This window comes from Ruditapes philippinarum, unplaced genomic scaffold (assembly GCF_026571515.1).
Source record: "Ruditapes philippinarum isolate M1 unplaced genomic scaffold, ASM2657151v2 ctg116_1_1_1_1, whole genome shotgun sequence".
NCBI lineage: Eukaryota > Metazoa > Mollusca > Bivalvia > Venerida > Veneridae > Ruditapes > Ruditapes philippinarum.
This window is the reverse complement of record NW_026862606.1, coordinates 70,992-137,221: the sequence shown is the minus strand read 5'-3', so window position 1 is coordinate 137,221 and position 66,230 is coordinate 70,992. Positions and strand designations below refer to the sequence as shown.

General features: G+C 32.1%; 2 protein-coding genes across 5 annotated transcripts; both read left to right on the top strand.

The window, feature by feature from the left end:
• The first annotated feature begins 6,144 nt into the window (after positions 1-6,144).
• LOC132719560 (WD repeat-containing protein 18-like) lies at positions 6,145-17,629 on the top strand. The gene is made up of 10 exons (XM_060703340.1): positions 6,145-6,262; positions 10,756-10,947; positions 11,216-11,326; positions 12,603-12,736; positions 13,796-13,943; positions 14,390-14,533; positions 15,092-15,159; positions 15,501-15,625; positions 16,182-16,396; positions 17,510-17,629. Exons 1-10 carry the CDS (start codon positions 6,245-6,247, stop codon positions 17,615-17,617), a joined length of 1,263 nt encoding a protein of 420 aa, XP_060559323.1. The 5' UTR covers positions 6,145-6,244; the 3' UTR covers positions 17,618-17,629.
• A 9,387-nt stretch (positions 17,630-27,016) lies between these two features.
• Positions 27,017-56,454, top strand: LOC132719559 (solute carrier family 2, facilitated glucose transporter member 10-like). Of its 4 annotated transcripts, none has more exons than XM_060703337.1 (14): positions 27,017-27,237; positions 33,987-34,193; positions 34,511-34,627; positions 35,490-35,596; positions 36,055-36,138; positions 36,608-36,711; positions 40,789-40,984; positions 41,537-41,623; positions 42,717-42,827; positions 43,224-43,743; positions 43,988-44,110; positions 45,612-45,744; positions 48,884-49,016; positions 50,199-56,454. In XM_060703337.1, the coding sequence occupies exons 1-13, from the start codon at positions 27,213-27,215 to the stop codon at positions 48,999-49,001; spliced, it is 1,932 nt and encodes a 643-aa protein (XP_060559320.1). In that variant the 5' UTR covers positions 27,017-27,212; the 3' UTR covers positions 49,002-49,016; positions 50,199-56,454. The 4 variants fall into 4 exon arrangements, with proteins under 4 accessions (XP_060559320.1, XP_060559321.1, XP_060559319.1 ...); XM_060703338.1 differs by lacking the exon at positions 50,199-56,454 and adding an exon at positions 46,907-46,975; XM_060703336.1 differs by having other exon boundaries at positions 48,884-56,454.
• The last annotated feature ends 9,776 nt before the right edge of the window (positions 56,455-66,230 follow it).

Genomic DNA, 66,230 nt, shown 5'->3' with positions numbered 1-66,230 from the left:
ATATGGAAAATTGATGGATACGTCTGACCATTCAAAAATAGGGCCTGTCTAAAACGCGGACGCCTTAAGCGGACAATATAAACATATAGGGAAAACGCTGACAATATAGGCAAAGAGGAAAAAAGCGGACGATATATAGATATACAGTGTAGACTAATTGGTGATTATTTTGGGCATTGATGAAGTTTATAAAAATGATGTGTAATTGGATTTTTACTTCAATATTTAAAAAAATATATTAAATTAGCTAATTGGGAAAAATATAAAAGTAATTTATGATTGAATGTCAATGAATTTTATTACGTTATATGACACATTTTTGGACTTTCTAAATATTGAAAACTAATATATGACACAAATGGATCAAATCACGGACTTTAATTGACATATAAATCCGTGATCAAATGAATGTCTTAAAAAATACAATGATGTTACTAAATTGGCAACAGCTGTATGTAATGAAGGATATGTATTTCATTTTGGCAATGTTTTTGTCTGTCTTTATGTGCAGTAGGCGGACAAATTTTTTGTTCGCAAAATAAAGAAAAACCTTGATTTTTCAAAATGAAAATTTTGTAAGAGTAATTTTTAATTATATAGTTATTGATATAAATTAATAAAGAAAGTCTGTTTCTTTTTATTCATACAATATAGGCGAACGCGTGCTGCAAATTAACGGTATTTTTTTAAGTGTGAACAACATGCTACTGATTAATCGTGTCGGCACTTGGTTAGAGATAACATGATAGGCATTTTGCGGACAATATATATATATAGGGAAAACGCTGACGATATAGATATAGAGGAAAAAATATTTTTCAAAAATTACGAATGATACTAAATCGACCACATTTTAAGAAAAAAAAAATAAGGATAAAAACTTTCATTCACATTTGTACAATACTTTTTGGACAAAAACACTGTTATTTATAAATTCAAGTTTTTAAGGTAGTTTTAAAGTTTAAAGGTCGTTGATAAAAAGAAATAAAGGCATGCACGTATACTGTTGTCACGGACACGTGTTGCAAATTAACGACAAATAAGTGTCAACCACATGCTACCTGATTGAACCTGTCCGCTCTTTGCCCTATTTTGCGGACAGTATAAATATATAGAGAAAAAGCGGACGATAAAGATATAGAGGAAAAAAGCGGGCGCTACAGATATAGTGTAGAATGATGTGTGAGATAAAATTATTATCTCACATAAAATTATAATAAAATAGATAATGATAGTGTATAGTAATATTGTGCAGTAATAAAAACGAAGATAAAGAATGAACTTCATTGCAATTTTATATTTTTTTATTTATAACATTTTTCTATTCTCCCGTGTAATACATTTATTTCGTCAGCGTTTTCCTTCTATATCTATATCGCCCGCTTTTTCAGCTTTTTCACTATATGTCTCTATTGTCCGCATTTTCTGCACCCACTTTATTAATTATACAAGGGTGAGGTGTATGATTACTTGAAATATACAAGTGTCGGTGCGTGATTAAGTCAAATACACAGGTGGCACGTGGATACTTGAATTTGTTGATTGGCAGAAAGTATTTTAGTTACTTAATAAGTAAAATATAAATAAAACTAAAAAATATGATGAATAAAAGAAAATTAATTGATGTAACTTAATTAAATACATGGTAGAAGCCAGATTTTTTTTTATTCATAACAGTTTTCTATTCTCCCGTGTTATACATTTATTTCGTCAGCGTGTTCCTTCTTTATCTATATCGCCCGCTTTTCACTATATGTCTATATTGTCCGCATTTTCTGTAGCCACTTTATTAGTTATACAAGGGTGAGGTGTATGATTACTTGAAATATACAAGTGTCGGTACATACACAGGTGACCCGTGGATACTTCAATTAGCTAATATGTATTCATAGTAGAAAGATTTTTTTACTTACTTAATGGATAAAATATTAATAAAACTACAAAAATGGGGAATATCATTGATATGAACTTACCGAAAAATATGGAGCAACTTCAAAAATGTTCTCTTCGAAACAAAACTGGCGGGTTTTATATCCAGGATAGGAAAACACAGTACGAATGTTGACACAAATAATCACTCATATATTTTACTTGACTGTGTCCTACAACGAATGCCATTTTAACAATACCTTAGTGAAAGCACTTTATATAATATTTGATACACAATTACACTTTAAAAGTTAAAGAACACAATAATTTAATAATCCAATTCAAATTAACACTTTGTAAGCAATGAAATGAATTCAAGGCATGTAACTTTTTTTTCGGAAATGAGGGATGTGCATGTGTATTTTTTTCTTTGACGATCAAAATATTTACATTCTAGAAGGTAGTGAAATTCATCTCCAACTGAGGAATTACATAATGTAGAATTTCTCATATTAAGTTCTATCCCATGCCAAGATCCCGTTTCTACTGGTAATCTATGGTTTCTTGTTCTAAATTTAATCAGATATCTAAGTAAATTAAGATGTGTTTTTGTGATATACTTTTCAAATTCGAATTTATGTTTAAATAACTTGTAATTTTTACACTTTCCAGAAGTTACCAGCTGTTAAGAAACAGGTCTATTAGCTTTTGTTTAACTGTTGCGGTCAACCACTTTTGATTTGGAAAAAGATGTGTGTCCCAAATATTGTTCATGCCGCATTTGACGAGTATATCTCTAATACACGTTATCCACATAAAATTATTGCTTTGCTGTGTATTAAAAAAATACTACTATAAAGAGCAAAATAATACATTGTCTGCGTTAGTTTAAACGTCTTTGGAACAACTATATCTGCCCAAAAAGAAACTAATCTTGATTCTATATCTACTGAGAGCGGTGTTACACCTGTTTCACCATACACTATTGTATTTGAGGTAGAAGATTTTAATCCTAAAATATATTTTAAAAACTTAAGTTGAACTCTTTCTATCATGGCAACCCCCTCATGTGAAACAGTGGAGATCTGTGTCTCAACGCTGGCATAGAGTAAAGTCAATGGATAGTGAGAGAATTAATTTCAAGATTTTTAGATTTTGTGACAGTAAGGGTAATAATAGTTGCAAAAAATGGCAATTTCTGTATAAGAAACATCTATTGTCAAACAATTTATTGAATTTGTCGAATGATTGTATTAACATGTCTTCCAAATATTTTTGTGATAAGATAAGTAAGTGCACCATGGATACTTTCATTCATGATTGGAGAACCAGTATTCAAAATGTCACGGGTCCCTCTGGTAGAGGTAGAAATAAACTTAGGACTTATACGCAGTTTAAATCTGTTTATGAAACTGAAAAGTATGTTGAATGTTCAACTTTGTCTAGTAAATACAAGTGTGCGTTAGCTAAGTTTAGATGTGGAGTTGCCACCTCCGTTTAGAAACGGGGAGATATGAAAATATCCCAGAAGAACAGCGTCTATGTCCGATTTGTGAACTTGCAGTGGAAAATGCAGTTCATGTTTTATTTCATTGCCCATTGTATCAGAGTCTCAGAAATGATATTGTTAATAAAGCTATTGAGATTGATGCCTCATTTAACAATTTATGTGATCAGGATAAATTAAACTTTGTACTCTCAAATGAACATATGTTACAAGTGAGTTCCAAAACGTGCTTTTTGATTTTAAAAGCCAGAAACAATCATTTATATAAATAGTTTAACAGACTACATTTCAGGATTAGTCATATATTATTTTTATTATAAGTATTAGTAGCGTAAATAGTGTAAAGCAAAGTTATATTATCTCATTCTATGTAGGAGATGGGGTATACTTACAGATACTGACAGTTTAGTATGTTTGTTTCACTGAAAATTCTATTTTTATTTGTTAAATATAAGTGTTAGTCTTTAGAACATTTCTTAATTCATAAACAAGAATGTGATGTTATGTCTGTATCTCACCTCATGCCTGGAGTGAACAGTTAATATCATTTTACACACATGGAAATTTTAATACATGTATAGAATATGATATATTTTAATTTCATAAATAAGTTTTATCCCTATGTTTTGATAATCACTACTGAACAGTTCATCCATTGTCTAAACATGAGTGACAAATGATTTTGTAAAACCATTTTTTATATTGCTTGATAGTGCTTTTATTACAAAATTTAGTATTTTACAGTATAGTTTCTTATGGAAGTTTTTAAGACAAGGTCAGTAGAGGTTATCAAACTTTAAGAATGTAAAAAGTCTACAATAATTTTGTAATTAAATGTCTCAAATAACTTTTTAATAATGACAATGTTCAATTATGTCATCCTATTGCAATTGATTTATATGATGTAAATGTTGAGAATGTGGTAAATATACAATACATATTATACATTTCTATAATATGGATTGTGGAGTTATCCCTCTTAGTATTAGCTATAACAAGTCTCTTGTAATTCTTTCGAGAATGGCTATATACAATTTTAATGTTTTAAATGTTTTATATGTATATATGTGTATAGATGAGACTATAATAATGAATAAATAATATATGTCAATGTTTCCATAACCCCAAATTTCACATCCATAGAGCAAAATTGGTTTAACAGTTTTATTGAACAAATCTATTTGGATGTCAATTGGTAAGTATAGTGATTTAGCCTTTTTTAAATTAAATTATACATTGCTATTGTTCCTTGTTTGGCTATATGCTTTTTGCATTTAAAAAAGATCCACTCCTACTAAAGATAATTCCAAGATATTTATATTCATTAACAATTTCGATATCTTCATTATTATAAGTAAAATTGTGTTGAACTTGTGTACCTCTTGCGAAAGCCATAACTTTTGTTTTTGAAGTGTTAAGAACCAATTTCCATTTATCACAATACGCTGCATAGACATTTAAAGCGTCTTGTAGATCTTTAGCAGATTCTGACAAAATAACAGTATTATCTGCATACAATAAAATAAAAAGTTTTAAAAAGTACATAAAATTTCCATCAAAATCATTATTATAACAATTGACGCTTTCGACTAGACCACTGTTGGAAAAATAAGCATGTAAATCATTTAGAAATAATGAAAATAAAAGCGGCGATAAATTTTCACCTTGTCTTACACCGGCAGTGCATGAAAAATATATTGATTTGTTCCCATATTTGCCCTTACACAAGATTTTGCATTTTCATATATATTTTTAACAACATTCAAAAAATTACCATTTAAATTAACAGCATATAGTTTACACCAAAGTCCTGAACGCCACACACTATCAGACGCACGTTTAAGGTCAACAAAGGCACAAAACAGTTTCTTTTTACTTTTTTTTAATAGATCAAGCAAAGTATTTAGTACAAACATATTATCAAGTGTAGAAAATGATGAAAATCCTTTTCGGAATACAGCTTAATTGGTATTCGTTAATCAAATTATAATTTTCAGTATATTTTTGCAGACGCATATTTAAAATTGCAGTGAAAAGTTTCCCCATACAACTTAACAATGTTATGGGTCTATAATTTGACGGGTCACTAACATCCCCTTTATTTTTATATATTGGGTTAATAATTCCAACTGTCCAATCATTTGGTACAATACCAGAATTGAAAATAACATTAAATAATTTAACATATACAGTTTTCATACTTGAAAAAGATTTTTTATGTATTCATTTGACTGTATTTATACATTACCATTAAAAGTTTTACCATTAACTAAGTTGAAATTACAAAGTTGTGAGAAAAAAAAATACAGAAGACCAAAAACATGACGACTGAAATTAATATCATGATTGGTCCCAATGTTGTTTTGTTGTTTATTGTTCTTTGAAATTAATGTCCTAATTGTTCAATATCTAAAGAGCCGACAATTTTAATAATGTGACAGTCATTCGCAGTTAATTGTTATGTTTCCAGTTAATTTGCAACACGTGTTTTTTCACCGGTAAACGTTAATTTTCAGTGATTTTCAAAAACATACTCATTCGTCCACTATTTCATATTTATATATGTACACAAACAAAAGAAGATTCAGCCAATATGTCAATTAAATGTGCAATTAAGAAACAAAAGTAAATTACAAATCAAAGTAAATATTATTTGTATATTTGGAAAGATTTTCAATCTACACTATACAGTATATCTATATCGTCCGCTTTTTTTCCTCTGTCTTTATTGTCAGCGTTTTCCCTATATGTTTATAGTGTCCGCGCATTGCATATGCAAAGTGTTCAAATATATTCAAACTTATATTTATGTTTATACTGTCTACTTTGACTGCTTAAGGCGTCCGCGTTTAGACTGTGCCGTTCAAAATGTCTGCCCCCATTGAGGTAATGTGTACATAAATACATAAATATTTCTTCTAAGACAAGATCATAAACATCGATAAGCCAATTATATGAATAATTAAAACCATGTTTATTCTAACGTAATTCTTCTTTTATTTTGATTTGGAGAATTGGAGCAATATCTGAGTTTTCATTAGTTTTCGCGATACGCTGTGTAGCTAAGACTTTTGCCTGTTTGGTTTCTCTAAATCAGAGGCTCATGCAACAAAGTTCCCTTCTTTATTTTCGCTGTCAGTGTTTGATACTACAACGTGTATGCCTCTCCTGTATCTGTAAGAATTCTAGGCAGTATAGACAAGGGGAGCGGTGGCCTAATGGTTAAGGTGTCTGCCTCTGAGGCTCTCAACCCAGAGATCATGGGTTCGAGCCCTACTCGGGTCACGACCATGTTTCTCCATAAGACACCAGTACTGGTTGGTTCCAGGATGCGGACTCGAAAGTGATTGATATAAGTTGCAAGAACTTGTTTCGCAATATTTAAATAAATATGTTTAAACCAGGTACAGACACAGTCCCACTCACAAAGTTCTCATTTTTATTTGAGGCAGCAGTCTGAACAGATGCACTAAACAGGCCTCGACATTAGCGGTGGTCCGTTGGTCCGAGACCACTTGATTTTAGCAAGGACCACCTAATTTTAAAACCCACTGGTCCATTGGACCACTTGAATTTTCTGGTTGATGCAAGGCTCATTTGGGAGAATGGCGATTTGGTCAAAAACATGTTATATAATTTTGTTTAAAATCTATGTCCGATGTACATGTATATGGTTCATTAATCTCTGATTATCATTAGTTAAAGAAGTTCTTAAGTCATCAATAACTTTCATTTTAAGTATGCAAGTTAAAAGAGTTAAGAATTTGTGATATAAATTTAGGTACAAAATCCATTCAAATGGTGCTAGTAATTATGCATCGTCTGATAACCACAGCGGAGCCATTAACATTTATGTTATGTTACATGTTAATCAACCGTGAGTATCCGATGATGGTAGTTATATGATATTGGATAAACTTAAATTTCAGATACTTGAATAACGACAGCAAACGAAAGGAACTGGAAAAAATACATCTAGTAATTCTATGCTATTTATCTTTATTTTAACTGTTTAACGATAAGAGATCTGTTTCATCTAGAGTTAAAATTATTTTAAAAGGTTAAAAATACCCAATGTCAAAAATGAATATCAACCAACAAGAAACAGGGAGATAAAATTCTGTATTGTAAATCTGTGAGAAAAATAAGATAAGTTATAGTAAATAATAACGTTGTCATTATTTTAATGATTTAGATATTTCCTTGTTTTCAAAGACAAGAATAAGTTAAATTTATTAGTTCCATTAAAAATATTAATCTATAAAAGATGCTATGTTATTATCATGATTATAAGACGTACCATGTATCAGCAATGAATATTTGAATAACAGTAAGAAAATAACAGACACAAATGGCTTCACTATTCCCTAGCTTGAGTTGAGGGAGAAATCACTTTAATATAAAAGTTAACATAAATAAGAGCTCTATTGTGTATTTTTGACTGAGATAAAAACAAATGCGATAAAATACCTACTGACTTGCTCTCCTTTTTCTGATTAGATGAAAAATATACAGTCGAACTTCGTTCGCTCGAACTCGGAGGGCCTGTGCAAATTTGTTCGAGAGATCGGTAGTTCGAGCCAACCGAGGTCAAACTATTATTAGTTGATCATATGTCTAAAGATTTATAGCATACATTGGTCGGATGATAAATACGTAAATATAATTGTTTTTTAGTACATTTGTTCGTCGAATATGTCATATTCAGAATTATTATCCCAGTGTTTTCAATTAAGTATTAACGATAGGTTGTGTTAATCTATATGCATGCATCTTGTAATTGGTTGAGTTCGATTGGGCAATCACACCAAATTTGTTGAATAATGTTCAAAATATATTTATATGTTTATAATGGGATTTTTTAATTTTAAAAATTAAATTAATGAAATATTTAAGAAAAAGTTCGACAGCAGCATTTATTTGTAGTCATTTACTTAAATAAACACACGTACAAGTAAAGATGTGATTTTCACTATATATCTGCCGAAGGGACCAGAGATCAGGTTCGAGAGTTCGAGCGATCGGTGTTCGAGTGATCCGAGGTAGAACAATATATATTATATAGGAATTTTGCCGGGACTGGGCGATGAGTTCTAGCGAAGGGAGGTATTCGAGCGATCCGAGTTCGAGCGAACGAAGTTTAACTGTATATCTAAAAATATCTGTTTTCTTTAAAGGTTACTAATACATCTTTGTCATAAAGTTTAAACATTTTTTCTACATTTGCAGTAAAATGATATAATAGTGATAACTGACCACCTGACTTCTGGAAGGACCACCTAACTTTCAAATCTAGTGGTCCGGCGTACCACCTGCTAAAAAAGTTAGTGTCGAGGCCTGCCAAAGAAAACAACCATTTTTGCCAACGGTCAAGTGTGATATTGTAATATACAGGCTGAATATACAAGCGATTTTAACAGAATTTAACTGGTGATACGGATCACCAATCTGTTTAAAGATGTAAACCCTGCACTCTTGTAAGACAGGACCCACCCACATTGGTACCTGTAAACTCAATACGGCTCCTGCGAATAAGAAGCCCCAATAAATTTTGTCGTTATACATAACAGCTTTCTCAAATTTACCAGGGCTGCATTATTTTTCATGGTTCACATCCCCCCATCAAAAAAATGCATTACATGAATTTTGCCGTGATTAAATGGATGCAAACAATTACTGTCTTTGATGGCATCTTCAAACATTTAAGCACTAATACAGTGAAGAAGCCTTTATTTGCTAAGATTTTAGATTTTTTATTCAATATTTTTATTTTGTAACTTTCAATTGGGAATTTTTTCCTGTAAATTGGGAAAATAATATACTATTTTCAATTGGGAATATGTCCCAATAACGGTTATAAAATAAGCCAAAAAAATCCCTGTATATCAACCTATATAAATAAATCCTAAACATGCTTGAACCAAAAGGGAAAAGCCTTTGCCACCAGTACTGTAGACAACAAGGTCAGCATGCATCACTGTGCAATATAACCAGGCTGTACTGTATGCTCTTGGCACCTCAACTTATGTATTTTGATATTGAAGTCCTTTAAGCTCTGAATTGACTGTCCCAAATCTGTGACAGGGAAAATCTATTTAACAAATTCAACTTGTGAAAATATTGTTCTGATTTGAAACTCTCACTTTCTCTAATTTTTTTCCATTTGAGATTTATTGAGAGATAGATTGTATAGATAAAACACAATTAATGATATAATTGTTCTTCCAAAGTTAGAAAATCTCATTATTAGTCCCCTACCGGTTTACCGGAGGGGACTTTAGGTTTACCCTCCGTCCGTCTGTCCGTCCGTCTGTCAGTCCGTCTGTCAGTCCGTCAGTCCGTCCGTCCACAAAACTGGATCCCGCGATAACTTGAAAAGTACTGAAAATATTTTTATGAAACTTGGTATATGGATACATGGCAGTATGGAGATTATGCACGTCTTTTTCTTTTCTTCCTATGTTGAAAATTCTGGTTGCTATGGCAACAAATAGGCTGAAAATATGGCAAATTTTACACATAAACTGGATCCCACGATAACTTGAAAAGTACTGAAAATATTTTTATGAAACTTGGTATATGAATAAATGGCAGTATGGAGATTATGCACGTGTTTTTCTTTTCTTCCTATGTTGAAAATTTTGGTTGCTATGGCAACAAATAGGCTGAAAATATGGCAAATTTTACACATAAACTGGATCCAGTGATAACGCAAAAAGTACTGGAAATATTTTTATGAAACTTGACATATGGGTAGATGGCAGTCTTGAGATTATGCATGTCTTTTTCTTTTCTTCCTATGTTGAAAATTCTGGTTGCTATGGCAACACATAGACTGAAAATATGGCAAATTTTACACATAAACTGAATCCAGTTATAACTCAAAAAGTACTGGAAATATTTTTATGAAACTTGACATATGGGTAGATAGCAGTCTTGAGATTATGCATGTCTTATCCGTTCTTCCTATTTTGATAAAATATCAGTTGCCTTGGCAACAAATAGGCTTAAAACATGGCAAATAAAACAATATTTGTGATTAGTCAAAAAGAGCTGAAATTTTTTATGAAATTGCATCTTTAATTCAAGAGTTATCTCCTCTTTAAGAATTTTGCTTTTAAAATGTTATATTTTGGTAACAGGGATGTTTCAAATATTAACTTTAGAGTGTCCTTCAGTCCGTCTGTCTGTTCATAAAAACTGTTTCCTGTGATCACTTTTAAAGAACTTTTCCAACAAATTTACTTAAAATAGAGAAAAATTGAAACATTAGTGAATGGCCAATGGCCCTTCAGAATGTTGATGGGGTTCTAACCGGTAGGGGACTTATGGATTGCTTGCAATACTATGATAATTGCTTGTTCTTTTTATTTTGCCAGGTACTGTTTACAAGTGATTTGTCAGGTCAGTTATGGAATACTTGTGTTTGGGATATACACACTGGTACTAGTCTGACATTTTACAAAGGTGAAAGTACCAATCATCGGGGATTGTGTATCCTTGGTAACCAGTATTTACTGGGAACATCATGTTCTAAACCTCTCATTCATGTCTGGGCCTTACAAAGAAGGGTAAGATGAAATCAGATAGTCATGGTTAACATTTTTTTATTTTTCAATTTATTATTGCAGGTTTTGAGGCTTAATGAGCAAAATTAATATAAATCAATGGCATCATTATCTTTGAAATGGGCTTTGTTACATGATAGAATATTAAGACCTTTAATTATGTAGGTTAATTAAACCACATACATGTATATTTTTTCAAAGATAAAATATAATTTTGGAATTTTCAATGGTGTCCTTAATTTGTTGATGTTCATGTATTTCAATGTTACAGGAGCAGCATCAGTTGAAGATTATCTGTCCTGGCAGAGTTACTGCCCTTGCTGTATCACCTGATGGGACATACTGTATTGCTGCAGTGGGAGAAAAAATTCATTTATGGCAGGTGAAAATAGGCATATAGTAAATCATAAATTTATTAATCATATTAAATGAATTGATAAAGTCTTAGCTCAGTATCTTTAAGTCAATTAGAATATGTACTTTACTTGATTATTATCCCCCGCCAAAAAGGCGGCAGGGGATATAGAAATAGTCTCTGTCGGTCTGTCCGTCCTTCCGACCTTCCGTCCGTCCTTCCGTCCGACATTTTTGTCCGGAGCATATCTCAAAAAGTATTTGAGGTAACAACTTGAAACTTCATAGGTGGATAGACCTCATTGAGGAGGAGTGCAGTGCACAAGAATGATAACTCTACCCTGCATAATTTTGAGTTATTGCCCTTTGTTATTTTTCAAAATTAATTTTTGTCCAGAGCATAACTCAAAAAGCCTTTGAGATATCAACATGAAACTTCATAGGTGCATAAATGTCACTAAGGAGGTGTGCAGTGTACAAGAAAGATAACTCTACCTTTCATAATTTTTGAGTTATTGCCCTTTGTTATTTTTCATACTAAATTTTTTTCCTGAGTGGAGCATAACTCAAAAGTGTTTGAGATATCAACATGAAATGTCATAGGTGAGGAGGAATGCTGTGCGCAAGAATGATAACACTTCCCTATATAATTTTTGAGTTATTGAAAATTATGCAGGGTAGAGTTATCATTCTTGTGCACTGCACTCCTACATGAAATGTCATAGATGGCAAGATCTTATTGAGGAGGAATGCTGTGCATAAGAATGATAACTCTTCCCTATATAATTTTTGAGTTATTGCCCTTTGTTCTTTTTCATACAATTTTGTCCAGAGCTTATCTCAAAAAGTATTTGAGGTATCAACTTGAAACTTCATAGGTGGATAGATTTTACTGAGGAGGGGTGCAGCACACAAGAATGATAAACTACCTTGCATTATTTTTCAGTTATTGCCATTTGTTATTTTCATCCATCAGTATTCACATAGGTTTCAAATCTGTAATCACTTCAGCCATCAGTTTTCATTGCCAAAAGACCTCTTAAAATGGAATTATTCTGCTCTACTACATATACATTCTTCCAATGAGCAAACACATTCGGCGGGGGGTGGCCATGTTGACATGGCTCTTGTTTGAATATTACTTCTTTTGTTTAATGTAGGTAAATACTTCCAACTTATTTATGATATTTGTAAATTGTTATGAAAATCCACAAAATATGTTTGAGGTTAAAGTAATGGTATGATGAGTTTGCGAAGTTTTTTTTTCAGATGAGAAAAATGAAAACAAGTTTTTATATTTCCAGGTGTGTACAGGAAATTTGATGTCAGTTTTGAGTCGTCATTACCAGACAGTGAATGTTTTAAGATTTACAGATAACTGCAGTCATTTTATATCAGGGGGAGAAGATAATCTAGTGATTGTATGGTCACTTGTTAGGTAACATAATTTTAAGATAAGTTTTACTCTAAATTCAGTCTTAAAAGGTGTTTTTAGAGGAAATTTTGTTTCTACTTTGTGAGTTATACTTTTGCCTGAAAACACTTGTGATTAATTGAAAAAAGTCAGGAAAAAAATTCATAAAAATATGCCTTCTAATTAATTGTTATAAAGTGAAAGAGAACTATTGATATACATACATCTAATATTTTGTAACCTTACCATATACAGAGATTCTTTACTATATTTTGAATGAAGTATCAATTTCTTCTACAAAAGTTATATTAATCATGATCCTAAGGTCAAAATACAGACTAACATATTATCATTTTGTGGCAAACTACAATGCCCAGAGCTTATATATTAATAATTTGGCATGCAGCTTTGACTAGTTGACCTCTATGAATCATGCACCTAGAATCAAAATGCCCCCACCCTTGAGGTCAATAAATATCTTAAGGATAATAAAGATAAAAACATTTTTTTATTTCACAAACATATTTTCATTTTGGGGTATATTGTGTTGCCTTTGTTGTGCTCTTGTGAACCATTAACCTGCTAGAAGGACGAGTGGTTAGCTTTTTTTTTTTTGAACTACAACAACAACAAATTTTGATTGAAAAAGAGTTCTAAAAGCACTTTTTCAGAAATGTTTCAATTTAATCCTATGCATATATGAAATGTTCTAGTTAAGAAAAATTAAACATATATTTGTAAGAAAATCTGGTTTAAAACAAGTTTTAATGATTTTTACTGTTTTATGATGATGACTAACCACTGGTTAAGGGCATTATCCGGTGGTCATAGGACTGGTTAAAGTTAACCGCTGGATACGCATTTTATCCGTGGGATAAGTTTTGAGCAACAGAATTTATCCAACAGACAAAATTTAACAAGCGGATAATGAATTTAACCACTGGCTAACACTAACCAATGTTTTAAACAACAGGATCCAGTATGCCTGGCCAGCCTGCATATTCATACAGTCTGACCAGAATCTGTAGTGTGAGTAGCTCAATTTTTGTATTTTTATATTGATGTTCCATAAACTTGTTACAGTGTTTTATCATCTATCAACAATCCGACAAGGAAACCAGAGCCTGTGAGGATATGGTCAAGTCATTCATTACCTGTAACAGATGTACATGTAGGTAAAGGTGGAAGCAGATCTCGTGTTGTCTCATCATCTCTTGACCAAACCTGCAAGGTAAAAGGCCCTTTTCATTTTCACAGGAGGGCTTAAGTATGCCCTGTCATTTTCACGGGAGAGTATTTGTCTGCCCTGTCATTTTTGTAAAGAGGGCTTTTTGTCTGTATTCCTAGATATTTGCCTGCCTTTACAAAAGAAATAATCCTAACAAGTTAGCAGGCATCAATTTCACCAGCTATCGCTCTTAAGCAATTTGAAAAAAACAGGTGCATGTATGTTTAATCTGTATTAGTCTGTTCATACATTAAGTGCTACAAATACCGGTGGTTAGTACCAATGTTTCTTAGCTATACTAATTCAATAATAAAACTATGTTTGAATTTTGCAAAAGGTCACTTTAATATGTGCATTTTCTGTGAAATTTATGATTTGATGGAATAACCATTTATTTATTCCTCAATTGTCAGATTATTTAACACTGCTTATTATACAAATGTTTTCAGATCTGGGATATGGTATCTGGAGAACTGTTGCAAACAGTTGTGTTTCCAACCAGTTTAATGTCTGTCACAATGGATACAGCAGAATATAGATTGTTTGCTGGGGGCAGTAATGGAGATGTTTATTGTATAAATATGTATGGTCAGGTGAGATATAAAGTGTCATTTTTGTCAACAGAAAAAAATAAATATCGTATGTGTAGACTGGTTTAAGAGAAGGTTTTTTTTTGACAATACTGGAATGGAAAGATTTGTTTGCTATTTGATGTAGGTCTGAATGTGCAAATTTTCAAATCACTCCCTCAATCTGTTTTTTCCAGAAATTATTTTTATTGTGTTAAACGACCCAAAAATGTAGTGTTGCAATGCTTTTCATTCATAATAAGAACTGTGGATTTTCAATTCAATTCTAAGTATATTTCTTTATTACCCTTTTGAAATTTTTTCATTTGAAGTGCTTTGCTTGATCTATGTAAAAATTTCAAATTTTATGTTAAAGGTCTTTTGACCTCAGTGTAGCTCCTTATATACAATGTAATTTTATGGACGACTAATAATTATAGCAACTGACCTTCACACATTTTAAAACAGAGCCATTTCATACAACCTTATTCCTCTATGTTTATTTAGCTGTGTTGTATTTTGAAAAATCTAATATGTAATGTAATAACTGTATTACTGTAAATGTGATGTTTGAAATTTCAGCCAATAAGAACAGAGAGACATATAGAATCACATGACCAGGAGGGTGTTTCTTGTCTGAAAGGGCACAGGTATAGACATGACATTATTTTCTCAGTTTATAGGAACAATTTTGTATGACACTGTATTTTATGATAACTTGTCTTGAGCTAAACTTCTCTCTTACTCTCCAAACAAATTGTATAGAGAAATAAAAAATGGCAAAACAAATTTGTTACCATTTTCTGAAGAACTTTACTGTCTAAAATATTGTACAGTGAACTTTACCGTTTAAAATATTGTTCCGTGAAATCTATCATAAAACAATTTTATTTCATATTTCTAAAGATTAAGATTGTAGCAATTTTGTTAAATTTGAATTGTATTAATTATGTACCTGGCAAAAAATTGTTTACAATAAATTTCTTTTCAGCAAACAAGTAACAAATGTTAGTGTTAATATAGATGGTACCAAGGTGGTTTCTGGGTCACATGATCACACTGTTAAAATATGGGATGTCTTCAGTGGGCAATGTGTGAGGACACTTCAACATAAAGGTATAGGGGAAACTATGAAGTGATAGCATGTTTATTTTTTTATAAAAAAAACAATGAAATTTGCTATACTCAGGGCTGAGGTGTTCACTTGTAACTAAAATAATGCACAAATTGGAACCTGAGATCTGCCTTCATCAGTAAAGCATGAGTGTAGCCATTGACCTTGACAGTGTTGGTGATACTATGTGCAGATTTCATTATAATCCTTTTTTAAGATAACTAAACATGAAAGTTCAATGTTACATTGAAGAAATTTTGAATAGGGATGTCTGAGATTAATTGATTTATGCTTGCTAGTCATTTAAAAATACTTTTGTTTGACATAATTACTAAAAAAAAACAAAAAACAAAACAAAAAAACACACACACACTCTATAAAGGAACATGATGTTTTGCTTCAAAATTATGTGTGCACAGATAAACATTATAAACATATAGGTTTTGTATTTTAATTATTCAGATAGATGTATCTAAATATTTGAAGTTTGTATTACAATGTATTATAATGCATATACAGAACAATGTTTTGATATTTCATAATGGTTCATTATTGCAGGTCCAGTTACTAACACATTAATTGTTCCTACCCCTCCATCTGTGATAAATGCTGAAATTAAGCCAACACTCCATCTTCAGATGTTCAAACGTCATTTGTATACAGGGGCAGATAACTCTGAAGATAGTGGTGCGTTAAATATACGTATTAGTGGACACGAGAGAGGAGATATCAAAGATGTTGATATGTCAGAGTTACTAAAAGAACAGTTTAGTGTAAGTGTTCATATAGTTACACATGAATTTAACATGTATCATGTATTTAAAGATATTTTAAGGTATTCAGTTTTTAAAAAGTTATGGTTTTGCACTGATTTTTATGACCCCAGGACAATAAATAATGAAAGCATATTGTTTTTAGACCCTTTACTTCTTTGCCTGTTTGTCACAAAACTTTAACATTGATCATAACATGGAAGTCTTCCCACATACAACCCAAAACTTCATCACAGGGTCAAAGGTCAAGGTCACCAGCATTTATAACACTTGTTTCGTATTTTGCTTATACATGTATTCTGTTTACTGAATAAAAAAAATATGAAAATGAAAATTAAAAGTCAGTCTAAGATTAGTGCTTACAAATGAACTTCAAGTACTAGTGTTTTGGAAACATACTGCCTGCTTTAGTTGTTGTTTTACTAAGCTGATATAAATTGAATTCGACCAAGGGTATGATAATAGTCATTGCCTGTCATTAATGCTGAAAAAGGATTATTCAACTTTTGCTCATACAACCTTCATTTATTTCTAACCTTTGAATTGAATAACAATAGATTTAAACACAAACATGGACATGTGCTCTTTTGTTAATGTTAACAAATATGTTGGGGTGAAAGCTTATTGTATCCACTAATCTGATAATTAAGATTAGACAGGTCAGGGATCTATGAATCAAAAGATGTCTTTCTTGTTTGGTAGAAACTCACCTTATGAAGGCCTCTGACTAAGGTTGCAGTTTATGGTCATTTGGTTCAAAATTGAGGTCATTGGTATTATGAATAGATTTTTACAATGTACATGTAGCTGAATCAGCTTCTATTTATTGACTGAGTAAGTAGATAAAACCTTTGGCAAAATGGCTATACTGACAAAAATCAGTGCCAGAGCATATATGTTTATCAAACATAGGTTCTTGTTTCATATTTTTATGGAATAAATAAGTAACAGTTTATACCTGTATGAAATAAAAAGCATTTACATGTATTTTGCAATCAAATTTAAATTAAATGATTAGATATTTTATCCATTTTTTCCCAATCCAGATTGTCTCCATGCCATATTATTTTCTCATGACCGTTTCATTATGAAGTATGTGATTGATTTTTTCAGGATAGCAAAATTTCAAACTTGAAGGAAGAGCTGCAGCAAGTTAAAGCCATCAATCAAGAGATGTTTAATTTTACTGTTGAAAAAATCTTACATAATAAAAATCCTTGATGATGAAAAAAAGTGTTTGTCATGAAATTATGTAGTTTTGTTGATTACTGTACTTCTTAGTTTAAAGAACATTATAACTCAAGTTTAGAGTGATCAAAACTCACACAGTTATAATGTGAATTCTCATTTATTTTGATAGTGAAAAGTCCCTTTTTAAAGTCTCATACTTAAGAAAGTTTTATAACATCAAGAAATTCTTCCTCTATAGCAGAGGGACTTAACCTCTCACCAGGGACTTAGGATTTTTTACATAATGGAAGCTGTCCAGCTAGGTTACAGAAAGTTGGTTCTACTCAGGGGCCACTCATGCCTAAAATAGTGAATAGAGAGGCACCAGAAGTTGTCTGTCTAACTTGAATTAATTGAAGACTAAAAGACTTTCACAATGAATACACTGTGGTTAGAATAATTAAACCAACAGATGCATAACAGTTGAACTCGTTAAGCTAAAAGAGTAAAAACAGCATGTTTTATTGTAAAATTATACAAAGTGGTCTTTCATGTTTGATGAAGTCAGTTGTTGCTATGGAACATCATTCATCAAAGATGTGTGACATCAATTTCTATATTTAGGCCTACCATGCTTATTAAACACATCTAAACAATATCAGATGTTTTATATCATTTTAATATTATAACGTTTTTCTTTTATGTGCCAAATGTGGCGTTCATTAACATTGACATCTGTTTGGTACGTTTATGTCATATCCTTTATGTATCAACTGACAAGCTAATAAAGAAAAACATGAATTGGTATTTATACATGTAGTTGTGTTGTGTCTGATCTATGTCCCATAACTTTAAATACCATATTTATTAAGATTGTAGCCACTTAACAAAATTATCTAAGAAACTGAGCTTTTTTTTCTATATCATAATAACATCATGATGTTTGTCAAAAGGCTTATTTGTTTACATGTACCCAGTAGCAGACTTGAACACTGTTCAAAAAAAAATGACATATTTAGTTGTGTTCAACTTTAACAATTCCCGGCAGTAATTTTAGTAGTTTCCTACCTAAACGGTGTACAGGTAAAAAATGTAATCCAATACTAAAAGGTGAAAACTTTAAAGTTTAATTTAACACTCTCTAGTCTAAGTATGCTATGCACATTAAAAAGCTTTTTGACAGTTTATTTAACTTATGCATTTTATTTTCTTCCAGGCATTTGCATCATTGTTTAGCCAATTAATGAAGCAGGAGAACAGTCTTCCAAAAGTTGAACAGTTGAACTTTACTTGAGATCTATCAAATTTTTTAACAGTGTTTAACTTTAAGATTGTCAGAGACGTAAATAATATTATTATTTAAACTCTGGCTAGGTAAAGAGATTTCAGCTAACATGATTATAGTATCTCTAGATCTGTCAAACAACATCAAAGTAAAACCAACTTCAGTCATATTTGAATGCAAGTAGATCTAGGTCCCATACGAAAGCATTACCCATATTTTTCATATAAAACTTGATTTTTTACTTGCATTGGTTATGAAATATCGCCAAATTCAATTTGAAACTAGACCAAATTTAAGTTTTTGTAACGGTTTTACAGTAAGAAAAAAACCTGTAAAATGGGTCAAACAGTTTACACCGAATTAATTAGGCTAGCCAGCAGTACACCTGTACTGAAGTTTTCATTTTAAATCACTTTTTAATTTGGCCAATTCATGCATGCCATGTCATATTTTCGCTCCACAGGGCACAAGGCAAAATCATAAAATATGACAGAGGCGAGCTCTTTGTATTTTTCACTCTGCTGGGCATAAGGGGAAGAAAAGAATAATACGACAAAAGTACAACTAGGCTAGCTACTGCCATAAATTAATAGATAGTATATATATTTAAAAATAGTGTGTTAAAATGTGACTTCCTAGTCCTTGTCAGTGTATTACTCACAGTGTAAGAAGTACAAGAACATCTATTAAATGGTAGTCTGTTATTTTAATGTCTTGTTATCTTGTTGCTGTTACTTTTATCAATGACATTATTAAAAGAGTCCAGCAAGTTTTTGATCATCATGATCAATGCTCCCATAACTTGACTTCAATTTTAGCTTTAAGTGTAACTGATAGTTAGCCTATAGAGCCAAAAGTTTACATATAAAAGAGTTTTGAAAAATTGTTCTTAAACAATTGTTTACTGGCCACGGGTAGATTTTTTTAGTCAAAATATTAGTTGTTTTCAAGTAAACTACAAGTAATATGCACATGGCACCTTCATGGCATTTAATCTCAAATAACTAGAAGTATTTACAAATCTTAGAAACCTTTGGAGAAATGAACTTATTAATTCAAGAATCAAATTTTAGGAAATGATCTGTTCTGACTAAGAATCCATTTTTTTGAAAATGTGCAGATTGTAATTCAGAGTCTCCACTTCAATTTTAATTAATTTCATTTTAAAAGAAAATAACCTTGCATTTGTGAAAATTGCTATGCCACTGCATTAATACAACATTATAAAGTACATGTAGTGTATAGGAATAGAAGATTTTTTTTGTTTCTGTAAACTTGAACTTTGCCATAATGTAGTTGAATCTAATACTGAATTTGGTGGTCATGGTCTTACATATAATTCACATGGCCTAAATTTCATGACTGCACTATAAAGGGCAAGACAGTAAGGCACTTTGTCAAAATCTATGTCAGCTGATATCAAAGTTCAATTTACATCTTTATCTGAACACATGGTTCAAATATAGCTTAAAGGGCAAGAAGGTTACTTAGGTTACATGTCAAAATTTAGGTCAGCTGATATTAAAATTCAATTTTACATCTCAAACTGCTCACACAGTCCAATTTTACCCAAAGATTTAAGTCAAACAATCTTGATACAGGTTCACCAGACAATGTTTTATATAGAATATCTATACTGTAGCTTTCTCCTATTCAGAAAACATTTGTGTTGCCAATATTTTTCCCCAGGGCTATAATTTGAACAGTCCAATTATATAAGAGTTTTTTTTAAGTTTTTACTATATACACTGTACCCTCGATAAATCTCTCTCCGTCATAACGCTAATCTCATTATAGGGCTCCTAGACCTTGGCCCCCCCCCCCCCCCCCCCCAAAAAAAAAAACTCATGTAGATCTAGATTCATAGCCCACCATATCCGCTATAAAGCTTGTTCAATTTTACAGTCAAGTACTATAAACAATATAATTAGGACATTTATGAGCGCTAAAGGTGTAAAGAACATCCACAGGTTAGCGTTTATCCGCTCTTTTGTTGTTTTACCTGTGGATCAGTCAGGCATCAAATTGTTTCCAAAATCTCAAATTCATATAGATGATATTAGATACCAAATATCAAAGCTAAGTATTTCCTATATGTGTATAGAAAAAAAAACCAATAACCCCCGGGGCAGGGCCAATTTGGACCCCAGGGTTACTACTTTGAACAGTCTTGGTTGAGATCTACCAGACAATGTCTTAAGCAAAATATCTATGCTTTAGGCCTTGTGGGTCACATGCACGAATGTCAGACATAATCCCCTTCGGACAAAATCCCCTTCACCTACCCGGACAAAATCCCCTTCATGGGTGGACATAATCCCCTTCATTTTTTTGCAAGGCTGGACAAAATCCCCTACACTACCCGGACAAAATCCCCTTGTTTCATAGGTTTCTAATGTATTATTATGCTCCATTAAAATTGATGAATAATGTTTTATTATACTCCCTAAAAATTGATAAATAATGAATTATTGTTTTTTTTATTTATAATTATGTATCAATAGTTAACCTTTATTTAGTTTAGAAGTCTTCATTAAAATTATGGTAAATTATCAACTGCATAACACATATTTGATAAGGCAATTCTTTAATTGTTTTAAATTGATTAGTATAAAAAACATTTTTATTAGCCAATAATTGTTTCATTGATTGTATAAGTTGATAATTCTAATTGATATATACTATCAATTGTTACAATTTCTATTGATGAAAGAGTGATAATTTAATCAAACCAAGATCACTGCACTACTTGATTGATTGTTATGAATGCTTTAACAGAGCAATTTTAATGTGATTTAAATGTTGCTAATTGAATGTGCTTTTTATTTATACATTAAGATATTTACTACACAGCATAATGCAGTATGTCCCTCTCCTACCCAATTTAAAAACCGAAAATTCCTCCGAGGGGGATTTTGTCCTAGGTAACAATTTTATGAAGGGGATTTTGTCCACTTCAAAATTTCACACATGAAGGGGATTATGTCCACCCATGAAGGGGATTATGTCCGGATATACAAAAATACATGAAGGGGATTTTGTCCGAAGGGGATTATGTCCGTACACCCACATGCACACGTGCACACTGCCACAGTGACACACCCTGGTGAATTGCTTTAATTGCCACCGCATCGCAGGTGCTGCAGTGGCAATTGAAAAGAAACCAAAAACAACATTCAAATTTTAATTATTTCGACCGTAACTCTTGAAGGAAATACTGTACTTCTAATAAGGGCTGTAATTGATGGGAAATTTTGTATTATTATATGTGAGAAAAATGTGCAGCCTGACCAGGACTCGAACCTGTTACACTTGGTGTACCATAACACAACTCTACTGACTGAGCTTACACACTTTCTTCCCTAATTAGTGAATGTTATATACTGTGACATACTCCCAGACTATATTGAAATTCATCTTTGATTTTCTAATAGGTAAAGAGAACAATGTGAAATGAGACACAAGGCTTAATATAATACCATCAAAGCCCAGTGCTGGGTGCCAAATATCACAAGGTGGGGAAAATATGCAGCCTGACAAGAACTCAAATTCTGGACCCTTGGAATACCGTGCTGCGGATCTACCCACAAGCACTGAGCTATCCATCTTCTTGCACACTATCTCCCCTAATAAGTGAACAGTTCAGTACCGTGACAAATAGATCAAAAACCAAATATCAATGATATGTTGATACATATATAATTTATATCCTTTAAAAAAGCTTGTACAGTGGAAACTATTTGAATATGAGTAATATATTTCTATCTTGGGTTTATGTAAATACAAACACAGCATACCAAAAGAAAGTATATTTTTATGGTTTTATGTATCTTACAGATCTCTAAAAAATTCATCCAGTAATCAAACTAGAGAAAAGTGGCTTCATCTCTTTACACAAGAGATATTTTCACTGAACTTTTAAATTGTATAATATTCTTAATTTTGAAACTATTTTGTATCGATTGTTGAATATCAAAATAATATATCGATATCACAATATTCAGTGACATAACTTCCAGTTAAACTTTTCTGAATCATTATACTTTTAAAGGTACTTTTGTTACCATACTTTGAACTGGCAATAGAAATACCCGAGTTAGGTCAATAGAGATACAAGGATCACCTCATTCAGTACTGTTGTACTTCAAGCAAAAAATATCCAAATATTTTGTCATCAATAATGAGGTCCAAAGAAAGGCTCACCAGTTTGTTTACGTTCTAGTAATAAAGGTATTGTTTTACAAAGGGAAAGAGAGTTAAATATTTAACTAGAGCAGAGCTACAATTAACCTTTGCCCTTAAATAAGTGTGTTTCTGCAGCTTTTTGCCCTCCCCCTTTTAAGGCCTCAAACAGTGAAAAAATGCCCTATTGAGGCCCCAAACACTGTTTTTCGTTTATTTAAATGATACATCAGGGGGTTGCCAGAAGGGGGATGTGCCCCGTTCTGTTTGGAGGGTTGAAAGGGTGGCAGGAGTCCCCCTCATGGCCAAGAAAATTTTGGACATGTAACAGGCTAAAAATGGCCTCAGGTTAATCTTAGGGTAACTAGTAACCAAGGCTGATAAGCCTTTTACTCTATCTCAATTCATTAAGAAGTTTCAGCACTTTGAAATCAGTTTCGATGGAGAAAAACAATGCAAAATAGTGATTTTTGGCAATTATGAGACGTCCCCCCATTGCCAATTGGTAACAGGAAATTTGAGATTGAGCATGCTGTTACAGAGGCTATGGTCTTGTCAACATGTGTGCCAAGTTTCATCAGTATTGAAGCATTTCTCATAGTTTCATAGCAGTTTGAACTTGTAACAGGAGGCTTTTCAATAAAACGGCCATTTTTCACAATATGCTCATGGGGAAATTGGTTAATGTACCTTATTTAATACTTATTATCATAAACATTAATTATATGAATACAAGTACAAGTATGTATTTTGATTTTATAACAAGAATATGATTGTTTATTATTAGTCCCCTACTGGTTTAACAGGAGGGGACTTTAGGTTTACCCTCCGTCTGTCTGTCCGTCTGTCTGTCAGTCAGTCTGTCTGTCCACAAAACTGGATCCCGCAATAACGTAAAAAGTACTGAAAATATTTTTATGAAACTTGATATATTGATAGATGGCAGTATGGAGATTATGCACGTCTTTTTCTTTTCTTCTTATGTTGAAAATTCTGGTTGCTATTGCAACAAATAGCCTGAATTTCAAGATTTCCAATTTAAATTTTTCAGCTTTTTCACTATATGTTCTTTATTTCTTAAGGTATTTACTTCAAACTTTAAATATAAGTTTCTGGTCATCAACCGCATCATATGTGACAAGGTTTATAACTCTAGCACAAAAATTATCAGTATTACCTCCCTTAAACTTAGATTTTTTAGGGGAAAAAAATGTTGTCTTTTATAAATAACTTCTTTATTTCCTAATGTATCTACTTCAAACTTCATATATATGTTTCTTTAATATTATCACTCAACATTTTTGAGAAGGTTAAATACTCTAGCAAGACTATTTCCAGAATTATGTCCCCCTTGTACTGGTATTTTCACTCCAACTTCTTCATTCCTTATAGGATTTACTTTAAAATCCCACATCGTAATAATATGACAAGGTTGTATAAACATAATTTCCTTACAAGGAATGGAAACTTAACACATTACTGTGATATAGACAAACTTAGAACTCAAAAGATTTAAGTTCATTCATGTCATTCATTCACTGGTAAAATTGAATGGCAAATGAACCATCAGAATGTTGCTGGGGTTCTAACCAGTAGGGGACTTATGGATTGCTTGCAATGCTATGATAATTGCTTGTTTCAATTGATTCACATTAATTATTTTTTGTACTTATTAAAGTGTTCTAACACTCTGTTGTTCCACATATTAACCATTTTTGTGACAAGTCTTTGTCATCAGTTTAGTGTGAGCCAGGCTAGCCTGCACATCTGTACATTCTAACCAGCCTCTATACTGTTGGTTGTTCTATATATGTATTGCAATATCCAAATCCATTAAAGCTACATACTTCCAGATGAGCCAAACATTTTCAAGAAAATTAAATTTGAGAGAAATGAACTTTTAAGAAAGTAAAGAGATTAAAGATCCATCTAAAAATTTACATATAACATTTACATTTATATGCAAATAATGACTGATTATGTAGTATATATCACCATATTTCTACTGCATGACTAACACTGTGTAGTAAGGGCTATTTTTGCATTTTGACCCCTATCTGGTAATTTACATGGATTTTTAGAGCCATTTGCAATGTGTAAAAAACTTTCTTGTCCGCACTCCACAATATTTTACTTTTAAGTAAGTTTTTAAAAAATCATGAAATTAAGCATTAATCTGGTGGCAAGCTGCTTTAAATTTCAAATGTACTATTCTCTTTAATCAATAGCTGTCAATAGTTAATTCAAATGAAGGAAGGTCTACAAATTCAGTGAGTTAAAGATAATTAAGGTTTGTCACACACGCCTGCCGATTTTGCGACTCTGTAAAAATGGAACTGTACAGCCGTGCATATACTAATATTCTGAAGTGACATCATTAGCTTTGTACAAACATAGTGTAAAGACGAGTTAAATGTTAGTGTTATTCTATAGGCAGGTTATTGAAAAATGACTTTTTTTCACTTTCAACTGTCTTTATTTTGGGTGATTGTGATCAGTAAAATATTAAATAAGTGTAAGTTCATTAACTGAATTTATTGATTTTGTTGAATAAAATTAAATTATGCTTTTCAGAGGCAATTCAGTATTGAACTTACACTCATTCAATAACCTCTACGTGTATTTATAAAACTTAAATGCAATGAAATTAAATTTTATGCTACCTATTAGTACATGACATATGTGAATGAATATTCTTGATTTCAAATAAACAATTTTCTTATGCAAAAAGGCAGATAGTTGTGATAGCTCGAATATGGTATATAACAACCCGTTTATGATAAAAGCTACACAGCTGTAGATTTTATCTTTCTATCTTTTAAAGTTAAATGAATATTTAGAAATTGACAATGTAAAATCCTTAAATAGAACTTGATAAAAGTTTCTATGAAAATAGTTTTGTAACTAAAATAATTTGTTTACAAATAGCAGAGACATAATAGGTTATCTACAATTCTCTGACAAAAAGTCATTACACAGAGCATGTCATAGTAGAGAACCTGATCATTTTTACTTTTTTTTAAGGCCACCCTTGATTATTGTTTGTTACTACTGACAGGCTTTTGGAGTTGGGATGGTTGATAGATTTTTTTACTGTTAGACACATCTTCATACATGTAATTTGATTCTATTTCAGTCATTGTGATTAATGAAGAAAAGTCCAAAAGAAATACTCATTTCAATTAAGTATTTTATTTAAGCCAAGCATATGTTTAGCTCTCCTGAGCACATAGTGCTCACCGGTTAACTTTGTGATGATATGATGACTGTCTTCATTACCACATGCTAGATTTTTTTAAAAACTTCTCAGAAATAAACCATACTTAGCTGGCCCTTTAGAAAATTTATATAAACAGAGCTGAGTTTTACGTAGGAGTTCAAGCACCGAGTATTAGAAACTTAAATAGAAAATTTAAAAATGAAATATTATCATTGGAAACTACATTACACAAGGCATAAATGTTTGGCCCTTTACAAAAGAAATTAAAATCATGCCCCTGAGGTAACACTTTGCCTCAGTCAAAGGGTTACATATTGAAACTTACATAGACTTTAACAGAAAAATAAACAACTTTAAATCTTTTTTGTGAGAAACAAGATGACCTAAAGATTAGATATAATATATTTAGCATACAGCATTGTCTTACTTGAATCTTGGCCGTAAGGTAAAAAATCACCCACTCTTAAGGGACACAATAACCTGCATTGAAAATTATTTACCTTTACTAGCAATAGATTACAGGTGAATGATTATGGCCCTCTTATTTCAAGTAATAGTATCAATTTTATGAATGATATGAATGCTACCATATGTTGAGTGATAAAAAAAAACGATTGCTTTGAAATTAATTTTTTATCGCTATAAAGTGACAAGGCCATGCATTTCATATTGTATTTAGGTATTTGTTTGTGACCTTCCATCAAATACGGTTATAGAATTCTAATGAAATAATGATAATTAAAGTTTCCATTCCAGAACACCTGCTTAATACTAATTACTGTTATTTGTTTTCAGATATGGTTCAATTGTGATTGGATGACAATGAAGTAGCTCATTTGCTATGATGAAGTGTAAATAAAGCTGTAAGCAAACAGTCTACATGTAGTGTGCAGTTTTTAGAATATAATGAAGTAGTTATCTATACATCAAGTGACAGATGTTAAAGCTGTTTGGAAAACATGGAGGAACAGTATAAGGAAGGAGGTTTGTTTACTTCTTTTTGTTGTACATTATTTATCACTGTGCTAATACAGATTATTGATTGAATGAAGTATAGGTCTAGGTGAGATTTTGACTAGGATGGACAATATAGCAGTACATTGTATTGGGAATAAAAGCTCAGGCCAATCATACACTCAAAGATGTTTAGATTTATTTAAAAACGTGACATATTATATTTGTTAGCAGTATGAATAGTGTGTTCTTACATATCAGACTGGTGTTTCTATTAGTTTTATCCATGTTGGAAATACTCAGAGAAAATCTTCTGGCATGGGGGTTGCCAGATGAGTCGCGTGCTATAAAATGGGGGTCATTCTAGCGCATTTTATTAATGAACAACATTAAAATTAAAACATTTTGGTGTATTTAAGAATGAAACTGCATGCTTAAGTGACGTTATTTTGCAATTATAAATGAAGTTGTAAATTCATACACAGTTGTTAGAAAATAGTTACAGGTAAATTGACATAAAATTTCCATGGATAATTGTTTCATTGAGGTATAAAATTAAAAATATGATGGAATATGGCAGAATATGCAAGAAAAAATAACTAACATACATTTAGTATTATGATTCAGTTAACAATTTACCGCATTATTCATCAATACTAGTCATTTTTTAGGCATACTCTTTAAAATTACATTTTCTGAAACAGTAGCTAATGTGTGATCTCCACCACTGGTTATAACAGCAGTCTATCTCTTTGTTATAAACTCACCAGTTACATAGCAAGCCTGTTAATTCAGGCTCTAAACTGGTGGCTTACAAGTTATAAATTTGCATTCTGCTTTCCCTAAAATTTATAATGGACAGTTCCAAAAATTGAACCCAGACAAGTCTATCTATCAGGTAACTGTTTAGCGGAAACTTGATAGAGCCTTGCTAATTCTGTAGACAGTTACTCTCAAGCTAGATATTCGGGTTTGTACCGGCAGCCACTGTAAAATCCTTACAATAGGGTATCTGCATAGAATACATTATAGTGATGACTAGTATGACATAAACACAATTTAAGAGATAGAAAGTGTATGGTGGGATTCCGTCTGAACAGGATGATAAGACATTAAACCAATCGGATCAAAGCATTATCATTACTGTATAGAGATAGAAGTAAATTATCTTATACCACCTGGAAATGTATTTTCCTACATGTAGGGTGGCTTTAATTGTCTAATATTGATAATGAATTGTGTATGATAATAAGATATTTGTATGATATTAATAAGATATATGACCTTTTATTGAGTGTATAAATACAGCTGTTGTAGATATATACCCTGTCTTTATATCCTTACAAAACAGGATCTATTGGTGAAAACTTATAGAACAGTATAAAATGAGGGTAAATACCCCCAGGAAGAGAATTTTTACAGCTTTTAAATGATAACGTTAAATCTCTCACGATAAAAACCTTTAGTGATTTGTTAAGTTTAATTTTTAAACAAACAGATAGAAATTGATAAAACATTACACAGGGAAGTGAACTTTTTTAAACTTGCTATATTTGAAGAAGAAAACAGAAAATAAACATGTGGATTCCATTAATAAATAATATATTTGAAAAACATGAAGATCATATAAGTTCAAGTGAGGAAGAATTTTATATGAACACTGAAACAATTAGAATGCAAGAAAAGCGTAAGTGTCTTGTTTTTAAATTGTAGCTTTCTGTCGTCTCTGTACATGAATATTTCTGTGCAGTTGTACATCAATTTAATTACTTCAGTACATTAAAATATTAAAATAATTGGTTTCATGAATTTAATAATTTGTCAGTTAAGATAATGACATGATTTATGGTTGTCTATGAAAAGCCATAAACAGGGTCTTATCTAAAGATAGAATGATTATTACATGAAACCTAAACTATTTCTGTTTTTTTAATGCAACTTAAACTTTTTCTGTTTTAAATTTTGATTTCATCTAAATAGTGTGCTGTGCTTCAGAATCATAACTCTCTTTTGCAAAATTTTGGAGTTATTGCCATTTCTGTTTTTATACCCCCGCACAACAAAGTTGTAAAGGGGTATACTGGAATCAGCTTGTCCGTCCGGCCGTCCGTCGGTTTTTTCTTGTCCGCCCAATAACTTATGATTCCTTTGACCCTTAGTCTTCATATTTGGCATGGAGGTTAGTCATGATTAGTAGATGACCCCTATTGATTTTGAGGTCACCAGGTCAAAGGTCAAGGTCACAGGGGCCTTGACTTCAAAAAGCTTGTCCGCCCAATAACTTAATATTCCTTTGACCTACAGTCGTCATATTTGGCATGGAGGTTAGTCATGATTAGTAGATGACCCCTATTGATTTTGAGGTCACCAGGTTAAAGGTCAAGGTCACAGGGGCCTTGACTTCAAAAAGCTTGTCCGCCCAATAACTTAAGAATCCTTTGACCTACAGTCTTCATATTTGGCATGGAGGTTAGTCATGATTAGTAGATGACCCCTATTGATTTTGAGGTCACCAGGTCAAAGGTCAAGGTCACAGGGGCCTTGACTTCAAAAAGCTTGTCCGCCCAAAACTTAAGATTCCTTTGACCTACAGTCTTCATATTTGGCATGGAGGTTAGTCATGATTAGTAGATGACCCCTATTGATTTTGAGGTCACCAGGTCAAAGGTCAAGGTCACAGGGGCCTTGACTTCAAAAAGCTTGTCGGCCCAATAACTTAAGATTCCTTTGACCCACAGTCTTCATATTTGGCATGGAGGTTAGTCATGATTGGTAGATGACCCCTATCGATTTTGAGGTCACCAGGTCAAAGGTCAAGGTCACAGGGGCCCTGACTTCAAAAAGCTTGTCCGCCCAATAACTTAAGATTCCTTTGACCCACAGTCTTCATATTTGGCATGGAGGTTAGTCATGATAAGTAGATGACCCCTATTGACTTTGAGGTCACCAGGTCAAAGGTTAAGGTCACAGGGGCCTTGACTTGAAAAAGCTTTTCCGCCCTATTACTTAAGATTCCTTTGACCCACAGTCTTCATATTTGGCATGGAGGTTAGTCATGATTAGTAGATGACCCCTATTGATTTTAAGGTCACCAGGTCAAAGGTCAAGGTCACAGGGGCCTTGACTTCAAAAAGCTTGTCCGCCCAATAACTTAAGATTCCTTTGACCCACAGTCTTCATATTTGGAATGGAGGTAAGTCATGATTAGTAGATGACCCCTATTGATTTTGAGGTCACCAGGTCAAAGGTCACAGGGACTTTGACTTCAAAAAGTTTGTCTGCCCAATAACTTAGATTCCTTTGACCCACAGTCTTCATATTTGGCATGGATGTTGATCATGATTAGTAGATGACCCCTTTTGATTTTGAGGTCACTGGATCAAAGGTCAAGGTCATAGGGACTTTGACTTCAAAAAGTTTGTCCACCCATTAACTTAAGAATCCTTTGACCCACAGTCTTTAATTTGGCATAGATGTTGATCATGACTATAAGATGATCCCTATTGATTTTGGGGTCACTGGGTCAAAGGTCAAGGTCACAGGGACCTTGACAAAAAAAAAGCTTTTCTTCTCAATTGCTATAGAATGTCCTGTCCGCAATGTATTGATTTTGACATTTTCACATTTAAAGCATGTAGAATACATAACTTAGCAATGCACTGGCTTAGTAACCTCAGATTTGGCAGGGAGGTTGTCCTTGAGCTCTAAATGGCCACTGTTGATTCTGACAAAGTGGTATGCGGGGGTATTCACGCCATGATAGTGGCAGTTCTAGTTTTATACTATATTTGCTAAAAAAAAGACAGTGGATATTTTGTCATTACCATCTTGTCCGGATTGGTATCAGTGTTGGTTTACCTTTTTGTTTAGATCCATTTTTTCAGAAACTATAAAAAGTATTTACCTCATTGGTATACTTGTTTATTGTCATAATATCATGCCAATTCCTAATGGCAGATAATTCTAAAATTATCTTATGCCAAGTAATGGCTCTTTTTAAGCTCATCTGAGTAAAAAGACTCAAAGGTGAGCTTATTATGATGGCCAAGTGTCATCATTTGTCGTCCGTAGTTATCCACAATTTTAAACATTATCTCCTCCTAAACCACTAAAATAGATTTTGAGCAAACTTCACAGGAATGATCCTTAGATGGTCCTGTACAAAAGTTATATAAATGATTCCAGTCTGATGCAAAAGTCACACAAGCTAAAAATAGTGTTTAACATGATATAAAATTGGTCCTGCCATGGAGGTCACTTAATTAATATAGACTTGTTAAGTAATCTTAAAAGGCTTCTCCTCAGTTTTTTTAAATCTGTTTTACATACAATTTCTATACATGTATATGGAAACTAATTTTTGTTGAAAAACCATTATAATTTATTGAAAATAGATACAAATGAACAGTATCTGATAATGTTTTATTACAGGTAACAGTCGTAAAATGATCTAACTGATTGTCATGTGATATCTTAGGGAAACTACTGTAGCAATATATTACACCATAATTATACATTATTCGGATTATACAAGGTATGATCAAAAAGTTCTCGACCTGATATACTCTAGCCACCACACTGACATTTACACACGATACGGATATCTTATTGAAGATCACCGACTGTGTTACACATGGTTTTACACAGATTAAGTAACATAAAACAAACTTTGATCAGTAGAGGGGTGTGTCATTTAGACAAAGTTGGGCTGCCAAAAGAGGCCACCAACGAAGCTGTGCACGATCTGGTCATGTGCGACAGAAGGCGAGACCTGCGAAGCATTGCTAGTGGGTATTAGCTTTGGTTCAGTTAAGGCATTTCTGACTGATGTCTATGACATGTCAAAGGTTTCCATTAGATTGGTCCCCAGACAGTTGACTGATGACCAGAAACGGACCAGGCTTGACATTTCAAGATATCTTTTGTCTCGCTATGAGGATTACCTGATTTTATATACTGGATCGTATCTCGGGATGAAACATGGGTCCATCACTTTGATCCAGAATCCAAAAAACAGAGCATGCAGTGGAAGTACCCTGGCTCACCCCCTATGAAGGAATTCAAGAGGGTGCCATCAGTTGGGAAAATGATGGCTTCAATTCTTTTGGATAGTTGGGGGGATAATCATGATTGACTTACTTGAGCAAGGTTGTACTATAAACAGTACATACTATGCAAACGAATTGAGACGTCTGCGTCAGGAGATCACGTATAAAGGAGGGGCAAACTGACTCAAGGCGTTCTGCTCCTGCATGACAATGCGCCAGCTCACACATCCCAAGTTGCGATGGCTGGTTAAACTGACTGCGGCTTTGAAATTCTTCCCCATACCCCTTGTTCCCCGGACTTGGCCCCCTCTGACTTCAACCTGTTTTCGAAACTGAAAACCAAGCTTCATGTTAAACATTATTGAAGCAATGAAGGTGTTATGGAGGTGTCAATGAGTTCTTGACAACCAAAATAGAGAGTTCTATTTTGAAGGGTTAAACAAGTTGGAGCACAGGTTGGCAAAGTGTATTGATGTAGAGGGCGATTATATTGAAAAGTAAGACCATTGGTTGGGTTCTCTGACTACCAGAAGTTATTCGGGCCAAAAACATTTTGATCAATCCATCACTCTTAACATTGTTAGATTGAAATTGCAAAATAGAGCATGAAATTGTATCTTGTTTGGTTTCTTTTTTGCATGATTATATAGAATTATTGGAGTAATATAAATGTTGTAGTTGAATCAGTCAAACAAATATTTAACGTCTCTGTAAATAAGGAGATAAGGACTGCTTACCAGATTTGCCTATTACTGAAGTTTTGCCCTAGTGTTGGGGACCTGTCCAGTTTGAAGTTATACAGGCAGTCAGTGTGCATACATTTGCCCCTTTATGATTAGCACTGACTGACATGTACACCCCCTCCTCTCAAATAAATGAATACCTTCACACTATTGTTAGACAGTCAGCCTGATTGATTGATTGATTGATTGATTGATTGATCGATCACTATTGATTATCAAATCAAATAGGAAGGATATTCTGATGATAGTAACTATCAAATTATTTAAGATTAAACACAAAAGTTCTGATCAGTTTCAAAACAAACTGAATAGCCAAAGTTTTAATATATATTACTGTAAAGTCAAATAATTTTTTTTATAAAAATAAATGTTATCAATAAAAACTTGAAACTTGAATAAAGTCAGTACTATGACAAGAAAGGTAAATATACATGTATGTTCCTGCTTTGACCAAATAGGAAAATTAACCTTATGGAAAGATGTTTTAGACATAAAAAGGAGTAAACTACCAACAAGAACTTAATGCCAAAAATTTTAGCAGCTATCGGGAGAGAGATACCAAGGTTTGATTCTCACTGATTGATATTAAATTCTGTCGAGCATAAATAAAAAGTAATAATACAAAAAAACAACATGTAATGATGAAAGTAGCTTATACAATTTGATTTTCAGTTTTGTCTCTGTTATATTGTTTATTATATTAATGCAAATAAATTTCATTAATTCAGATTAAACTTTAACCTATATATAGTGAAAAACAGACACAAACACAAATAACAATAATTTCCACATTGAAGATAATGTTGTCTGCCTGTGTGGGCATAAAATTTATTATTGAGTTTTGTTCTTTTTTTCATGTTTTATGCATTATTTGTACAGATTTTATCACCTCAAGTAAGCAATGTGACTTTTGCTAGGTAAATTGAAGGACAACTTGAAAACTGAAGTAGGTTTGCTATAATTTGTCATAAAAGTATTTTTTTTCCAGAGACGCTAATCAGTCGCCATGGCAATCAAGATTCTGATGATGGCGCTGGGGAATTCCAGATGGAATTGTCTGAACAGCATGTAGAAAGTGGAGAAGTGCCAACAACACCAGGAGAAGCCCCACCTTCAAAAGTATGGGCATGTTTCTATGTCATCTCAGCATCTGTCATGGCTTCATTGGGCGGAGTACTGTTTGGATATGACATGGGTAAATAATTGTAATACTGAAAAATTTCACTTTACATTATTTTTTTAATAATCTAGAAACATGATGATAACTTATAAGCCTGTCCTGAAAATATGGTGACCTTGAAAATAAGCTGTTTTCAAAAATAACCAATCTCTTACCAAAAATTAAAATAAGCTGTGACTTATTACTGAATTTAGGGTATGTCAGATATTTTCAAATGCTTAATTATTATTTACTAAACATTTCTGTTTGTATTTAGTCAAACTGTTGCAAGGTTTTCTTATCTAAATTGAAAATGTTGTCAAAAATGTATTTTTAATTCATTTTTTTTTCAGGAATTATATCAGGAGCCATTTTACAGCTTCGAGATGTTTTTTGCTTGTCATGTCTTGACCAAGAGTTAGTTATTAGTGCTATGCTAATGGGGGCTGTACTAGGATCTTTAATTGGAGGTAATATTTGTGTATGTTGATAGTGTTAACCTATATTTCCATTATGATAGGTTTAATAATTGGTCTTCTTTTCTTTTTAATATACCAAACTTATTTAATTGGTATTAAAGCATATGATTCTGAATGGAAGATCTATATTTTGATGATAGCTTGGTGAAAGAGTTTGTCCAAAACTGTTTGTTCTGTTTCACTCATGCATTCTTTTTCAAAAATATCTGTTTCACTCATGCATTCTTTTTCAAAAATATCTTAAAATACTGAGAAAGAGAGAAAATATAAGATTTAGATGAAATATATATTATGTCTTTATGTAGTTAGACATCAGTTATTTGATGAACATTTCACATGGATAATTGAAACTGTAAACAAATTCATGTTGTTTAGCTTGACAAGAATTGTTGAGATATAATAATTGTGCTACATGTTTTTTTTTTGTGACAAGATTTCGATAAACTATTTGCAAACTATTGATTTGTACTTCCTAGCTTATTCATAAAATTTGTTTAGAAAATATTTTAATTAATATATGATAATACCAGGGCAGTATCTTTTATTGTTGATTGATTGATAGTTTATTAACTTTCTACTGTTATATGATAAAATATATATATGAGCCGCGTCACGACAAAACCAACATAATGAGTTTGCGACCAGCATCCTTGCAGTCTGATCGGGATCCATGCTTTTCGCTTTCCAACCCTATTACAAGTAGAGAAACTGGTAGCGAACAACATGGATCCTGATCAGAGTGCACGGGTGTGCAGGCTGGTCTGGATCCATGCTGGTCGCAAACCCATTATGTTGGTTTTGACATGACGCGGCTCATGTGTTGATAATGATTGTGATTGTGTATGTGTTGTAGGGTTCCTGATAGATCACTGTGGTAGAAGACTCACTATTATAGCTAACTCTGTAGTGTTCCTCATAGGGGCTCTAATCCTTGGCTTCTCTCCAAGTTTTGCCATACTGGTGAGATTTTTTAGATCATGTCATTTCCTAGTAAATATTACTTTCACAAATATCTTAAAAAAAAACCTCACCATTGATTGATGAATCAACATTTTAATAGTTTTTATAACAAAAAAGAAAAGTTCTGTATCTTTTCTAATGTCAAGTGAAATATAACAGTTAATATCTTCTCAAGGCAATTAGCAAATAAACTTTTCTATTTCTTGAATGTTTTTGAAATAAATATGAAACCATCTTAAAATTAACACCATGACTTGCATCCTCTGTTGAAAACTTTAAATAAAATGTAGATAATGTTCAAGTTGTGTAATAAATAGATGAATTATATGGGATTGTTATTCTATAAATGCCAGTATCTTTAGTAAAGTCATTCTTAGAGTCTTAATAAAATTAATTAAGATTAATAAATGCATATTAAAGTTAGGAGGCTGGATTGTAAATTATAATTTCTATTTTAGGTAGTTGGAAGATTGATGGTAGGGTTTGCAGTGTCAGTGTCAGCCACTGGAGAATGTATTTACATATCTGAAATTGCTCCTGCTGTATGTCTATAATTATGTATCTTTATTTCTTCCTCAGTTTGTTAGTGATATATATATATCAGAAATAAGTTCGAACATGTTGTAAACTACATATCAGTAAAAACTTGGGCTTTATTTTAATAATTGTACATACTACATTTACATTGCTTTTTCAGTAAACATATTAGTTCTATCATATCACAAATTGTACTCAGTATGTAATCTACATGTCAGGTATGACTTTTTCTGTATTTTGATAAATATATATCAAAATAGCTGACACGTAATTAATAACAAGAAATAAGAAATGATTATTGCATTGTGTAAGTTGCATATCTAGAGATGGCATGAGTTCATGTTACTGAACTACAGTTAGAAACGGCTTTTGCAGTGTGTAAACATCATTTCATATATTGTAGGTGTAATATTAATATTATGTATTGTATTGAGTAAAGAAAACTATAAACAAAACTAAGCTGTTTATTTCCAGAAAAGACGAGGATTGCTAGTTTCACTGAATGAGCTTGGGATCACACTAGGTCTACTGTTGGCTTACTTATGTAACTTCCTGTTTATAAGTGTAACAGATGGATGGTTAGTATATGTTGTGCTTAGTTAATGTTTAACCAGAAATAAAAATATAATGAAATATGTACTTGATCTACATTAACCTTTTACCCCATGAGCATATTGCGAAAAATTTTCATTGAAAAGCCTCCTGTAACAAGTTCAAACTGCTATGAAACTATGAAAAATGCTTCAATGCTGATCAAACTAGGCACAAATGTTGACTAGGCCATGACCTCTGTAACAGCATGCTCAATTGTAAATTTCCTGTTACTATGGCAATGGGGGGATGTCTCAAAAATGCCAAAAATCACTATTTTGCATTGTTTTTTTCCATCAAAACTGATTTCAAAGTCCTGCAACTTCTCAATGAATTGAGATAGAGTAAAAGGCTTTTCAGCGTCGGTTACTAGTTACCCTAAGATCGACCTGAGGCTATTTTAAGCCTGTCACATGTCCAAAATTTTCTTGGAGATGAGTGGGACTGCCGTCCCCCTTCAACTGCCAAACAGAAGGGGCACATCCCCCTTCTGGCAACCCCCTGATGTAACATTTGGATGGGGGATGAGGCCGATAAAGTGGTCACTTTTTAACAACATTTCTCAAACGTTAAACAGTGTTTTGGGGCATAAATGGGGCCTTTTTTCACTGTTTGAGGCCTCAAAAAAGGGGGGGGGGGGGGGGGGCTAAAAGCCGTCGAAACACGCTTATATAAGGGAAAAGGTTAAAGTGACATCATGCTTTTTTTGACAAATTGAGCTGAATTAGCTATATATTTCATGGTAATTGACCAATATTTAAAAACTTTTAGGATAAATATAAAAGCTGTGTTAAATATAAAAAGATTGCCCCACACTTGAATGTTACATGATAAATTTGGAAGGATATTTATAGAAAATTCAGTGTGTCACATAGGCTATTGTTTATGTAATGAAGTATAACATAGTATCTTAAACATTTAGGACAAAAATCGAAGTTATTTTTATTTTACTTGCACACTCTTTTTATGCATGGATGGGCATAATATAACTTTAAGTAAATTTGGGAATAAAAATATTTGTGAATGAATTCTTTCATCAGGTTAAATCATCTTTGTGAGCATTTGAAATGAAGGAGTGTACCCTGAAATGCATTTATATTCAACATTTATCTATAAACAGGTTAAGTTTATTTTGAGTTTTAAAAATCACCAATACTGATACATGTACTTCAAAAATTACATGTTTTGAAAACTATAGTCTGTCCCATCAAATTTGAACATTCCATTTTTTATTTAATATAATAGTAAAATCATGTAAATTAATGTCATGTTAACCCTGACGTCAATATCTCTAGGCATGTTTTTCATTTTTTTCATAAAGTCATTAATATGGTCGAAATGTTAAAATTATATTTTTCCCCGTTGACTTACGTTGTAACCTGACGTGACGTCCATTTCAAAATGGCGGCGCCCATATAGACGTCATTTAGGGTTCGTCTCACAATTAGCGTGAAATGTACTCGGTAATTATACAAAAAATGATTATTCTAAATTACTAGCTCGCAATAGCTAAATGTTCTCATTAAAATGAAAAATGAAAACAAAGTTGGTGTCAAAAAAGACAATTTTACTAGCAAACCATTATTTAAAATAATCAAAATCATTTGAAGTGAAAATATCAATAACTGCTTTATTAATTCTAACACACAAATATTTCTATAATTACCATGATATACTGTCGTATTTTTATATTCTTTTTAAGAGAAAAAGAACAATGAAGTGATTTGATTAGATAGCTTTTCAATCAAGCGCGTATCTTGAATACCGCAACGCGTCGAAGGGGAGCGGGAACACTAGCTAGAAGACTATAAAATGGTTATTCGCTAATTAATGTTTAATTTACATAATTCTGTAGTTGTCTGAATTATGTCCATTAATATGTGTCACGTCTATTCAAAAATAATTAGAATTGACCAGGTACGATGAGATACAAAAATATGTTACCCTTCTTATTTCGGGTGCGATGTTTGTGTGCTAAACCTTTCCTTCACAAGAAATCGCCAACAAATAATACATTATCATGCAAATCTGACAAGAAATATATAGAAAAGAGAACTGATTCACTATACGTTCAGCATTGGTTTGCTTGTTACCACAGTGTCTACTTTAACTTACCCCCTCGCTAACGAGTGAACAAAGACTCGCGTCCGAGGAAATTGTAAATTACATGTATAAGAATATAATATCACGCTTTCTAGTTTGAGCAATCAAACGTAGGCCTATACTGTACACTTTAAGCTCGTAAATACAGATTTATCTTTCCGTCTCATAATTCAACAAAATGTCCAGAAATACCGGCAGTGATTTGATAACGTGTGTTATTATTAAAAATAAGTTTGTATTGGAGTGTTCAATAAGTGACAATAAGTGCGGTTTTTATTGTAGACTCAAAGTGTTACATATAATTATTATGTTAATATGAAGGGGAGATGGAGTCAAAGAGAACCTCAATAATTTTAACCTTCCTAAAATTTGAAAAGATTCAGTGAAAAAACAATTGATCTAGCATATTTTTCGTGGCAGGAAAAAAAACGCGTATTGTATATTTTGTAACTTAAAGAGTAGGATTAACAGAAGTCTTTAATAATAAGGGATAATATGTAGGGAAATCATTTCTGAGAAATATATAAAATAGTTTAAAAACATAAAATCAAAACGAATGTGTATATATATGTAATTAATGGAAGAAGTATTGTACTGTTATAGATTCATGTCATTAAGTGAGTTTAAAAATATTTAAATGTTATCGAAAGTTTTATTATTAATATATGAATTGAAGGTGTAATTTTTACAGTTAAGATGCAAAATTTGGGTCTACAAAAATTATTTAAAATGCAATTAAGGCATATTTATCTCAACGCTTGAAATTATTTGTTTGAGGTTACATTGGCCTAACCGCCCTCTGTTAATGCCACAACTGGAAGCGAGAGGCATTTTTGTTACGTCATATATTTCGTAAATTGTTGTTGAGGTAATAAAGTTTTTTCGTCAGAAATCCATTTTCAAGAGTTAAACATTGTGATGTTAACAACTAAAATTGATGGGCCGTTCTTGAATTATGGATTTGGAACATGCTGAATTATGATGTGTTTCATTTACATATTTCATTTGCTAACCCAGATAACTCCACAAATTTAACAATGTTTTAATAAAGAGACGGATTGTTAACAGTTTAAAAAATCTGGATCATCATAAGTGTAGGAGTCATGTCATTCAGGAGTTTTAAAGCTACGGAACTGGATAGAAACTTGCAATGAAGGAATCTTCAGAATGCGAATTTGTCGTGACGTTCATATAAAGATGTATTTCGAAATTCATAGGGATTCTATTCAGCTTAAAAGTAAGTGCAATTTCTTTTCCTACTCCGTGTGACTCGGTGTTTTTGTGTTGCTAATTTTAATTTTTTTTTTAAAGTTTTCCATCATGCATTGCAACTAAACTGTTACATCTTGTAGATCCAGCTTTGTAAAATAATCATGAAACGACCCCGAGAACCTCATGTATATTTTAGAAACATAACACATGCTTTCTCCCGTTCATCTTCAAATGAAGAGTACTTCGGCAATGGCTACGGAAAATAAACAACAGAGATTTGCCATAGAGAAATCAAAATTTGCTTTCACAAGAAAAGTAGACACTTTAGAGAAAAATCCTGAAAAATCTCGAGGGTGACTTTTTTTTAGTTTACCAAAATAGTTTAATTTTTATTTAACCTCGTTTTGTTAATTCACATGAGGCAAAAGTGCATTTCCATTTTTAATGGGACAGACTATAGCTTATTATGCAATTGATGAAAAATCACGGTTCCAATTGTTGTGTTACTTTCATAGGTTTGTTGGGTACACCTACACTGTTAAAGTGATATGTCAACTTTCCAGCATTCCTAGTAGAGAAATACATCAGGCACCCGTTCTGTGCATTATTTCAGGCATAAGCACACACCTGAGCAGAGCCACAGACCTTCCATAAGTTAGCAGGATAGCTTACTTTGTTACAAAATATGACAAATATTTTTTTGCCTTTCCTTAATGAAAATGAATGAAGATATCACCTGTATATTTCAGGAGATGGATGTTTGGTCTATCAGCAATACCAGCTGTAGTTCAGGGTATAGGAATGTTCTTCCTGCCTATGAGTCCACGGTTTCTCATGTTGAAGAAGAGAGAGAATGATGCTGTAAATGTGCTGAAGAAATTAAGAGGAACAAACAAAATTGAGAGTGAAATTAATGATATAAGAGTATCAATAGCATCTGAAAAGGTATTTCTCGTCGGTGATTTTATATGTAAAAAATAGTAGTTATTTTTTGTTACTTGAATTAACTTATAATATCATGTAATGTCAACCATTTTATTTTTATAATGATACTTCTTTGATAATTGCTAATTATTAAAATTGTCAGTAGCAAATGGTTTATGATATCATGGTATAAAATAGGGCAACAAAATAAATGATAGCCTAAACATTTATTTGTGTAGCTTTATAAAATTGTATGTTTGTTTGTAATTACTTCTGCCATACTTATATTTGTAAATGTGTTGAGGTAATGGATAAAGTTACAAGGGCCACAAATGAACAAGACGGTGAAATATTGAGCTCAGGCAAAGTAGATTACTAGTCTCAGCTTACGTTAAGTTCAAAATGATTTTTGGATTACCAGCTTAACACAAAAAATCTAGTATTTTTACTTAAACCTCACTTCATTCTAATCTATTTGTTGCCTTCTTTATTACTTATGACTCAGTATTGCTTTTTTTTTTATGAAATTATAAATACAGCTTTATATCAATGAAAATATTATAATTTGTATAGAACAAGAGCTGTACAGATGTTTGTGGGTCCGAGGATGGTATGAGAGGTAGAATGTTTATAGGTGTAGGACTTGTCTTTTTTCAACAGGTAGGTTACAACAATTATGATGAGGTGGTAATATATTTATTGTCTGTATTGTTCAATTATATACTTGGTTAAAAACTAGAGGAAATTAGATATATGTAGTTCTTCCACAAATTATGATTTCTACATTAATGTAAATGTTTTATTTAGTTTTCCAGAGTTTTCTTTAGCTCAACTATTCAACAAATAGGGGAAGTTACTGTACTAATCTTGTTTTGCCTTTGCACTTTGGTTAGGTTTTTGCTTGCAAGTTGGTATCTCCAAAAACTACTGAATGGAATGGGTTTAAATTACACACACTGCAATTATCTAACATGACAGGCATAGGTTCAGTAACTCTTTTCCATTTTACAGAGTAATGCTACTTGTCTTGAGAGTTGTCATTTGTCCTGTGTTACAGATAACTCTTGTTTTATTTTGTTATTGTGATGTGTGTGTGTGTCCCAGCATAGTCATTAATTTGCCAGAACTGAAAGTTATTAGCCCATACCACCATTAAAGGGTCATGCCTGTCTGCTCTTCCATACAGTCTGACCTGGTAAATCAATGTCTCTATTCTGATATTGAAACCCCTTTATTTTGAAATTGACTGTTCCCATTTCCTGCAAGGCTAATTCTTTACACAAATTTAGCAAGTTAGGGATAAAGTTTAAAATAAATATGTTTCATGTTGTTCATTCATTTCAGACATCAAATTTTACATTTAGAAGATTTTACAATTAATCATTATCTTATCATGATACTCTTAAATATCTCAGATTTATACTTTTATAAAATATGAATACATTTTCATACCTTGAAGTTTCACGTCATAGATATTTTCACCCATTTTACAGCTTTTCCCTAAGTTATTAATATCCAGCCCATTGATCTTCATTGAGAGTCATTCACCCAGCTTATGGTAGCCCTAAGGAAAGCATGCAGGGAAAGTTTGTTGCACAAGGAAATTAGCAGTGTCCCTGTTTCGGTTGAGATATGTGACTTCTGAATGGCCGCACGTATTTCCGAAAACTTAGTTATTTATACCAATTATAAACCAAAATAGGAACAACAGAAATGCTATGGTTTTATGTTAACAAATAAATATTTTATCTAGTTTACAGGACAGCCAAATGTTTTGTATTATGCACCAACAATATTTGAGGAGATCGGTTTTCACTCCAACTCAGCAGCCACTCTTGCTACTGTTGGTCTTGGAATCGTAAAGGTAATATTGATAATGCAGAAAATATATAATTATACTATGACATAGATGACAAGATCGTGATTTATAGGCCCATTAGGTTAGGCTAGTTGGTTCTTACATTTTATATATATACATTTAAGCATGTCACATTCATAAACCTTTCTTCATTTTTCAAACAATTTAATGTTATCAACATAAAACTTGGAATATATATACATGTATATGTATCATGATGAGACAAGGGGTATAATTCTGAAAGCAATATTTTGAAGTCAGAAGTTGATTTTAACTTAGAATTTTTAACATACAAGTGTTAACACTGCATGTGGTGTTCTTCTTAAAATTGCCAAGTTGACTGTGACCCATTATTTTATATAATGAATTCTTTATGAAAAAGCATTTTTGGTTTATTTTCAGGTGATTATGACAATAATTGCACTGATCTGTGTGGACAAGTTTGGTAGACGTAAACTACTTCTAACGGGTTCCACAATAATGGGAGTTGGTATATTCATCCTGGGAATTGTGTGCCACTTTGAGAGCGCGTCAATACCTAACAAAGCCTGCGTAGATCACAGTCATTGTCACAGTTTAACTGAACATACTCATGCTTTTGCTACCAGTATACCTGATCTCTCTAATTCACAGAATATATTATCAACTTTAAAATCTATGAGCAAAAGAGATTTTGTAAATGAAACTTTAGACAATGGTTTTGTTTCATATTCCAACATATCAACGGTTGTGCCTTCATTGTATCAAAATACTCAAAATAATTCCAGTACAGATTTATTGGATAAAGTTGCAATAAATAACTCAAACAGTGGTGGTTCAGTAAAGGGAGACAATTCAAGTCATTCATCTTTAATTCAGAGAATAGCAGGGTTTACTGCCTTGATGTGCTATGTTGCTGCATATGGATTCAGTTTTGGACCAGGTAAATATTTATTAGTATAAAGCTTTGATTAATTGTAGATTAGTATAAAGCTTTGTTTAGTTGTATATTGAAAAAGATATATGAGTCAAAAGTGTTTTTGTTTTAATGAGAAGTTGAGCATTACATTATTGATTATGTTTCCTGGTTGTTAACTTGTTTGTAGGTGTTGCAGTATAACTAAACGTATACTGATTGTTGAACCTGTTTTCAATGTACTTTCAGTTATACTTTTATTTACTTGCAGTAACATGGTTAGTGCTGAGTGAAATATTTCCTGCAACAGTGAAAGGACGTGCCATTGCTATAGCAACAGTGTTCAATTGGGGAACAAATCTTATTGTTACTTTTACATTCCTTGATGTCATGAGTAAGTTGAAAAAAGTCATGTTAAAGAAAACAACAATAAGGAAATGTCATGTCATAACTTGTTAAAATCTAATATAGAAACTTAGTTAAAGTGATATCATGCTCATATTTTTGTTGTCAAATTAAGCTGAATTGACTATATATTTATTTGAATTTATTAAAAGATTGATTATGGTATTATATTGGTCATTGACCAATATTTGGTAATGAAAAGTTTTTAGGATGAAATATTACAACTGCCTAAAATATAAAAGACTACTTCACTCTTGTCAGTAGAACATTACCAACATATTATGATTGATATTTATAGAATAATCTGTGAGTCCCTTGGTTTATTGAATACACACATGAACTAGACTATAAAATTGAATGCAGCTATGGCTAATTCTACAATTATTTTGTCTTTGACCTGTGCACTCTCCATTTACATTTGGATGGGCATATTGTCACTTTAATTATTAGAGCAGATATAGCTCTACTCTGAACCTTCAAAATTGGTGTGACACAAACCAAACTTGAATTTCTAGCTGGTGGTATATATCTCGTGTGTTGGGAACAGAATATATAATTTGTCTGCAAAAGCAATCATTTTTCCTTCACAGTTATTACACTGAAGTGGATTAACTTTTATTCTGTATTTGTTAATATTTGAAAGCAGCCATGGCATTCTATACTTTGTAAGTGTATTTTTTATATCATATGATATATTTTATAGTTCATTTAATAAGAAAATTAACAATAATGTCATATTGATACAGCAAGCTATTTGCCAAAACTACATAAATTGAAAAACATTCATACAAGTTAATTGTTGTTTAAGTGTTCTGTTTTATGTTATTCAGATACCCTTGGTGTGGCATGGACTTTTACAGTGTTTTAATGTTCTGTTTTATGTTATTCAGATGCCCTTGGTGTGACATGGACTTTTACAGTGTTTTAATGTTCTGTTTTATGTTATTCAGATGCCCTTGGTGTGACATGGACTTTTACAGTGTATTAATGCTCTGTTTTATGTTATTCAGATGCCCTTGGTGTGACATGGACTCTTACAGTGTTTTAATGTTCTGCTTTATGTTATTCAGATCCCCTTGGTGTGACATGGACTTTTACAGTGTTTTAATGTTCTGTTTTATGTTATTCAGATGCCTTTGGTGTGACATGGACTTTTACAGTGTTTTAATGTTCTGTTTTATGTTATTCAGATCCCCTTGGTGTGACATGGACTTTTACAGTGTTTTAATGTTCTGTTTTATGTTATTCAGATGCCTTTGGTGTGACATGGACTTTTACAGTGTTTTAATGTTCTGTTTTATGTTATTCAGATCCCCTTGGTGTGACATGGACTTTTACAGTGTTTTAATGCTCTGTTTTATGTTATTCAGATGCCTTTGGTGTGACATGGACTTTTACAGTGTTTTAATGTTCTGTTTTATGTAATTCAGATGCCCTTGTTGTGACATTGACTTTTACAGTGTTTTAATGCTCTGTTTTATGTTATTTAGATGCCCTTGGTGTGACATGGACTTTTACAGTGTTTGGTGTGATATGTGCCTTCAGTGTTATGTTTATTTACTCCTTTGTGCCAGAAACTAAGAATAGAACGCTAGAACAAGTGTCTGCTGAAATGAAAACAAAGTAAGAGAAAAATTATGTTTTTTAACAGTCATTATATGATTAACCAATTATAAATCATGAGCACACTGATATCAATTCCTATATTTATACATTTATGTAGTAGTCAGTTCAGTATTATTAGTTCATTTCACTTAAAATGACTATTACCGAGCATAAGCTACTTAGCGTCACCCAATAAACGTGATAAAGAATGATATGATTTCCTATAGTATTACACAAAAAAACAACAAAACATAAAGGGATTTTATTCATTCAGGTACTATGTCTCTTAATTTTAATGTTTTAGTTAAAAACATTTTTTGTTATACTTTTTAGAGAAAAGATGGGGCTATTGTCTTACCCTTTAGCTGGCGTTGGTGTGGGCATCGGTTAATCTTTGCGTTAAGGTTCATTTTCTCAGAAACTGTAAAAGCTATTCACTACATACACATGTTTATTGTCATAAAAAATGCCATTCTAAAGGGCAGATGATTCTTATTTTTTTTTCAAAGAAATGCCTCTTTTTCAACTAAGATTTTTGAATTTCTTGGTAAAATTTTTACTTAGAAACATTTTTCAAACAGTATCAAAGATACTCACACCCATCTATAACTGGTTCACTATCAAATTTAAAATGCACTTGTAGGGAGGAGATAATCTTGAAAGTCATTTTTGCTTTATTATCTCCCTTTTTCGTCCAAGCATATTCAGCACTGTGGGCTGTCCGCAGACAGCTCTTGTTCGAATTTCCACCAACTTGTCACTAACTGTTTTAAATGTTTTCTCTATTGGTGGATTGTTAAAAACTTACCTTAATTGTTCAATATTTGAACTTTAACTTGTCTTTGTATCAATACTGCTCTGTAGGTGATAATTTTAAATTTGAAAGATTATTTATAGAACATGTATTTATTTGATAGTTTTTGATCTGCAATACTCAGTATGTTTTTTAAGTTATTCTCAGTATTCATTTTTTGTTGAATGAAATAAAATGAAGTAATTGTTAAAGCAGTAATGTGTTTATTTGATGTTTATTGTCTGTAACTTCCAGAGTGAAAATTGTTTTTACATTAATACTGTAATGTCTGTAATTAATATTGTGTAATAATTTTATTGATTAAGGTCATCCATGTAAGAATATTTAAATTTGTTGTGTGAATCTGTGATACTTTCCAACTTTCAGCGTGACAAATATGTTTAAAGGCTGCTTTTGCATTAACACACAAACTGCTAGTAGCTAAAATATATCACGGTAAATTCTCATAGTTATGGTTTGGGTTTTTTTTGGATAGAATAGATATTTGAATTCATATGCCATGTTCATCTGATATTTATGTTTTCTGTAGGGTACAGTTTAAACCAAGTCTATACCTATCTTGGTATAAATGTTTTATGCTCTACATGAGAAAATTCATTCAGCGTTTTCTAAACAGAACAATTACAAAGTCTTAAGCAAGCATTGCATAGATAAAGGCATTGTACATGGTGAATATAATTGTGTTCAAAATATGAAGATATCAAAATGTGGCTAGAGTTTTTACAAGGGATTTAGTTTCTAACTCTGAAGCCAGCTTGTTGAAGATTAGTACTTAAGTATCTGTAAAAATATAAAGTAATGTAGGTAGGCATACCTGGTTTCTTCTACCAGAACCAGTAGCCTGAAATATTGTGTTAATTGACATTTTAATCATCTTTTCAAGATATTATTATCAAGTACCTGCGTAATTAATGTCTTTAAAGCAGATTTAAACATTAGAAATGCTAATTATTTTATTTAGACATGGCAGACATTTAGCAAATATTGATAACATTTTTATGTGACATGGCTGCATTTATGTTATTGGATTGGTTTCTGCTTTCAGCTTTATTTCTGCTTTTCTCTTACTATTGATCTTAGTAAAAATTTAATACAAATATTCAGGTGTCTGCTCAAATATTATAACAGTCGGAGAAAACATAACATGTTAAATTGTAAACAGCATTAAAAAATTAAAAATATATTTCAAGGATATCAATTTTTTTAAAAACATAACAAAACTTTTTCTTTATATTAAGTGAGTTTTGACATTGTATTTCTGAATGTTTAACATGTGTGCTCTATAAATATAGTATATGAAAACATGTAAACAAAAATAAATTCTATATTGCATGCAAGGTTATAGTTGACGGTGTAGGGTAAACTAAGGTTAATGATTTGAGGTTGTTAAGTTACGAATTACAAATTTGTTGCTAAGAGTTACATAAACAAAAGCTTAAATTATGCATTGCATCTCATGTTGAACAATAGCAGACTTGCTTATTCAGCCTTCAGAATTTGTAACTAAATGATTGAATTGATAGCATTCTTGCTTATGATGATAACAAATTTATACTATCTATGTAAATGTATGGGTGTTTTTTGCTAAATTACTGCTTACATGGATTCTGTGACTTCATGGAATTATGGAATTACCCTGTTGTGAATTAACAATCGTTTATAGTTATAGTTTATAGATTTTAATATAGAAACTTTCAGCACACAAAAAAATAACTATTTGTTTTATTTAGATGAAATGAAAACCTTTAGGAAAATGTATCAGGGATGGTTGTGGTAAATGCAAGCAAGAGGCCATTAGAAAATTTAGGACAATGAAACAATTTGCATAAGCCTCTTATCCTGAGTGTTGATTATAATCATTAATTGGCTTCTTAAACTTGATTTATTTATCATATATTTTTGTGATTGTCCATAGGGTATTGAGGACAATGTAGAAACATAGCTTTAATGCAAAAGCTAGCTTTCTCATCAACAGTTGTATTTATAACTGTTATAATGATATTTCATAATTCCTATTTTTTTATATAAAAAATTAAAGATAAATATGCTACTTCTCCTTATTTGCATAAGTTCGGGATGTAATGATTAGCTTATTTATTTTATTTACAATCATACATACAGTAAATAAACAGTTTTGTTGTTTGGTTTAGGATTTATGATGCTAACATTTTATGTCAGAAAATGGATGAAAAGGTAAATTAATGTTTATGAAAATTTGAAAGATTTGCTGGTTTAAATATTGTAGTAAATGTGTTTATTGTATGTAAATTATTTTAAATATATTCAAAGATGATAACTTGTCAGTACTACTTGTTTAATTAAAATTTTTATGATTTTTTTCAGGCCACCTTTGATTAGGATGAAGCAAAACTGTCGTCAATTGTGCTGTTGTTTCAGGAGCAGACACTCTGTTCGTAGTTATGGCAACTATAGAAGAGTCCAGTCAGAGACAGTCACATGACAATCATGTGTTTTTAGCTCACCTGTCACAAAGTGACAGGGTGAGCTTTTGTGATCGCTTTCCGACGGGCGTCCGTTGTCTGTAAACTTTTACTTTAAATGACATCTCCTCAAAAACCACTAGGCCAATTTCATCCGAACTTCACAGGAATGTTCCTTTGGTGGTCACCTTTGAAATTGTTCAAAGAATTTAATTCCATGCAGAACTCTGGTTGCCATGGCAACCGAAAGAAAAAAACTTTAAATATGTTCTTTTAAAAAATCCTAAGAGCTAGAGCTTAGATATTTGGCATGAAACATCTTCTAGTGAGTGTCTACCAAGTTTGTTCAAATAAAAGCCCTGGGGTCAAAATTAGCCCCGCCCCGGGGGGTCATTGATTTTCCCTATTTGCATATAGTAAAAACTTAAAAAATCTTCTTTTAAAGAACCCAAAGAGCTAGAGCTAAGATATTAAGCATGAAACATGTTCTAATGAGTGTCTACCAAGTTTGTTCAAATAAAAGCCCAGGGGTCAAAATTGGCCCCGCCTCAGGGGGTTATTGATTTTCCTTATATATGCATATAGTAAAAACTTAAAAATCTTATTTTAAAGAACTCAAAGAGCTAGAGCTAAGATATTTAGCATCAAACATGTTCTAATAGGTGTCTACCAAGTTTGTTCAAATAAAAGCCCTGGGGTCAAAATTGGCCCTGCCCCGGGGGGTCATTGATTTTCCAAATGTGTAAAGCAACAACTTAAAAAATCTTCTTTGAAAAAACCCAAATAGCTAGAGTTTAGATATCAAGCATGAAGCATCTTCTAGTGAGTGTCTACAAAGTTTGTTCAAATAAAAGCAATGGGGTCAAAATTGGCCCGGCCCCGGGGGTCATTGATTTTCCTTATATGTGTATAGCAAAAACTTAAAATCTTCTTTGAAAAAACCCAAATAGCTAGAGTTTAGATATTAAGCATGAAACATCTTCTAGTAAGTGTCTACAAAGTTTGTGCAAATAAAAGCCCTTGGGTCAAAACTGGCCCCGCCCCAGGGGTGTCATTGTTTTTAACTATATGTGTATAGTAAAAACTAAAAAAAATCTTCTTTTAAAAAGCCAATGAGCTAGAGCTTAGATGTTTAGCATGAAACATCTTCTTATGAGGGGGGAGGGGGGGGGCTATATACAGGTGAGCGACCTCAGGGCCATCATGGCCCTCTTGTTTACAACCATGACAACTTCAAGGGTCATACCAGAAAAATATCATTACGCCTGCCATCGGTAATACTTCGGAATCTATAAACAATATCTTATTGCAAGTGTTCTTATACCAGTATCAGCAAAGTTAGTTTGTGGCTGCAACAATTGTTAAAGGTTTGAATCAGGAAAAGGCATATGGTTTTAGCAATCCAGGGTTCCATTGTTATTCACCAAATTCATTAAATTTGCAAAGCTGCCACAATTTGGATTATACAAGGTGTTTTTTGAATGGTTGTAAACATTGTTTTCTTTTCATGAAATGCAATATTCAATGGATTTTTACTCTGATATGGTTGTGGACATTTCAGTTGGCAACTATTTGGGGTCACTGACTGCTCTGATTTAGTTATCTGTCCTTAAGTTTGAGTTTCATATCATTTTAGGGCATTTCAAGGACAGATAACTTATATAAAAAATTTCCAAACCTTAATTTTATTTTACTATTGGTCTTAGTTTTTAGCTCGACTATACGAAGTATATGGAGAGCTGTCCTACTCGCCCCGGAGTCGGTGTCCGCGTCCGCGTCCAGATTTTAGATTAAAGTTTTGGTGCAGTAAAATATTTCTCACTATAACTTTGTCATTTCTTAAGGTATCAACTTAAAACTTCAAATATATGTTCCTTATCATCAACCACATCTTATGTGACAATGTTCATAACTCTAGCACCAATATTTTCAGATTTATCTCCCCTTGAACTTAGAATTTTCCTTAAAAAATACTATTTTTTACTGTTACTTCTTTATTTCTTAAGGGATCAACCTCATACTTCAAATATATGTACCTTATCATCATCCCCATCTTATGTGACAAGGTTCATAACTCTAGCACCAATATTTTTAGATTTATCTCCCCTTGAACTTAGAATTTTCCTCAAAAAGTACTATTTCTTACTGTTCCTTCTATATTTCTTAAGGGATCAACCTCCTACTTCAAATATATTTACATTATCATCATCCCCATCTTATGTGACAAGGTTCATAACTCTAGCACCAATATTTTCAGATTTATCTCCCTTTGAACTTAGAATTTTCCATAAAAAATATTATGTTTTACTGTTACTAATTTATTTCTAAAGGGATCAACTTCATACTTCAAATATATTTACGTTATCATCATCCACATCTTATGTGACAAGGTTCATAACTCTAGCACCAATATTGCAAGAATTATCTCCCCATAAACTAATATTTTTTGACTAGAAAATTGTTATTTTTTATTATAACTTTTTTATTTTTAAAGGTATCTACCTCAAACTTCAAATACTTATTCCTTATCATCAATTACATTTTATGTGACAATGTTCATAACTCTTGAAGCAATATTTACAGATTTATCTCTCTTTGAACTTAGGATTTTCTTTAAGAAATATAATAACTTCTTTACTTTTTAAGGTATCTACTTCAAGCTTCAAATATATATTTCTTATCATTACTCAAATGTTGTGTGACAAGGTCCATAACTCTAGCATGACTTTTTCTAGAATTATTCCCCTTGATCTTGGAATTTATGTTAACAAATATTATTTTGTACTATAACTTAATACATAATTATACCTAATTGATTTTTCTTTCACAGTTTTGTCCTCCTTACTGCGTCCAGTATTTTATTAGTCGAGCTTCGCTGTCTCCTGTGACAGCTCTTGTTTATTTTGATCATGATTGAAATATGTTAATACTAGTTTCGCAATAAGTTATTATAAGTATTATCTGCTTTATTTAAGTATTAGTATTTGCTTGCAAGTATAATGAATATTGCCAGTATAAAAAATGTGCCATTCTAATGTAAGTGAAAAATAATATTGTATAATGTCATATACGTAATGTATCTGTACCTCACTTCTTTCAATGTTCAAATTGTTTCATTTAAATATGCGCTGCGCCATACAAAACCAACATTATGCGTTTGCCACCAGCATGGATCCAAACCAGCCTGCGCAGTCTGATCAGGATCCATGCTGTTTGCTTACAAACCCTATAACAAAAAGAGAGCTACAAACCCTATAACAAGTAGAGAAACCAATAGGAAACCACTACAAACCCTATAAAAAGTAGAGAAACTGATAGGGAACAGCTACAAACCCCATAACAAGTTGAGAAACTGATAGGGAACAGCTACAAACCCTAAAACAAGTAGAGAAACCGATAGGGAACAGCTACAAACCCTATAACTAGTTGAGAAACCAATAGGGAACAGCTACAAACCCTATAACAAGTAGAGAAACTGATAGGGAACAGCTACAAATCCTATAACAGGTAGAGAAACCGATCGGGAACAGCTACAAACCCTATAACAGGTAGAGAAACTGATAGGGAACAGTTACAAACCCTATAACAAGAAGAGAAACCGATAGGGAACAGCTGCAAACCCTATAACAAGTAGAGAAACTGATAGGGAACAGCTACAAACCCTATAACGAGTAAAGAAACTGTCAGCAAACAGCATGGATCCTGATCAGACTGCGCGGATGCACAGGCTTGTCTGGATCCATGCTAGTCGCAAACCCATTATGTTGGTTTTGTCATGGCGTGGCTCATTATAATGCAATATCTTTATTTCTGAAATGAGATTATTATTCAGAATCTCTGTAACACAAAACCTTGATTTATTTTATAAATGTATACTGTACAGATTTTTATATTTTGCTCTTGTAACCTATTTTTTCCCTCCAGTTTTAATGACACTAGCCATCTGCTTGTGAATTAATCTTTAGATTCACATGTTTTACTTTAAAAATTATTCCATGACTTTGTTATTTTATGTTCAGATACTTTTTTCTGTGTCGTTTTAGAATTATAAGATGTATATATTTTTTTTATTCTTTATGCAAGATCAAATGTTTTATTGTGATTGTTTGTTACAATTTTTATTTAATATTCAATTCTATATTTCATTGTTTATATATGTGCTATTTCCAAATCTTACATTGAACTCTTAAAGGGAATCCAATGAGGTTTTCTGATATGACCCAACTTGGAAATATTTTTCTGAGACTTATTTACCATTTGATAGAGGTTTGTACTTGTGTTCAAACTTTCAGGTTATTCCCTCCACAAGTTTTCCCAGAAACATCAATTTTATTGTGCAAAATGGTAAAAAAAAAATGAAAATCATTGCAAAACTTTTCATTCAAATTGGTCACAGAATCACACACAAAATCAATTGTCAATTTAATTTTAAAAACATTTCTTTATTTTCCTCTGCAGATTTTTTCATTTTATGCGCTTCATTTGATCTATGTAAGAATTTCAAGTATTACATTTTCAGGGTTTTTGACCTCAGTGGAGCCCCTTTAAAGTGACCTTTATCATCTGTGGAGTATATATTAGATATTTGAAATCATCATGTTAGTACTGTCATTTGATATTTTGATATCACTGGGTGAAGTGTCACATTTAAGAAAATGTTTTTTAATATGACACCTGCAATGGTGTTATGATATTTTTATTTAGTTTTTATCACTTTAATTACTTAGTTTTTATCACATTAAGGTAGTACACGCCTAATGGGCACTATAAGGAATTGTAAATTTGACAACATAGGACAGTTATATGCCTTAAATGTCACCTGTATGCAAAATTTAAACAAAATTTACCGTGTGGTTTATGAGATATGGACATTTTTATGAACTAAAACTTTGCCATTACAAGGGATTTTTTCAGAAATGAGGAAACTCTAAATAATCTATAATATCATCATTATGATAAATGTTTTCTTTTTGCTCATTGTTAAGAAATAGATAATGACATTTAGGTAACAAATTAAACAAGCAAAATGATTGTTTTTAAACGAAATGTTTTTAATATGTATAAAAATGTAACCCTACCCCACCCACTTTTAACACTAATTTGACCATTTCCCTATGTAAAAAGCCTTATTTAAAATATCCCTAAAATTTTCCAAAATGAGGGGCTATTTTCAAAGTTTGCCTAAATTTTCTTTAATGTATATTGGTTGGTCTTGCAAAATATAAAATACTTTTACCGTTTAGTTTTTATTTTATTAAACTTTGAAAATATCTGGTATCATATTTGCTATTAAATTTGGCATTATTTAGTAAATAGATACCTACAATAATTATATAATTAAAATAAAACACTTTTTTCTTCCATAGGGGGTCTGAGAGATTAATAAAAAATGTTAAAAAGAAAAAAAAGAAAGAAAAAAAATTGCCCCTTCTGGGGTTTGAACCCACGCCCCCTCAGTTTCAATACACTTTACAGAGATTTTAGCCTATTTGAATACTCTTCAAAGTGGAGATAGGGCATTAGGGGTGTACTACCTTAATTACCATATTGTAGAACAGTCTTGCAACTAGGAACCTGGAACAAAGAATATCTGTAATTTGTGCTTTACCTGAAACCAGTTTTTAAAAGATAGCATTTTTTTGTAGTAATGTTGTTTTAATTACATATTTTTAAGAATGTAAGCATTGTTATTAGATAAAATACTAATATTTGGATTTAAATCAGTAGCAAGAAAACATAAAAAAAATGTTGGCAGAGATGAAACACATTAGACGAATACTCCTCACAAAGTAGTTACAAATGTTATGAAAACAAAATAACTGATAACATATCTGTTTCTGTTTAAGAGTAATTAATCTAGGCGCTAACGTCATGCAATTGTTAATTTGTGATATTTCAAATCTGACTGTATGAAAGAAAATAACTTTTTATTGGAATTTTGTCATGTAATATAATTTTTCTGTCAGTATGAAAAGAACTATTTTTACTGTAATATTGTGTTTCTGTAATGTGATAGAAGAGAATAATTTTAAATCAGTATTGTGGAAAAGAATCACATTAAATATTTTTCTAAAGTCTTTAATTATGTGCTATAGAAATGATCGTTGAATCCAACTTTAAAACCTAGCTAATTTCCCTTTAATTGGTTTCATGTTAAACAAATTCGAACCAAAAATACGCAATATAATTATGTAATTGTACTACTCAATAATTTAAAAATAATATTTCCCAAACTGTGATTTTATCGCTCAATAACATCACTGTTTGGTGTTCGTATGTGAGGAATTATATCATGAGGGCGTAGCCCGAGTGATATATTGATGCGCATCCGAACGATAAACAGTGATGTTATCAAGCAATTACCGTAAATCACCGATTTGGATATATTATTTCAATTCTAACACGACATAAACAAATAAATGCTGCCGTACCTGCTATTAAGCAAAATTGAGCCTGATTTGTTTCCATACTTATTGTCAGTGCATTGAATTTTATAGTGGTTACGTCACATGTATAATGATTACATCACATGTCTTAATATAGAAGGTCAAACAGTGATTTTATAGCATAATAACACACACTTTCGGTTCTTCTATGTTCAATAGGGAAAAATGCGGGTCCTGTTAGAATACCATAAATTTATTCTGTTATTACAAAGTCTGTTCATTATGAAATACATGTATCTATCTGTTACTGGTACAATGTAATGTGTCTTATGTTATTATTTAAAAGAAATATTTATTACAATACAACATATCAGTGATTTAAAAATGTATAATAGCAACTTGTTGCAATGTTGCATAATCAAAATTATAATACATATTTTATGAATATATCTATATACATGTTATGTTTGGACTTTCCTTGATCATTAAATATTCATTATAATACATGTATTTGAATTTATTATTGAAGTTGAAACTTGGGAAAATGTTTTCCCAACATGAAAGATAACATGGAGAAGTCAATGTAGGAGATGTACCAATAAAATAACAGCAACATCATTTTTCTCTAAGACTTTTACATTTACATACAGAATATCGGTGGTTCTACTTGGTTTCCTGTTTGTGCCTGAAATAATACACAGGTCTTCTTCCACCAGTAAATCTGGAAAGTTATGACCGCAATCTGTTGGTGCGACGTAAAACCCAACCAAAAATGTCATTAACATTACAAGCCACAAAAAGTTTTAGTTTTAAATTAAATTTAAGACAATAGTTTTGATGCATTTTTTGATTGGTATAGGTAAATCATTTATGTAACTATTCAAATATAATTTATATTACATTATTTTAATGTGCATAATAAATGAAATGTTTAGATGGTTGATTATACATGCATGTTTTTTAATGGAAATTGTCATAATAAAAGTTTCTTTTACAGGTAGTACTTGTTGTTGAAATAAGAAAGTTTAAATTTTTTATCTTGTTCATGGTTGATAGATTTATTTATTTCAATAAAATTGATAATTTTTGTACTCTATTTTATTCAAACCCCTAATTTACAGATACCTTTATCATTAGATTGACTGTGGCATCTGAATTTACCCATGCCACCATTGCAGACAAAGAACAATGATAATAGAAAAAAATTTGGCCCACAGTGTTCAAACTTCATAGGATGATTGTCCATATTGGGTAGAAGACCCCTATTGATTTTGAGGTCACAAGGTCAAAGGTCAAGGTCAGTATTACTTTAAAGCTGAAAACAGTTTCTGGAGCATAACTTTAGTTCCATGTGGCCCACAATATTCAAACTTCATTGGATGATTGTCCATATTGGGTAGAAGACCCCTATTAATTTTGAAGTCACAAGGTCAAAGGTCACTATTACTTTAAAACTGAAAACAGTTTCCAGAGCATAACTTTAGTTCTATTTGGCCCACAATATTCAAACTTAATAGGTAGATTGTCCATTTTGGGTAGAAGACCCCTATAGATTTTGGGGTCACAAGGTCAAAGGTCAAGGTCACTATTACTTTAAAACTGAAAACAGTTTCCAGAGCATAACTTATGTTCCATGTTGCCCACAATACTCAAACTTCATAGGATGATTGTTCCTATTGGATAGAAGACCCCTATTGTTTTTGTGGTCAAAGGTCAAAGGTCACTATTACTTTAAAACTGAAAACAGTTTCCGGAGCATAACTTAAAGTCTATTTGGCCAACAATATTCAAACTTCATAGGATGATTGTCCATATTGGGTAGAAGACCCCTATTGATTTTGGGATCACAAGGTCAAAGGTCAAGGTCACTATTATTTTCAAGCTGAAAACAGTTTGCAGAAGATAACTTAATTTCTATTTGACCCATAGTGTTCAAACTTCATAGGATGATTGTCCATATTGGGTAGAACACCCCTATTGATTTTGGGGTCACAAGGTCAAAGTTCAAGGTCGCTATTACCTCAAAACTTAAAACAGTTTCCAGAGCATAACTTAAGTTCCATTTGGCCCACAATATAACTAACTGTATAGATGGATTGCTATTTGAAGGAGGTAATACTTTTTTTAATTTATGTTATGTCTTACAAATACTTCATCCTTACTAAAAAACACTTTCGGGCATATAATGCTCCGCCTAGGTGTGCTCTTGTTTTAACATTGAATTTCTTGGTTAACTTTTTCGTTACGATACATTTATCAAAAACTATCAAAGATAATAATTTTTGAATTATTGTTCACTATCAAATTTGAACTACAATATAATGAACAGATGGCCACGAAAGTCATTTTGCTGATTTATTTCCCTTTATTGATTCAAAATATTTGGTGTTGGATTCACTTAAAACACAATCAAGGACAGGTAATTCTACCAAGCACTTTTGCAGAATTATATCCTCCCGTTTACTATGATTTTATTTTACTATTCAGCATTGAATAAATTGGAGCATGATGTTGTGGGTCTTATTCTATGTATGCAGTATCATAGCAGACTACAAAACTTTAAAGTGAAATTTAGATATACTATTTTGCTTGTATACATTTCCTAAATTTATTCCCAAGCTATTGGTTATTCATAAAACGACTATAATAAAGGAGCTGGACATTGTTATAGATGTCAAACCAACACGTTAAAGTTAGCACCTGCTGATTTTCTGTTCAAAGTCTTAAAATATATGAAACGGGGAAGTTTTTTTAATAGAAGAGAGCAATGGCCTAGGTGGTTAAGATGTCTGCCTCTCAACCCGTGGATCATGGGATCGAGCTCTTTCGGGCCCACGACACGTTTCTTTATATGATATCTGTCTGGTTGTTTCCCGAGGAAACGCGGACTCGAAAGTGATTCAATGATAAGTTGCAAGAACTTGTTTCTCGCAACGAGCATAAATAATTATTTTGAATGGTAGATACGGATTTGGGTTAGACTCTGTTTATGAGAGACACCGAAAAAGAGCAATTTCTTTTACACACCCAGAATCAAAACGATACGAATATTAATTATAAAGTAAAGAAAAAATTTTCATTCCAGACATAATTAAAATTCTGAGTAAAGATACCATTCGAGTATTCTTTTAAGAGAACGATTGTTTTTTCTAGAATAACATTTACCATATTAGGGAAGATCAAATGAAATTGTACAATGTTTTTGGAATTGGGAGTAATACATCACTTCAAAATCTTTAATAAAACAGTTTCCATCTCAAAGAAAAATTTTGCCTATTTTGTGATGAATCACTGGATACAGAGAGAGTAAATCTATCAAGTCTTTTATGATTTATTATCAGAATCAAGAAAATATCATGCAGCATACCTTTTAGGCAATTAATTTTACATCTTGTATAATTAGCAGTTATTATCTTTGTTTTCTGTAAGTGGTTCAGTTTTTATGCCTTATAGGGCATTTTTTGTATGCTGAAAAAGATTACAATTGCATGTTCATTAAATTTTTAATTATTTCCCCCTTTTAAAAAGGGTTTAGTTACCCAAAAAAAATTTTCCATTCAATTTACATTTTTAAATTTTTTTTTTAAAACCTTTTGAAAAGAAAATATTTCACAAAAGTTTCTATAAAAAATTAAAATTTTATTTTTTAAAAAAAAAATTTCCACTTTTAAAAATTTTTTTTAAATTTTTTGATTTTTTTGTGTTTTAAAGGGCACTATTTAAATTTTGGATTCATTTTTTTTATAAAAACAATGATAAAATGTGTGTTTTTTTAAAAAATATAAGAACTTTTAAAAATCCTAAATTTTTTTTTTTTAAACCCCGGAAATTTGACTGGGATTGATTCCCAAAAAATTAAAAATTTTAACTTTTTATTTCCTAATACATAGGTCTAAAAATGTAAAATCTCACCCCCAACATGAGGGTAAAAATTTAACACTTAAAACTTTGGAATCGTTCTGTAAACGAAAAATAATTTATAAATTTTTCAAAAAAAAGAATTTTAAACAATGACCAGTCAGTTTTAAGAAAATTGGGGTATTTAGTTGGTTTTTTTTCGAAAGGGGGTTCCCTAAAAAAACCCCAACAAAAAGGATTGGAAATGTAATAAAAATCCTATTTCCCCCCCCGTAAAAATTTTATTTTTCTAAATCAGTTTAAAAAAAAATCAAAAAAAATTTTTTTATTTGGCTTTCCCCTATAAAAACTCGGGTTTTTTTTAACCAAAAAAAACAAAAATTCGTTTACTCAAAATAAAAAATGCTCTTTTAACTGTGGGGGCTTGTTTAAAATTGGGTGTATACTTTAAGGAAAGGGAAAAAGGCAAATAAACAACCCCCATTATCAGTTAAAATAGAGAGTCCGATAATATTTTGATTAAGAAACTCCCTCTGTGATTTCATGATAATTTAAAACTAAATCAAATTATGTTGGTTCCAAAGCCACGTAGAAAGACGAGGAGATGAAAAAGAATCCTTAGATATTTAAAGAATCTTAAATTCTCATCCAAAAGAATAACCCCGTTACAAAAATTTAGTAATTTTTAAAAAACTCCAATAATTTAAACTTAATTGCAATCTGACTAGAGAATAAAAATAGGACAAAAGCCTGTATTTAAAAAACTTCCATGAATCAATTTTTGTCTTACACATCACCATCTCTTCTTCGCCTTAAACCATCATGATCAAGTTTTCCTGTTTAGATGCAGAACTTCGACATACTGGAGTTACACAATGTTACCTCTTTAACAAATTGGGCCGACTGTTCTCCCAATTTGTATAGCTTGGGCAGTCATTTACGTCGATGGACATCATGATCTTGCAAATGTTCGTAAACAGATTTTACCGAATGAATTCACGTGGAGAGAACCCTTTTTGTTTCAGATGTATTCTAAAGCCTCTGATTCGATAATTGACTCACTCATTTTGGCCCCTATTATCATAGTTTTGGGCGCGGTATGACCAGTAAATGTCGTTAAATCCAAACGAACAAACATGGCCCCTGGGCTTAACAAGACAAACTTCCCCAGTGTTTTTTTTCTCAAATTTACATAAATTTTTATGGAAACATTTTTGCCAATATACTAGTGTATAAGACCGAGGATTTCCACATGCATCACGTTTGGTTTTACTTTTGAGATCAGAACAGTTTTTTTTTTTTTATCTTTTCATTAAGGTTTCAATCATGTGATTCTAATGGCTTAAAATTGTTATCGTTGATCTTACACAATTCAACCTCATTTTCAAGTTTGTACTTTAAAGAATCTAATTAATGGACAATTTGTTTGGACCAAATTAAACAGAACATAACATTTTGTTTCTTCACGCGAATGTTTAGTTGTCTTAAACCCCAATACAGTTGAACATTCCTCCGTCTTATTCAGAATAAATAAGTATCGGATAATGACTCCATAACGTTATCTTAAAACAAAACAAGTAAATAACATTTCCCATAAATCAAACGCACCAAAATAGATTTTTACTTCATCGCTGAATGATATATATGGTAAATTAATACCAATTTTAGTTTGTATAGTTTAAAAAAAAACAAATCTTTACTGATGGAAATTATTCTTTTTATTTTTCTAATATATTATGGAAAAAAAAAAATGTTTTGCTGTTAAACATGATTTCTTACTTAAAAATCCTAGAAAATTAAATTATTAATAATGAACTCTATTCCTTATAATTTTAATCATATATACTGCAATATGTACGAGTTTAAACTGTTTGAATAAACTTAATATGTAATATACTATTTTCTTAAATTTTTCTTCATAATGCCAATGGTCGTAGCCCGAACACAAGGGAAAGCTTAAATGTAAGGCAATATTAACTTTTTAATAAAGATTACCCACAAAGCATTGTGGTCAAGTGTTTTTGACAGCTGTAAAAATTTAGCCCTGCACTTCATGTTGGTTTGGTATTTGTATTCTTTTGGTCCTTCGAGATCAATTTGTTGGTGGTTGAATTTGTATGCTTAAAAGCTGATAGTAGGACTATTGTCCGAGAAAATGAACCATAAGGTTTTTTGATTTCGGTTAAACGTTTACCCTATAAATAGAATTTTGGAAAAATTAGGAAAGGTCTGTTAGGCTCTTTTCCGTATTTTATTGATATTACTAATTAATGTTTTGAACATTTAATTAAATCTTAATTATGACATTTGCAAATATTTGTGGGGCATCCGTGGCCCCGAGCGGTTTAAGGTCGTTATTTCCCAAACCACGCAATTTGCCCCTCACCGCTGTGGGGTTTGGCAATCCCGACCAGGGACTTTGGGTTTTTTCTTTCATGTGAAGGAAACTACCGCTAGCTTACGGAACGTCATGGTTTTTTACCCTCAGGTGCCTTTTTCGTCCTAAAAGAATTCACGGAAAGGGGCACCTTTAAAGTCTTCCTCCACCAGTAAAGCTTAAAAACGTCGCCAAATGACCTTATACTGTTCAAATGTGACGTAAAACAAAATTTTCAAACAAAAACAAAAAAAATATTTTATTTAATTAAGGGGGGTGCCTAAAGCCAGTCTTCAATACAACCAAACAATCTAGAACCGTAATTGTTGATAAACACATATAACTTTTATAACAAGGTTTGATTAATATTTCTGCAAAAATTTAGGATATCAATATACTGGAAATTTATGCTCCAATCTAATAACGGATTAGCCGAAAAATCCCTATGAATTATAAAACAGGAAAATCCCTTTACCTGGGGAATATATCAATATTTTAAGATGACAACGTCATCAAAGCTTAAAATTTGGGCCAGTTTATTATGGTAATGCCTTCATTACCGTATCTTATGCCTGGTTATGTCAAATTTTTAAATTTTTTTTTTAGCCTCACCTGACCACGAAAGTTTCAAAAAGGTGGTGAGGTATAGGTGAGGGGCTATGTCCGGGCGTCCGTTCGTCGTGCGTAGTGGCGTCGTGCGTCGCGTCAACAATTGGGGGTTGTTAACAGGTTCTGCAGTCACAAGTTTTGGTTGGAATCATTGGTCAAACTTTGTCAAGAAAAATGTTTGTCTCAATGAAATACACCATCGATTCGAAAATGGGTTTAATCCTCCGGTCAAAAACTAGGACAGGAGCTAAAAATAAAAAAAGGTTGGGTTAACCAGCTCTAGTGGCTGCATTTTAATCCAAATATTCTGGGAAATTTGTCACGAAAAGGTTGTTTTGATGATTTTTAGGTCAAAGTTAGGAGATGGGTCATTCCGGACACCCAATCCTCCGGTCAAAAAACTAGGTCACATTGAGCTAAAAATAGAAAAAAGACTTGTTAACAATCAAGTGGCTTGCCAGTTTTTTGATCCAATATTCTGGAAATTTTGTCAAGGAAAAGGTTGTTTTGATGCCTTTCCTAAAGGCAAGTTCGAAGATGGGTCATTTCCGGCGTCAAAAACCTAGGTACAGAAAAGCTAAAAAATAGAAAGAGCCCTTGTTTTACTACACTCTAGTTGCCGGCCAGTTTTGATCCCCAATATTCTGGAATTTGTCCAGGAAAGGTTGTTTTGAATGTTTTCTCTAGTGTCAAGTTAGAAAAAAAGATGGGTTCATTTCCCGGTCAAAAACCATAGTCACAGGAGCTAAAAATAGAAAAAAGTTTGTTAACACTCTAGTGGCTGCAGTTTTGATCCGAATAATCAGGAAGGTTGTTTTGATGATTTCTAGGTCAAGTTTGAAGATGGGTTATCTCCGGTCAAAAACTAGGTCACAGAAGCTAAAAATAGAAAAAGCTTGTTTACACTCTAGTGGCTGCAGTTTTGATCCAAATATTCTGGAAATTTGTCAGGAAGGTTGTTTTGATGATTTCTAGGTCAAGTTCAAAGATGGGTCATCTCCAGTCAAAAATTAGGTCACACTGCACAAATACGGAAAACCCTTTTAACACACTAGAGGTCACATTTTTGACTCAATTGTCATCAAACTTGGCCAGGATTGCTGGAAGAAATTGCTTGGATGCGTGTTGATGGGTCAGGGCGAGCGATCCAGGGCCAATCCATGGCCTTAGTTGTTTCTAAATGTGGGTTACCAATTGTAATGTATTTTCCACAGACGCTTGTGCGTTTGGAAGCTTCAAAACGCCTTTAAAATCCAAATAAAAATGCAATATTTGTCAAATCCCAGATCATGTATGATCATAATATCAAAAAATCTAATATATGCCCTTTTGAAAAAAAATCATATTTCAACAACTATAATAAATACACAAGATAAAAATGTTCCCGGAAAAAATCCGCACCCCTACCGTCATAATCACCATGTATTTTAATCCATTTCCAATATTTTCACATAATCCTTTGGTCCATCGACACAGAAGATATAATTCTTCACGATGATGGTCAATTTTAAAACTTCAGCGGTAATATAAACAAACGCAACAGCCGAAATAAACATCAATATTATCGCCGTTTTTTTTCAACGACAAAAATCTTTCGATAAATTCAATGGACCAGACGGCTATGAACGAAAGCTATTCCGATTTATGTGGCCCCAAGCTTTGCCGCTGTGCAAAATGCCGGCAGCGCTTTTAAAGTTTTTGGGAACCACATAATCGGATAGCTTCGTTCATAGCCGTCTGGTCCATTGAAAATTTATCGAAAGATTTTGTCGTTGAAAAAAAACGGCGATAATATTGATGTTTATTTCGGCTGTTGCGTTGTTTATATTACCGCTGAAGTTTAAAATTGACCATCATCGTGAAGAATTATATCTTCTGTGTCGATGGACCAAAGGATTATGTGAAAATATTGGAAATGGATTAAAATACATGGTGATTATGACGGTAGGGGTGCGGATTTTTTCCGGCGAACATTTTTATCTTGTGTATTATTATAGTTGTTGAAATATGATTTTTTTTCAAAACGGCATATATTAAGATTTTTTGATATATATGATCAGTACATGTCCTGGGATTGACAAATATGCATTTTATTTGGATTTTAAAGGCGTTTTGAGCTCCAAACCACAAGCGTCTGTGGTATTTTCATGTTGATTTGTTTTGATTGAAATAAAATTTTGTTTTAGACGGATATAGTGGAATTTGTTAAAAATGAATTTTTTGCCCCAAAAATTCTTTGCAAATAACTTATTTTGCTTGAATAACGAGTATGTAACCCAGTGTTGTCAATGACAGCTTAGCACCGTCGTTGCATACTCCCTATCAGGTGTCTTAGGATTGCTTATGGGATGGTATTCCACTCGTCGACAAGGGCGGCACCAAGCTCCTGGGTGCTTCTTGGCTGGACCTGATGGGCAGAAATACGGACCTGTAACTCATTCCATATATGCTTAATGGGATTTAGATCCGGAGATCGGGCCGGCCAGTCCAAACGAGTAATATGCTGTCTTTCCAAGTACTGTTGGACGACATAAGCTGTACGGGGGCGGGCATTATCATCCATCAAAATAAACCCATTACCAATTGCACTAGCAAACAACCTTACCTGGGTGTTGAGGATCTAATCTAATCTCAATCAGATATGAAATTCGAACGTGTATATAGGATAGGGGAGAGAAGTAGAGGAAAACCTAGGAACATTGTGGCTAAATTTGTTTTATTTAAAGATAGGGAATTCGTTCGTAGGCAATGGAAGCAGCTACAGGGAAAACACAGTTTAACATGTTTGAAACAATTTTCCGAAAAGAGGTGATAGAGAAGAGGGAGACGCTTGGTACCTAAGATGAAAGAGCCATAGGAACAAAGGGGATAGGGCATGGATCGCCTACGACCACGTTGTTATGTGACATGGCAAGGCCGTCAGAGAATAGGATTGCGCGGGGGGGTAAAACTTAACATTCTTTCTTGGAATGTAAATGGACTATCTGCTGACAAAAAAGACAATGATGCTTTTGTAAATATTATTTCCAATAGTGATGTTTGTTTTTTATATGAAACTTGGGCATGTTTCTACCAGTAACATTGAAATAAATGATTATATTGTAACATAATTTTTATAGAAAATTTAAAACACGTAATGCCAAACGATCTAGTGGTGGTATAGCTTTATATTATAGAGATAGTTTAAAAAACGGCATTGAAATAGTAAAAAATCATTACGATACCTATAATGATGGCTTAAACTTGATCATAATTTTTTTAAGACTCAAAATGATATTTATATTTGTGGTGCTTATAATATGGGTTGAAAACTCTCCTGCATATAACGTTTTAATACTGACTTATTCGATCTTTTAGAAAATGATATATTTTATATATGAACAAAAGGTGATGTATTTGTCACTGGAGATTTTAACAGTAGGGTTTGGTAAAAAAAGAATGATTTTTATTGTTAATGATTTTTTAAATTTCATACACAGATGATGTTGACTTATACACCTGATATGAACTTATTACGGGCCTCAATTGATAATATAAAATAACAGTCACGGTGTTAAACTTCTTGATCTTTGTAAATCTTCATGTTTACGTATTCTTAACGGTAGATTATGCGGCACTTGTAAATACACCTATGTTTCTCCTAGAGGCGCATCGGTTATTGATTATTTGCTGGACCAATGAACGTAACTTTTCATTGGTGGACAATTTTACTATAGATTCTATTAATGAAGGAGTGACCATGCGCCTTTGCGTTTTTCTTTTTAAATTTTGTAATAATAATGTAAATAAACCTGACAGTTTTTCAGAGATTATTTTTAAATGGGATAGTATACACACCAATTTAATTTTTCGTAGCGGTCTGATAGCTAAATTACCCTGAGCTAAATACTATTATTGATGATATTAATTTTTCAAAACAGAGACTCTATAAAATGGTGTATTAAATGACTTCACTTCTGTTATTCGGAGCGTAGCGGACCCTTTATTTGGAAAATGTTGTAAATTTAACACATGTTACA

Excerpts from the sequence above, each read along its gene's own strand:
- LOC132719560 (XM_060703340.1), top strand. Across the intron at positions 15,160-15,500 it reads TCTTGTCTGAAAGGGCACAG|CAAACAAGTAACAAATGTTA; the intron begins GTATAGACATGA and ends ATTTCTTTTCAG. Across the intron at positions 16,397-17,509 it reads TACTAAAAGAACAGTTTAGT|GATAGCAAAATTTCAAACTT; the intron begins GTAAGTGTTCAT and ends TGATTTTTTCAG.
- LOC132719559 (XM_060703337.1), top strand. The coding sequence starts at position 27,213 with ATGGAGGAACAGTATAAGGAAGGAG. Across the intron at positions 36,139-36,607 it reads TATCTGAAATTGCTCCTGCT|AAAAGACGAGGATTGCTAGT; the intron begins GTATGTCTATAA and ends GTTTATTTCCAG. Across the intron at positions 45,745-48,883 it reads TCTGCTGAAATGAAAACAAA|GCCACCTTTGATTAGGATGA; the intron begins GTAAGAGAAAAA and ends GATTTTTTTCAG.